This window comes from Prunus mume, linkage group LG8 (genome assembly GCF_029339155.1).
Source record: "Prunus mume cultivar Tortuosa linkage group LG8, ASM2933915v1, whole genome shotgun sequence".
NCBI classification, from domain to species: Eukaryota; Viridiplantae; Streptophyta; class Magnoliopsida; order Rosales; family Rosaceae; genus Prunus; species Prunus mume.
In genome coordinates, this window is record NC_142705.1 from 4,284,902 (window position 1) to 4,336,263 (window position 51,362).

Consider the following 51,362-nt stretch of genomic DNA (forward strand, 5'->3'; position numbering starts at 1 on the left):
TGGGTCGTGGGAATCAGATCAATAAGGGAGAAAGGAGAAACCCATTGGGCAGTCCAGAAGGGAATGGACTTACCATTTCCCACTATCCACCTGATACCCATATTGAGAACATTTCTAGCATCTAAAATTGCTTGCCAAGCATAAGATTGGGACGGCTTCTTTTTCAGAGCTAGAAAACTTTCTTTCTGTAAATATTTTCTTCTAACAATTTGGGCCCACCAATTGGAGTTATTAGACAGACAGATCCATCCCAGTTTGGCTAAAGCAGCTTTTTTTAAATGGGTAACCATACGCAGACCAAGGCCCCCCATTTCTTTGGGGGTACACACCTCCTTCCAAGAAACAGGGGGGATCTTGGTGTGGTTACTCCATAAAAAATTCCTACAAGTAGAATTCATCACTTTGCTGACTTCAGAAGGACATTTAAAACATGATAAAGAATGGTTGGGGATGCCAGAAACACATGCCTTGATCAGGGTGAGTCTACCAGTCCTAGACAGGGTTTGAGCCTTCCACCCTGCAAATTTACCTTTAATTCTTTCCACCATGTTCTTGGCATTGAGAGGATCCTTCCAGAAGACAATGTTGCTTATCCCAAGGTACCTACCAATAGTAGATTTATGTTGAATTTGCATGCTACTGCTGAGACTAGTTCTTGTATTGGCTGCAACATTGTTAGAAAAGTACACAGTGGACTTATTAATTATATCACGAAATATATACACAGGAATTAATTAATACGAAAATTTGTAAGTAATATATATATTTTGTTTAAACCAAAAACAAAAGAACTGCAAAAATAAAATGATTTCGTCCCTAAAGAAACTGGTTTGGAGGATTGAACCAAAAGAACTGCAAAAATAAAATGAAAAGAAATATAGCTCAAAGTGGGAAGGAAAAACCAAAAACAAAACAAAATTCCATCAAATTTACAGACATGCTCCTGCCAACAACCTATCTTTCGACCCACAGCAAAAATGTACCACAAGGCTCCGAATAGCTAAAGGACCAAGAAGCAGATAGTTAATAATAAATACTTCATCGAAAATTCAAAAAGTACCAAAATGACAATAAATATGGGAGATAGGACTGAATCTTACATGAGCAGCAAGGATGAAGGGAAGGAAGTCCAAAACAGCTTTAAGCAATCTTCTGTAGTCTCTATGTTAGAACTCCAATTTTTGGGTTTTTTTTTTTTGGGTTTGTTTATAAAAATTCAATAGTGTGGGGGTTTATTTATAGTTTTAGTGCTAAGAATGAGTATATGACTAAATATCTCATAATAATAATCTCAAGTTTGAAAAAATATTTTTTATACAAAGTAAAAGTAATAATGGAGAAGAGGAATAATTGAACACATTGAGTTAGAAGCCCCTTGTGGTTTTTTTTTTTTTTGTTTTTGTTTGATACGAACCCCTTGTTATTTTGGGTGACAAAATCATTTTAGACAAAGTTTCTTCATCAACCCAAGAATTCCAACCATCACCATATGATCATGTCAATATTAATAAAATAATATAATGATAATTAACAACACTTAAACACCCAATATCAATAATAATCAAATAATATTATCATGCATAATATAGTGCTCACGAAATTTAATTAAATCAATCCCTGTAAAGGTCTCCCAAGAAATCCCTACCTCGATTCCAAAGTATAGCTCCTAAAACACACACAAAGCTCTCTATCTCCTCCAATATCATCTTTCCTTGCATCTCTCTATTACCTTGCATTTGCCGCATACAATCTCTACGTTGTACTGAATTAGTAGTGAAGTAGGCTCCTATTTATAGTACAAATAAGAGTCGACTAAAGATGAGATAGAAAGGGAATGTCAGCATATCAAGTAGGTGGTGTCAATTGGCATGTGCATATGAATGTAATTTTGCCAGCTATAAGAAATTATAGCATGAGGTGTTCAAAGCGAAGCAAATTCAAGATATACAGATGACAACTCACAAGGTGATAGTGCTCCTAGCTTGGCTATAATAAAATGGACATGTCTATTACTAATATGAATCAAAGTTGATCACTACAATCCTTTAAACTTAGCCACCAAGTATTAATAACATGCAGGCGGTGCAAAACGATATAAGATTAATAAAACATATTCGAATATTTATTTAAAGCATATATTTATTAATGATAATATCTATAAAAGTATAAGATGTAACAAGACAATTATATATATAAGTTATAAACTAAATATGTAATAGAATATTTAATTTCCTGAAATATAATATATATATACATATTTAATAATACGGGGTTTCACACTAGGACATAAATTTCCTAATTAAACTAGGATTTCACTAATATATTTTTAATACAAGCAATAGTCTAAATTACATGGGAGGGGGTTTCTCACACATACACACTACTATAGTGCCATGAGAGTTTGAACCCGAGATCATTAGCAAGTTAATGCCCATTTTCACTAAACTGGACCCATCTGCCTTCTCTACATTTTAGATAGTCTTAGGGGTCGTTTGGTATGGCGGACTGTCATAGATTGGACAAAATATTGAGACTGTCTTGGATTGTCTTGACCTGTCATAAGTTGTATAACACTTATACTACATTTGGTGTATGTTTGATTGGACTAGGACTAAAAAAAAATTTTAATTGTTTTTTTTTTTGTGAAAAGTAAGTTTTTAAAATATTTTTGACTTTTCTTCTCCCTCTCTTTCCTCTTCTTCCTCATCTTTCTCTCTGATTCTCTTTCTTCTTCTTCCTCTCTGCATCTCTTTCTTCTTATTCTCTGCATCTATTTCATCTTCTTCTTCTCTATCCTCTCTCCTCTTTTTCTGTCTACTTTCCTCTTTATTTTTTTTCGAAAATTTTCTCTTCTTCCTCTTCTATTATATCTTCCCCTTCTCTTTTTCTCTTCGAAAATTTTCAGACAAAAAACAAGCAAAGAACCCAAGCCAATTCAGCATCATCTCACAACATCCCTTCCCCAAACACCAAAAAACACATGTTTCTTTATTTTCTTAGCCAAAATTGAAACCATTTATGTTCTTTTTTGTTCGGTAATTTTATTTTATTATTATTATTTTTTGGATTTGCAGAGAGGGGTAGAAAAGAGGAGTTAAGGGAGAGGGGAACATCAATGTTGCTGGGGGTTGGGGGAAGATTGGGACGTTGATGCAGTGGGTTTGTGTGGTGTTTTTTTTTCTTTGAATTTTGAACTGGTTATGGCTTGGGACGATGATGCAGTGGCCATGGTGAATCTGTGTTGCGACTGGAGGAGAGAGAAAGCAGTGATGGTGGGTGGGTCTGCTGGCTCTTGGTTGTTGGTTGCAGGCGACGTTGCTTGTTGAGGGAGAGGGGCACTGCGATGCGATGTCGCTAGTGAAGGGCTCGGGACAATTTGTCCGCCCTTTCCACACTGGCTTCCGTAAGAACACCTAAGGGGATGTTTTTGGTGGGCTCAGGATTAGTTAATTCCATTTAAGATTAGAACCATGGTAAACAAACATGGGATTAAAGTTTGGCCAATCCAGTCCAAGCCAATTCCTTGTACCAAACGAGCCCTTAATGTCACAATATTTTACTATTAACATGCAATGCTCTCTCTTCTCACGTGAGACATATACACGAGAAGGTAAACTCCGTTGCACCTAATTAAGTTTTATAGCCCTAGACAGCTTTTGCAAGATGATAACGCCATTTTGCTTGTATGCTAGAAGCTGCCAGATGCTGACACCTCTCCAACTGAGACTGATTCATATGACCGAGCCTGTTGCTAAAATGCCACCAAAATCTGGAGACAACACTGTTCAAGTAATCGGCCTTGATAACAAGTGCTTCAACGTTAGTATGGGCCTTGACAGTTTTGGTTGAGTTGGGAAATGCAGAGAAGGAGGTCAATCTTGATGCCCAATTTAGAAGCTCTTCTCCATAGAAATCACCTTTCACAAGACACTTGATCGCTGAGGTACCACTTGCACTGCTTGTGTAGGACCAAGCGGTGCCTTGCGTGATGAAGAGCATCTTTTCAAGTGGTTCTCCCTCTTGAACAATATAGTTGTCCTCGCTATACTTAATCAATTTAAGATGATCACATATTGCTTCCAACACCCTTTCATCCATATTTGCTAGCATTGACACCTACGAATATTAATATTATTTGAGAAAAACAAAGAGAATAAATTAATCTCTGGCAAGGAACATACATACATATAATTAAATTTATAATTTGATAAACAAATTAAGCCATACTTTCTTCAGTAAAGTCGAGCCGAGAACGCACACGAGATGTCTTTTGTGTATAGTGGGAACAAGAGAGAGAATATTCTCTACATCAACATCTTTATTTTCTTCAAGTTTTTGTTGTAAGTTATTCATGATAACCTTCTTCAAACCCTTATTAAGACCCTTCTTATACAACAATAAATCTATATCTGGATTCATCATTTGCACCTTTTGTCTCAATTTAAGCTGATAATGTGTTTGTCGTAACATCTGCATGCAGTTTATTCCATAATTAGTAGTTTAATGACGAGTTCATTTTAAACTCCTGTATAGGCCTACACTTCTTATGCAGAAAGTATTCTCGGTTCAGATCAGTTTTTTCTTTCTAGTACATAGGGTGATTAGTTAATCATAATCATAGAAACCAGCAATCTTCATGGATATTACGTACTTAATATAATTTAATATATATATGGTATACATAAGTTCTACTATGTAGACATCCGGACGTTATTATCGTGCGAATGCCATGTATTTTGTACTACCCCTCTCTGCTTTCCTGCATATTTACATTTAGCATCTATATAATAATAACGTGCGGACATTCGGATAAGAGAATAACTATATATATTATTATATATTATCTCGAAGGGAAAATTGTTTGGTGCTCTAAGCTTGAGGACAAGATTTATATATAAAGGGTGATTACACCTACCTGTACCCTTGTATTGAGATATACTAAAAACAGCCCCATGCCACTTATAGATACCAAAACCGTAAACATGATTTCCTGCGCAGAAGGACTGGTCTGGAGGTTTGAACCAAAAGAGCTGCAAAATTGAAAGGGACAATATATTAAATACAATTTGTCTAAATCGAAGTTGTAATTAACTTCAACGCATACAACAATCTTTGTGTTTTGTGAGATTTAAACCAAGTTCCTTCTTCAACAAAGAAAGTTCACTAAACCAAATGATCTTGTTTACTTATCTAGTGAAGCCATGACATCTACAATATCATTACAACCACTTATATAAGAGATGTCAAGGGAAGGAGATTCAAACTTAGGATCGTGATCGGGTGTATGGGTGAATGCTTAACCACTTGAATATGGTACAGTTATATATGTATATATGTACTTACCTCAGATTTTGTAAGCCCCAACAAAAACATTGAAGTATCTTTAGTGATAAATCCGTTGAACTCGTCATGTTAAACTGAAGAGCTTCCATATATATACCAAAATCGGAGGTGCGGATTGTATCTGGTGGATTTATAGTGCATGATGCCTTTATATGGGTGATATTGAGATGAGCATTGTAGTAGTCAGTATCGGCACCACAGCTGAATAAATAATTTGTTCCGGAAAGATCACATCCCACCGTTTTATCTTGACAGGCATCCACCCAACATCTTGTCTCTCGTATAACAGAAAGTTCGTACCACAAGGCTCCGTATAGCTGAAGAACCAAGTAAATAATAATCAGATTTTCAAACAAGTTCAATTTGTCTATTATATTTCTGACAATTTTTTTAAATCTATTATATTAATAATTTTCTTTTAATTAAACATTAATAACATGACAATTTATGTCATACTAGCCTCTCCGCATGCACTTTCACGCATGCAAGAGGCTTTTAAAAATAAATTAAATTAAATTTATTTTAGAATTATAAAAGATGATGGGTAAATAGGATCCATTATCCTATTTTTTTATATTATATTTTATTTTAATATGCCATATTATCCTCATTTAATTAATAATTACAATTCTTAATGTTTGCATTAACTAAGGCTATTTTCTACTATTTTGAATGTTGTACCATTCTTTATCTTTTGCTTTATATATATATATATATATATATATATATATATATGACACTCCATCTATTTTATCAATTTAGTATTCCAACTCTCTATAAATAGCCAATTAACAATTATGTTGTTCGAATTCCATCTAATTTTTTTTGTCTAGGTGCACGCATGAGCGACACTTTTAAAATTAAAATTATAAATTAAAACCAACATTAAAAAAAAAAGTGAAAGAAAAAAACCCATACAGCACCAATCATCCCCGACCTTCCTCAATACCTCTCAATCCAGACTTCCCTTCCCCACTTTTTCCCTGACCACCTCGTTCCCCCAACTCTCAGGACCTTTCTAACTGGAACATCAAAAGCGGAAGCTGCTACGTGCTATAATTAATCCCAACTTGCAAAGCGGGTCTAGCCGTTTAAAGGACATTGACTTGTAGATTAGTGGTCTCATGTCTCCATGTTCGAACCCCCATGACACATGTACATTGACACAGTATGTGTGATGTGTGTGTGTCAAAAAACTTCCCTTCAAGGTCCTAACTTTGGCAAAAAATAAATAAATCTAAGTTAATTTTTTATGTCTAAGTAAATCAAACTTTTGTAAGAATGAATATCACATCTTATGCGCGCAATTCTTTCACTCCAACCAAAAAAAAAGTTGCAAATTTTTCACTTCACGAAAGCAAAATTGTTTTGTGTACTTGAATTGTTTTTATATAAAAGCAATAATAGTAGAAGAGAGATTTGAACACATGACCTAAGGTGCAAGGTATACAATGTTAACCAATTGAATGATAAATTCCTTACTGTTTGGGGTGATTTAATGTGTGGTGGTCTTCATGAAGTGACAAAATAATATTTTAGCTGAAGTTTGTTCCAAATGTATTAGACGCAAAAAATTAATTTAGGTCTTAAATTGGGACAAATTATAATTTAGGCACTGAATTTGGACACAATTCAAAGTTCGGATACCCAAATTGGAAAAAAGAAAAGAAAAGGGACTTTTCAATACAAACCCAGTTCTGATGTTGGGTATAACTCACGTATTTGAATTGATGAATCGTGGCCCAATTTGCATTTCCTACCTATTTTTTGTGGCCGTTTGCCTTTGAAGGTAAATAATGGGTAAAAAAAGGTCCTTGATTAAAACAATGTCACTCTTAAATTTTGAATTTGAATTTTAAACATTTATGGCTAAAAAAATCATAACTCATATAGCCAAAATATATAAATAAAAAAATTGGTAACATAAGTATAATTCACATAAAATTGGTACTGCACATAAACCTTTTTAACCTATGTACAAATAGAAAAAAAGAGAAGAAACATAAACTGCTTCTACGTCCAAGGTAAACAAACAAAATGTATTTTATAAATTATAAATAAAAAATTAAAAAATAAAAAGAAGAAGGAGAATCACCATTGTTGAGGTCTTAGTGTTGCAGGAGAAGAATATGTGTGTGTTATAAATGGTTATAATGTCATTCATTTCAAAGCAAATAAAGAAGGTTTTGTTTTAGTAAATAATAAATAAAATGGATATTATTAGGGGTAATATGGCATTGAAAAAAGTCAAACTATGATCATTAATATGATAATTAATAAAAACTTTGATAAAAACCCCAAAAATGGGCCTACATTGATCCTTAAAAAAGCCAAGGGTTTTTCCTTATGAATGCTTGTAGTTTTGGGTTAATATCTAATTTAAATGACGTGTATTTAAGGAAATTTTTGCTGGGATGCTAAAACTAAATTAACATTAGCTGAAAGAGATAATATTGAAACTTACATGAGCAACTAGGATGAAGGGAATAAAATCCAACATGGCTTTAAGCTGTCTTCCAATTTCAGTTCTTGTACCAGGAAACCGCTTGAGAAGTACGTAGATGCGGTAAATGCGTAGGGCATATTGTAAGGGAGTCAACGTCGATAGGAAATAAAATACCCCAGGATTTGAAGAGTTGTCAGTAAGTAATAATACCTGGACACATTATCAGTAATTTGAGCCAACAGTTGAATCAGATTACAGATTAACAAGTACTAAACAATTAAGGGTCTTACCTGTGGAAGGGGAAGAGCAACAAACATACGAGGTAGATAGGGTAGCAGCTTGTGGATTCTTGCCTCAAATGCCTTGGCATTATTATAATTCCGCCGACGCCAGAAGATGGCAATGTCCATTGCATAAAAGAGATCTACGGCTGATCGTAAACCAAAAAATGTCCACACCATCCTGGCCTCCCCATGGAAACACGTCCTGTCCTCAATCACGACAGGAATGTACCGGTATAAAGGATCAAGGAAGACAGCAAACGTACATGACATCGCAAATACTATATCCCACTTTAGAAAGAATATTGCTGGCTGCTTCTGCTCATCATGATGTATACTAAGAATCTCCTCTAATGTTGGCCATGTTGGACTTGCTCTGTGCCCTCCATTTGGTATCCTATTCAAAAAAGTAAACTAAAAAATCATGATTTTTTATTATTTAAAACTTGAATATTCAAATACTAATTTTAAGATTTATATTGGACGTCAAAACTACTTTTAAGATCTAAAAACTTATTCCAATTAATTAAAAAAAAAGAAGAAGCAAAGAGCTCTCTCTCTATCTTTCTGAGGGACGACAGTGTTTTGCGGAGACTAGTTGGTGTGAAACCGATAGGTGCCGACAACGAGATCTGGGAGCATGTCCTTGTTGGGTCAGGCTTCGGAGGGAGAGAGAGAGAGAGAGAGAGAGAGAACTGTAAAACCTTGTTTTGTTTTCAATAATGGGGGTGTTTTTGAGTTTTTTTGGGTTTGGGTTTTTTAAAATGGACCTACCAAACGGGTTTTTGTAGCTTTGGACTTCAAAATCTGTTTTTGAGTTTATAAAATTGAATCAAGTAGGATATACCGAGGGGCCCTAAAAATTTCAATCATGGAAAAAAGAGATTAGCTAACCTTATGGCTGTTGAGTCATTATTGGAGTCCGTCATAATTTAAGCTTATTGATGATACGATATCCTATGAACTACGAGCAGCACCGAGGAGCTTGTAAAAATACAACTACCACAAAATAATATTAACTCCTGCAATAAGTCAAATATATGGAGAGATGAATTCATATATTTTCATATATATATATGTATATGATTATATGCATATACTAGTTAATATGTATATACTGGAAAAAATAATCAATAGAGCATATAAATAAAATGCTTGTTCTTCATTACAAAAAAAAACACCAATAGAAAATATAAGCGATAGTATTGTCTACCTTCTTGTTCTTCCTCTTGCAGTAGATATTCAATAACCTGCTTGTTTTTTTGTTTCTTTTATCGAGCAGAGCAGATTTTCCTATATGATGCAAGGATTTTTTTTTTTTGCTAAGGTATATGCTAGGTTTACGTATTCAAGTAGGTTAACTTATTAAATTGGGTTATCTTTAAAATTAAAAAAAAAAATCATCCTTAATTTTAGAGTAAATAATTGTTTTTTTTTCTTTCTCGGATGGTTATGCAAATTGATTTGTTTTATTGGTTGTTATGCAAATCGCTGTCTTTTACGTTTAAATGTTTGACTTCTATGCGTTATTGAAATCGTATGTTGTCACAGAGGTGGACATCGGAAACTACAAAAATATTTTAAGACATTTTTCAAATTTTTTTGGGGTAATGCTATTTGCGCCTCTTGTTCTATTATCATACTCACTTTCCTAGTTTGTTCTTAGGGTCAGTTTCATCCACATCTCCTCAGGTTTCATGTAGTTGTACTCAGTCTCACACCTAGAAGTTTCGATATTGACCAGGACACCCTTCAATTTTTGGGCTGGGCCCGAAATAATTTTATTCACAACCCATCACCGGGTATATATCAAGCAGTCTTCTGGTTTGCTTAATCGCTTGTCTGAATTCAACTTTGTCATGTTAGACTGAAGAGCGTAGGCCTGGCAAATATACCAAAATCGTAGATGGTTGCATTTGGTGAAGTTATAGGGCTGTAAATATGCGTGACATTGACAAACATATTGCTGTAAATATCTTTTCCTTTATATGAGAAAGGAAACTCTCACACACATTCTCAAGAGTCTCCAGTTTGCCAACTAAACAAACAGCTTTGAGGTCTTCTCCTTTGCCCAAGTCTTGTTTTATCTAATAATAAAGTTTGTCCTCACATCTCCTCGCTAACCATTACAAAAGCAAGTTTGTCCTCACTAACCATTACAAAAGCCATCTCTCAACCCACCAAAATCAAATGCGAAAAGCAATAAACAAATAGCAAGCAACTCAAACTTTGTTTTGGGGTTGCTAATAATTGACTAATAGGCCTTAATAGTATTCAAGTGCGAGTGGGAAATAATAATTAACCTCGTATGTTTGTAGCATGTAAATTGCAATGAGTAGTAACATGATGTTACAGAAATTTCTATGTCCTATCAAAGAAAACCGAACATGCAAATTTCTGTGCGACTAATCTGTATGATGAAATTGAAACTGAAGGATTAATTACATATGATCTGATTAAGTATAATGGAGCTTAGGTCATTCATGAATCATGAGAAAATGGAGCTTTGAGCATCAAGTATGGTCAGTCATTCATGACTCATGAGAGATAAATTAATCAATTGATTACCACATTTACAACTTACGGCTTCACAGAATTACTGAAATTTTGATAACTTTGATGGAGAAAGCTGGGTGGAATTGGATTTGGTTGTTAATTTGGTTCATTCTGATGTTGATTATGTTAAAAAAGCGCATAACCAGTATACTTTATTTTTATTTTTTTTGGGACTTAACTGATGAAATTGATGGATTCGACTTGATTTGTTAGCGACTGCAAGTATAGTGACGAAAATGGAAAAATTAAAATTTCGGTGATCAAATTTAAATTTGAACCTAACCCCAGTGACCAAAATTGTAATTACCCTTTTACAAAAAAAGAAAAAGAAAAAGAAATCAGTTGGGGTAGCTAGCTGGGAGGAAGTTGAGAGGAGAAGTGGTAAATTTGAGGTTTTTTCTTAAAGTTCTTAAAAGTCATTTTATAAAGGAGTAAATTTGTCTTTAAAATTTTGAAGATAAGATGAGTGGGGAAATAAGACAGAGGTGAAAATTACTCTATCTTTGTTATTATTATTATTATTTATTATTATTATTATTATTATTATTATTAAATGCAAAAACAGTGTTTGCGTAAATTAGCCAAATGAACATTCTTACAACAACTATTGCCTAGAGGTCAAAAGACAATATTTTTAACAAGCAAATTTGTCATTATTCAAAGGTGTTATTGAAAGAAAAAAAGTTGCCTTTTTTTTTTTTACAAATTTATAAATAAACCCAATCCTAGACATGTATTTATAAAAAAACCCAAATACTATTTAAACATAGAAACACACCCAAAATCAATCCAAAAGTCAACTTTTTGGGTGTGTTTATAAATGGGTTTTGAGTGTGTGTAATGATGGGTTTTGGGTGTGTTTATATGTTTAAATAGTGCTTGGGTTTTTTTATAATTTCAACCCTCATTTTGGGTGTTTTAGTAAAACTCCTTTTTTTTCCAGTCACAAGATCATTACTTAACAAGAAACCCAGTGGATTGTACAAAGCCAAAACAAGTACATATACAAAAAGGGCCAAGGCCGAAGAAAAGCAGTTTAAAAAAACTCAAACCAAAGCACAACTCCTAAACGACAATAAATTATTGAGTGTTACAAGGTCCAAAACAAATTCAAAGCAGTCCACACCTCGAATATGAAGGGAACGAACCAAGGACGACACATAGTAAACAATCGAAAACAACAAAGCAACATAAACACAAAAATACCCACACAAGATAAGAAAATAAGAAAAGTAGTTGGTTTATGTGCTTATTACACTTTTTTTTTTGGATGTCGTAGTTTTGGCTAATTTAATGTAAGTATGTCCCATCCAGTTAGGCCTTAGCCTTTGCACGACGGGGCGCCAAAATGCCTGTATGGAAGAAGCTGCAAAACGCTCCAATTGAGAATGAGGAAGCTTCCTCGGAAAATGCTCCCTTAGCCTTTGCACGGCACACGGCGCTAGAATCTGTATGGAAGAAGCTGCAAAATGCTCCAACTGAGAACGAGGAAGCTCTCTCTGAAAATGCCACCAAAATTGAGCGACAATTGACTTCAAGTGGTGGGCCTTAATTGAAAATGCTTCAACCTTTGTTTGGGACAAAAGAGTTGTAGTGGAGAAAGGTAACTCAGAAAATGAGCAAAATTTGAATGCCCAATTTAGAAGTTCTTCTCCATAAAAATCACTTTTCTCAAGGCACTTGCACACATTTGTTCCACCCTTAATAGTGTAGGTCAATGCAGTGCCTTTTGTGATGAAAAGCATCTTTCGAAGTGGTTCTCCCTCTCGAATGATATAAACATCCTTGCTATACGTCACCGGCTTAAGATACTGGCATATTGCATTTAACACTTTCTCATCTGTATGTTCAAGCAACGGCACCTACCAATCTCATATAATTTATTAGTGTTGAACAAAATTTAATAGAAAGAATCAGAGCAAATTAACCCAACTACTTACTTTCTTTAGTGAAGCCAAGTGACACATATTACGCATTTGCTCTATGGTGTTTGAATATATCGTTTCAATCTTTTGTTGCAATTTAAGGTGATCTGACACTTTTTTCGACCCCTGCATATAATTATTAATTTTATAGATACACAAGAATTAATACGGAAATTTATATGGAGGAGCTTCAAATTTAAAGACATAAATTTAGTTTAGAATATAGCTTTGTCAAAAAGAAAAAAACATCAATTTTGTTTAAAAACCAACCTGCACCCTTGAATTTAGATATACTAAAAATAGTGCCAAGCCACTTATAGAGATCACAATCGAAAAGATGATTTCGTCCTCAAAGAGACTGGTTTGGAGGTTTGAACCAAAAGAACTGCAAAAAGAAAATGAAGAAGCAACATATTTGATAAGTGTATATCGCAGGTTATAATGAAAATTCCAGCAAATTCCAGCTGCTACCTAGCTCATGCTTGGCTCCTTTACCTTTATTGGAGATGCAATTTGACATAAGCTAATGAAATTTTCAGAGTCAAAACATGATTTATTTATTTTTGGGGGATCATCATGAAATGTTAAAAAGCCTTATAAATATACAAACCTCAAATTTCGCAGGCCCCACCAAATACACTGCAACATCTTCACTGGAAGATCTCTTGAGCTCGTCATATTAGATTGGAAAGCGTATAGATATATACCAAAATCGAAAGGTGAACTTGTTACATTTTCTGAAGGTTGTACAGCGCACGACTCCCGTAAACTCGACATATTCTGAAATAGAAGACCTCTTGGTTTTGAAAAACTGCCGCAATAGAATAAAGGATCAAGCTTTTCACGACCACACGATTTACAATAATGCTCCTCCCAACAAACTATCTTTCGGTCCACAGCAAAATAGTACCACAAGGCTCCGAAGATCTGAAAAGGAGCGACAATCACATAGTTAATAATCAATATAATATTATGATTCTCAAGGTTTCAGCAAGTAACTAAACATAATTAACGCAAACTTCGTGGAGGTTAAAAGCAAATTCAGAACAAGTTGATTATTTTTTTTCTTTAAATGTGGAAGATAAGATTGAAACTTACATGAGAAGCAAGGATGAATGGAAGGAAGTCCAGAGCAGATTTAAGAAATCTTTTTACTGCTGTCTCTATTTTAGCATGCCGATCTAGCCATTGGTAGAGATTATAAGCCCGTAAAGTATATTGAATTGGAATTAGATAAAAAAGATTACTGTATATTTTTCCAAAGTATGTATGTTGTCCGGTGAGTATGATTGCCTGGACACATTTAAAGCCAACAGTTAAAATTTGATTACTGTGTAACCAATATTAAATCATTTTTAACGTATAAAGATAAATGTTTATGTATGTTGCCAAGTCTAGACTAATAGTTTTTTGTAATTATATTATTTTCGGGATAAGATATTTAATTACGTGGAAGAAGTACGATCTTATATACCTGTAGAATGGGCAGAGCAGCACAAATGCGAGGTACAATGCCTAAGAACCTAAGCGATTTCTGGCCATTCAACACCTTCCAAATTGTGGAATCAGGACCGCCAAAATACCTTGTCCAGGAGGCCCCAAATGGCTTGGCGCATTAACATTGCCGCGACGCTTTATGAAAACAAAAATGTCCATTCCATAAAATAGATCGCCGGCTGATCGTAAGGCGAAAAATATCCACATCAAGGTGTAGTCCCAATAGTAGCACGTGCTATCGTCGATGATTACGGGAACGTAGCAGCTCAAAGGATCAACGAACACAGCAAATGCAGATGCTACAGTAAATATGTTTTCCCACTTTGGAAGGAATTTTTTTGGCTGATCATGAATCTGATATTCGTTAATAACAACCTTCCCCAGTTTTGATCCTTTTGCTGTAGCACTGCTTGTACTTGTGTGTCCTCCATCTTCTTTGAGCTTGGAAGATTCCCCTCCTCATCTAGATTACTGAACAAGACACAACAAATTAACAAATATATATAAATAAAATCACGTCCAAGAGAAAGAAAGATTATATATATATATATACATGTATATTAATTATGTGCATTATGTGAAAAAATAAAGCGCTTTTAATTGTATAAAAAAAATGAAGTGCTTTTAATAATTTGTTTCTATTATTTACCTTGAATGGAAAAATAGTTATAAAAACTAAGTAATAAATGAAAATTGGGTTTTTATTCAATAACTATAATAGGATGGTTTCTCTTAACATTTTGGTCATTGACTGGGTCCATATTGAAAGGCCCTATAATTAATCAAGCAATAAAATAGATTTTTCCTAACAACCATATATATATATATATATATATTCCCCGTCTATCCTTGTAAAAAATCATGCAAATTGAAAATCATTAAGGAATCTAATTAAGACCAACAAAATCAATGAACACCGTGTTTTAATAAAGTACTTGAATTTCAATAATTTACTTAAGTGGTCAAATGATATTTGATTTAAGTGATTTTTTATATATAAAAATGATCTTTGAATAAATATCTACAAGTGTACTAAAAAGTCTTTACGCAAATATATATGCATAGTGTAGTGGTATTGTGTAGTAGAAAAGTTGTTTAATTGGTCATGGTGGATTGGATTAAAGCCAACTAATAAAACATGTTTAAGCCACTACAAATGCGAGATCCTACTGTTTCATAAAACATCTACTTAATGAAAAAGAAAAATCTTCTCAAAAAAAGGAAAGAAAAAGATCTTAGAGTACATAAAGAAATTAACCTCAACTCAATTGATACTTCATCAACCGGATTGATCATGTCTCAAGCTTATTTATGACGCAAGATCCTCTCTGAAGTGTACGAATTATTCACAAAACCCAAGTAGCTCGCTCTCGTTAAACCACAACTCCAAATAATACTGAGTACGTACTCCTGCGAATAATAGCCAAATATGGAGAAGAGTGAAGTTAGAGAATTATCAAATTAATATCAATCTTGTCTATGTGTGAATAGACTAAAGTCGTGGTAATATATATATATCTCACACATCCGGATGTCCGTAGTTACTGTGCAGATCGTAAACACAAAAGAAAGCATAGAGGGGTAGCATAAAATATATTTGCATTTACCCCTCGTCACCTAAGTACCAATTTCATATTTGCATTGCTGATTCCCCAAGTCCATCTTAGTTGTGGTGTTTATGTTTACGTGGATTTTAGTTTTAAGGGTATTTAAGTATTTTTAGATGTGTTTTGGGTAATTTTTTTTAAAGTTTTTATAAAAACTGACATTTATGAAAGTATAAGATAAATTTTTGCTACTTTTGATAAAAATACAATTTTGTTTTTCTTATATTTATATAGTGAGTTAGAAGATAAAGTCAATAAAAAAATAAAACACGGGTGAAAATAACAGCACATAAAAATTATTGTTTTTAGCAAAAAGATGAAATAATTTTGCTTCCACTATATATGCTTTATGCTTGATTAATTAGTCAGTCTTCGCGTTGGGGCATAGTTGAGACCTGACTTATGGATTATACTTTTTATGATTGCCCGGTCTGAACTTTGAACCATGATTGATGTCTCCCATTGTTTTCTGGCATCTTAAAAGCTAATTAGAGTTAAATATGTTTGTGGGAAAACTAACATTTGGATATAATTCTCCAAAATTGACCCCGCTCTCTCCCTCAAGTGTGTTTCCAGTGTGTCTCTCTTTCCAAAAAATTAAAATAAGTCTTTTTTTGTTCTTCTCTGTTTTGCCCCTCTAACAACCATCAAATTTTAGTGAGAATCCTTACTAACCTGAGAATGAAGAGACACGGGTAGAGGGAGAATTTGGACAGAACGAAATGGAGTTTTTCAAGCGTGACAATAGACAAGTCTAAAAAACTAAAAGAAAGTATTTCATATTCTATGTTTCATCTTCAACAATATAGCAGGGATGAGAACATGGCGAAGCGAATCGGAGCTTGGTAATTCATTCATATCCCTATTTATGCCTTTGAAACCAGAAAAAAAAAAAAAAAAAAAAAACAATTGAATGAAATATGCAGAATTTAAAATTTAATAATATTCATGTTACACAACTAGAACACACTTAGCAATATATACATACGTGAAATATAAATAATATACATATTACTTTATATACAAATTTATAAATAAACCCAATCCTAGACATGTATTTATAAAAAAACCCAAGCACTATTTAAACATAGAAACACACCCAAAGTCAACTTTTTGGGTGTGTTTATAAATGGGTTTTGAGTGTGTGTAATGATGGGTTTTGGGTGTGTTTATATGTTTAAATAGTGCTTGGGTTTTTTTATAATTTCAACCCCCAATTTTGGGTGTTTTAGTGAAACTCCCTACTTTATATCATCATTTCCCCGAACCAGCCCCAACCCCATACCCAAAAACTTTCCCCAGTGCTATCCCCAAACATAATTTTATTCTTCACACGACCCATTAGCATCAGAAAATTACCATCCCTATACAATAAACCTCATCGATCACATTACTATGAACAAATATAAAATAAGGAAGACCAAATCCAAAATACCAAATTTAGAAAGCAATGAAAGCTGCAAGAACCGAAAGCAAAACAGAGAACAAAACCACGTTTCCTCCACTCCCAATCCTCAAAGCCCCTCCTGCACCACCACCATCACGATCAAGGCTACCACCACCAAGGCTGCCACCACCACCAGGGCCACTAGCTGGACTGCAGTGTGTCATGTTAGTCGTCCCAAGGGGAGTGCGAGTGCCCATATTGGGAGCAGGAGCAGCAATGCAATGGACAGCTCTAGGGCGATCAATGCTAGTGCCCGTAGTGGTCTTAGCTGCCAAGGACAAGGTCTGAAAGGACTCCAGGTTGGGGCCGACGATGTCATGTTTGTCGGGGAAACCAGAGGTTTGGTTGACCTGGGGCCCACCTGCCAGACTTGGTTCACAGACTTCTCGTTTTTGGGAACCTTAACGGCGGCGAAGATCTTGAACGTTCCGTCGGAGAACTCGGAGCTGATGTCCCAGATATCAAACGAGTTTTCCCGGTATCACGGAGGTGTATGAGCTGATGTTGAAGGTTTTGACGGTTGGGATCCCACTATCTGTGTTGTAGGCCAAGAGTATCTGTGCCCCAGCCATCTTGGTGGAGGTGGGGTTGATGCCCCACGCTACCCAGCCGTCAGATTGGGGGGGTATAGAGACGAAGGCGATGGACAGAGAGGAGTTGGAGGTATCGTAGGTCCAGTGGAGGTAGGAGCTGAGGACGGGGAGGTCGGTGCAGTTGGAGTAGAGCTTGTTGTTATTGAATGCCTGTGAGGTGCAGGTGGCTGCTTGTGCGGGTGAGACTAGCAGAGCCAGGAAGGAAGAGAACCATGAAACTGACACAAGAAGAAGAAGAGAGGAAGCCATTGGAGAGAGAGAGTTTGGACTTGGACAAACCGAAGAAAAGATAACTGTCTTTAGCAAAAGCTGAAGAGATGATAAATGTCTGAAATTAATTATGGCCCAATGAAGTTGGAGTGTAGCCAAAAGAGTTACAGAGCTTGTTGTGTATAAATATCAAACTTTAATCTAGCTAGTCCTAGTGAGAAGCCCTCTGCTAACCTGGGCCTCAAGAGATGATTCATATAAGAAGAGAGAGAGAGAGAGAGAGCCCTCTGTTAAAAAAAAAATGTACATTCCAAATTACCAGTACTTACACCTAATCAAATTTCTATGGTTCGTTTAAATTGGGAAGTAGCTTAATTTATACATAGAGAGAGAGCGCGTGTGTGTATGTGTGTTTTTTTTGGCAAAAAATCAAAAGGGAAGATAAGTCGTTTAGTAACGTTTCGGAGTATTTTCTGAGAATATTTTTAGAGAATGAAAACAAGAAAACAAATTTGCATTTTCAGGAAATGAAAATGCGTCTGGTAGATTAATTAGAAAACATCTTTAGAAAACAAAAACAATGGCGTGTCTGGTAGTACAATTATTTTTCAAGTGCATTTTTGCTAATTTATGTTCTAAAAAATATTTTTTTTAATGTATAATTTGACAAATAAAAAATTATATTGTTTTTTTTAAGTTAAACTTTTTTTTATCTTTTTTTCTTCCTCCTTTCTTCTTTTTTCCTTTTCTTTCTTCCTCTTCTCTCCTTTCTCTTTTCTTCTCCCTTCCCAGGCCGTCTCCTTTTCTCTTTCTTCTTTTCCTTTTTCTCTCTCTCTCTCTCTCTCTCTCTCTCTCTCTTAATTGGGTGGTGATGGCGATGGTGATGCTTTGATTGGGTATGGGTGGTGGAGGTGCCGATTGCTTTTTTACTAGGTGGCGAGATGTGTATTGGGTTCGATTGGGTGTTTGGTTTTGATTCCATTGGCATGGTGGTGGTGTTGGTGTTGGTGTCGGTTGGGTTTGATAGGTGGTGGTGATGTGGTGGGGCCGGTCATGAGTTTGTGTAGCGAGCGAGAATCGGTGGCGGTTGTGATGATGATGGTCTGACAGTCGTGGCCGTGGTAAGTTTGATTTTCGTTTCGTTTCTGTTTTGCTGGGTAGAGCGATGGGGTTGTGCATTTCGGTTTATGTTTTAGGCGTTTGTTTTCTGTGAGAATGAAAACACATTTTTTCTGTTTTTCCGAAGTACACGTGATGTTGTTTTCATTTTATGAAAACATTCTCAGTGTTTTCTGTTTTAGTCCACCTCAACGAATTCTTGGTTTGTTTTTGTTTTTGAAAATGAAAACGGGCGCTGAAAACTTAAACGAACGGGCCCTAAATGTCTGAATTCTTATTTCAAGTATGGCCCAATAAAGTTGGAGGGTTGTCAAAAGAAATATTGTTAATAAAAAGATGAAATAATTGTGGCCCAATAATGCGGGCACTATGCTTTCTGTTTTATTAAATCAGTCTTCGTGCACAGTTGAGTCTTGTTGCACAGTTATGGCCAAAAAGATGAAATAATTTATACAGAGAGACACAGAGAGAGTGTGTGCGCGCGTCTTTTGGAAAAAAACAAATGTGTGAATTTATATTTCAAGTATGGCCCAATAAGTTGGAGTATTGTCAAAATAATTATTGTTAATAAAAAGATGAAATAATTTTGCTTCCATTGTGCCTTCGGCTTTATTAAGTCGGTCTTGGTGCACAGTTGAGGCTTAATGATAAAGCGTAAATTAATAATATCATCTAACAATGTAATAATCTTATTAAAAAATTTATGCTTATGCGCAAAGTAAAATTACAAAGTAAAAAATTTATGCTAGCACCATTATCCTAATCTAGATCCATTGAGCTTTTAAATTACAAAGTAAAATTACAAGAGTGTCAAATATGATTAATCATAACCTAAAAGGATGGTTGTTTTGTATCTTTGTTTTGCAAAGTTCCTTTAGTTTTTATTTCATCAGCGCATGTCTTATTATTTGCTTCTGAATGTATGGATTTGAGCAACCCCTTGAATCAACTTAGTTGTTGCTAGCAATACAAATTTCTAGCTGACGGATCCTTCTTAGTGCCTAAGATGTCACTTTGAATGCATATGCCATGGTGATTCTACTGCTTACTCCGTTGGCTATTTGATATGAGGGTGACATTTTAGTTAGATATATTTCTTTTCTTTCAAAAATGTGTCATTGGCATATAAATAAGAACACATCGATCCCACTAAATAAAAGGATTTAACTTAACAAACTCTATTAAACAAGTAACTAATAGAGTAGAGTGAAAGTTGGAGTGGTGGTGTTGTCCTTGGCCGAAAAGATGAAATAGTTCTGCTTTATTCAAGGTAGCAAATCTCTCCTAAAAGCAGATAGGACGTCGCTCTTGTCTTTTCCAAGCTCATTTGCATTCATCCTTTCCTGTTGTTAAGAAAGGTAACAATAAGCGGAATATTATTTTTGAGTGTAATTGACACATGTCGAATGTAGGTTTCAATATACTTTATAATACGTATGCATGCACATATGATATATCAATATCTTATTCATCTATATATTAATTATAAAACTTAAATTAATAATATAATCTAACAAATGCAACGATGTCTCTTAAAAATGTATGCTTATACGCAAGTAAATATGGTAGTTTTGAACAAGAAAAAAAATAATCAGGTAGTTTTGACTAATTTATTGTAAATCTGTTCCATCTCCAATACAAGAAGACATCTTTGACGGTTGACATTGTGCGCTGAGCTTTTTCAGATCAGCTTTAAGGCCCCAGATCTTGTCAGAAGCAACGGACCCGTGCTTTTAGATGAGTTTGGTTGCCAATGGTTTAGTTGAGAGGGAGAATACAATACAAGGGAACTGGGCTCTATTGGCTCTTAATAAGATTATGATGAAGATGATTGCATAACAGGTCGAATCGAGTAAGCCATTCATATTTCTTTCCTGCCTCAACACCCATAATATTGAAACCAGAGATTTCCCCTTCTCGCATTCATTGGAGAAGGGATTCCTGACCTTACAATAATACTCATAAAAACAATAATTTTTGAATGAGCAAAAAAAATATAAAATAGAAATGATTGGATTAGAACAGCAAACAAAAAAGAAAGCTTTATTTTCATGAATTAATTATTTGATTCAAGATACAATATAATTCCCAACATCATATCCATAAATCTCTCCAAACGAGTCTCCATATCTAATTTTATCCTTCATATACGACCTAGAACATACTCTTATAACAACTATTGCCTAGAGGTCAAAAGACACTTTAAATATTTTTAGTAAGCAAATAAGGCTTTTTTGGTATTGTCATTATTCAAAGGTGCTGCAAAAAAAAATTAGCCTTTGCTTTTTGGGTGTTACACGTTACACTTTAAAAATCTCAAAACAAGTTATAACTACTCCAAAATGACAATAAATTATTGCGTGTTACAAGGTCCAAAACAAATATAGGAATGGTATTACTTATCACACAATAAGAAATAACACACTTAGGGCGCTTTAGGAATAATCTTTTAACAACAGAACTGACTCATCTAGAGAATCTCCAAGGATATGTCATTTTTGACATATCTCTTTTCAGTCTTCAAATTCATGTAAGATTTAATTATTCAGTTAGAGCAACTTTAACCTTCAATTTTTGCCATTTCAAATCCATGTGGCAATTTGACATATCAGTTGGAAATGCTCTAAAATGAAGAAATTTCATGACACAAGGAAGAAATGATGGGTTTAAAACTTTGCATGAAATTCTATATATATATATATATAATTAATTGGTAGTGTTAGAACATAAGAACGTTTTTATAAATAAAAAAAAATCAGAAATATATGCGTGACATTAGACTATTGTTTCATAAAACATCTACTTAATGAAAAATAAAAATCTTCTCAAAAAAAGAAAAGAAAAAGGTCTTAGAGTACATAAAGAAATTAACCTCAACTCAATTGATACTTCATCCACCGGATTGATCATGTCTCAAGCTTATTTATGACGCAAGATCCTCTATAAAGTGTACGAATTATTCACAAAACCCAAGTAGCTCGCTCTCGTTAAACCACAGCTCCAAATAATATTGAGTACGTACTCCCGCGAATAGTAGCCAAATATGGAGAAGAGTGGAAGTTAGAGAATTAACAAATTAATATGAATCTTGTCTATGTGTGAAGAGATTAAAGTCGTGGTAATATATATATATATATATTTATCTCACACATCCGGATGTCCGCAGTTACCGTGCAAATCGTAAACACAAAAGAAAGCATAGAGGGGTAGCATAAAATATATGACATCCGTACGATAATAATGTTTGGATATCCACATGGCGTCCACGTTATTCCCTCAAAGATCACACATGCAAAAATTTGACTACTCAATATCTTTGTAAGTTTGTTTTCTTGAACTATTGGGGTTATTAATTTTATTGTTCACGACTAGATGTCTTAATGGTTTCCTTTGTCCACTATATATTATATGTAGAGAAGTTTTCCTAAAGAGAAAAGAAAAAGAAGTTCTGAGAGTTAGAGAAAGAAACTAACCTTTCAATCAGGAATTAAAGGGCGAAAAAAAGCTAACCTTATGGCTGTTGAGTCCGGATTGGAGTCCTCCATAACTCAAGCTTATTGATGATATATATGAGCAGCAGCTAGGAGCTTGTTCAAAGTCAATTATGTGTGCGTGGAAAACTAAAAGTTGGATGTCATTATCAAAGTTGGAAAACTAAATATAATTTGACCCCACTCTCTCCCTCAAATGTCATGGTATTTACTAAAAAAAAATTAAAATAAGTTTTTCATTTCTCTGTTTTGCCCCTCTAACAACCATCAAATTTTGATTCTCTTACCAAATATTAATCCGGTCCTAGTGAGAATACTTACAAATCTGAGACTGAACTTATAAAGACCAAAAAAACCTGAGACTGAAGAGATGCTGACAGAGGGAGAATTTGGAGAGAACGAAATGAATTAAACAAAGTATTATCATATTCTATTATTGCACAATGAAGTTAAGTGTTATTGTCTTTGGCAAAAAAGATGAAATAATTGTGTCTTAAAAGCAGATAGGACGTCGATCTTGTTTGCATTCATCTCTTCTGATTTTTTCGAAAAGTAGCAATAAGCAGATAAGAGGCGACCTCTAAGTCTTCGTGCACTCTTTGTGCACAGTTGAGTCTTCGTGATGCGACCTCTAAGTCTTCGTGCACAGTTGAGTCTTGGTGCTAAAGGCTTAATGGTTTCAGCATTGATTAATGTCTCCAGTTGTTTTCTGGCATGTCTATTGAAACTAAAAGTAGTTAGATATATAATTCCGCAAAAACTGACCAAACTCTCTCTTCCAAATGTTTCCACGTGTATCTCTCTTTCCAAAGAATTAAAATAATTTTTTTTCTCTGTTTTGCCCCTCTAACAACCATCAAATTTTCATCTTGTCCTACTGAGAATCCTTTACTAACCTGAGATTGAAGAGATACTGACAGAGGGAGAATTTGGACAGAACGAAATGGAGTTTTTTAAAGCAGAAACTTAAAGAAAGTATTTCATATTCTTGTCTTTGGCAAAAAAGAAGAAATAATTCTGGTTTATAAAGTTGAGCAACTCTCTCTTAAAATTATAAGAGGATAGGAGGCGACGTCTTATAATAAGTCTCCCTTTGCGACACGTGGAATGTAGATTGGTTTCAATCTATTTTATAATACCTATGCATGCACATATGAATATGTCATTCATCTACATTAATTATAAAACGTAAATTAATAATATCATCTGAGAATGTAACGATGTCTCTAAAAAATTTATGCTAGCACCATTATCCTAATCTCGATCCATTGAGCTTTTAAATTACAAAGTAAAATTACAAGAGTGTCAAGAAAAGCTAAAAACCAATATGGTTAATCATAACCTAACATAATGGTTGTTCTGTATCTTTGTTTTGCAAAGTTCCTTTAGTTTATTTGATCAGCACATGTCTTATTATTTGTTTCTGAATGTATGGATTTGAACACATACTTGAATCACCTTAGTTGTTGTTAGCACTGCGAAGTCCTAGCTTGATGTATTCTTTTGAGTGTCTAGAATGTCACTTTAAATGCCTGCCATGTGTCTAGCGGTTCAGATAACTTTGGATGGTTGAGATTGATTCTCATATAATGTTCTCATTTAACCGTTCTCGCCTTATCTGAGCACAAGGAAGGAGCGGCCTCATGCATCCATGGGCCTGTGATAAAACTCTACTTATGGGTCCAAGCCGACGACAGCAAGGAAGTTCGTTTGTTTGTTTTTTTCATATTTTTTTTCTTAATATCTTCAGTTAAACTTGAACTGTTTGAAACTCAACAAGAAGATTGGCACACACACACACACAAAGGCCATAAATTAAACACGAGAGCGAATCCACAAATTAAAAATTCATAGTAGGTTTTGAGTAACCAAAACAAGAAAAAGAAATAGCATGAGATAATTTGTGTTTTTGACGCTGATGAAACATAAGATACTTTTTAAAGGCTTTTATTTTATCTAGTTTTCATTATTCAAAGGCTTCTCTCTAGTTTTCTCTATAGACTAGTATAAATCCCAAAACAATATGGTATACGTCACAAACCAAGTAGCCCTATATGTCTGTACGCATTCTCTATAGATTTTACTAAAAAAGCAAAGATCATTGATGAACAACACACCTAGCGGCGGTCAGCAGAAACCCAAAACAAGACAAAACAATAAATATATAGGAAAAGGGTGAAGGCCAACGAAACAAGGCCTAACTCCAATATGGCAAGAATTGTTATGTGTTACAAGATCCAAAGCAAACTCAGAGAATTATTAGTAGGTTCATTCATGTACTTATTACTCTCTCTTTTCTTTAGATCCTGTATTTTGATGACGCCAGTATTTCTGCAAGCAAGAAGCTGAGAAATGCTCCAACTGAGAACGCGGAAGTTCCTTTTGAAAACGCCACAAAATTGAGCGACAACAGACTTCAAGTGGTTGGCCCTAATAGAAAACGCTTCAACTTTTGTTTGGGATACAACAGTCGTAGGGGAGATAGGTAACTCAGAAAATGAGCCGAATTTGAACGCCCAATTTACAAGTTCTTCTCCATAAAAGTCACTTTTCTCAAGGCACTTGCAAACATTTGTTCCACCCTTAATGGTTGTGTAGGTCAATGCAGTGCCTTGCGTGATGAAAAGCATCTTTCGAAGTGGTTCCCCCTCTCGAATGATATAAATATCCTCCCCATAAGTTACCAGCTTAAGATGCTGCAGATTGCTTGTAACATTTTCTCATCTATACTTTTAAGCATCGGCACCTACCATACCAATGTGTATATTTAATTAGGTAAAATTAATTAATTTGAACACAAATTAACAGAAGGAATCAGAAAAAATTAACCCAACTACTTACTTCCTTTAGTGAATCCAAGCGGAGACGGCACATAATACGCATTTGATTTATTATCTGTGGATATATCCTTTGCATCTTCTCTCTTAAGTTGAGCTGATCTAATATTTTTTGCGACCCCTACCCATATTTGTTTAATTATTAATTTTAAAAACAATTTCATGATGAGTTGGTTAATTAATTATATCACGAAATATATACACACAGGAATTAATTAATACGAAAATTTGTAAGTAATATATATATTTTGTTTAAGCATTCACCAACCTGCACCCTTGCATTGAGATATACTAAAAACAGTGCCAAGCCACTGATAGATATCAGAATTGAAAAGATGATTTCGTCCATAAAGAAACTGGTCTGGAGGTTTGAACCAAACGAACTGCAAAAATAAAATGAAAAGTTTGATAAATATATATCGGAAGTTAGAATTAAAAGTCCTACCTAACCTAGCTCAAAATGGGAAGGAAAAACAAAAGACAAAACAAAATTCCAATGAACAAACCTCAGATTTCGCAGGCCCCACCAAAGACATTGCAACATCTTCACTGGAAGACCTCTTGACCTTGTCATGTCAGATTGGAGAGCGTATAGATATATACCAAAATCGAAAGGTAAAGTTGATACATTTTCTGAAAGTTGTACAGCGCATGACTTTTGTAAAAGGGAGCTATTGAACTTCATATTGTTTGCTGGAGTGGAACTACTGCAATAGAAGAAACAATCAAGTGTTTCTCGACGACATATACCATCAAATTTACAGACATGCTCCTGCCAACAACCTATCTTTCGACCCACAGCAAAAATGTACCACAAGGCTCCGAATAGCTAAAGGACCAACAAGCAGATAGTTAATAATCAATAGTTCATCGAAAATTCAAAAAGTACCAAAATGACAATAAATAAGACTGAATCTTACATGAGCAGCAAGGATGAAGGGAAGGAAGTCCAAAACAGCTTTAAGCAATCTTCTTACTGTAGTCTCTATGTTAGAACTCCGATTGAGCCGTCGGTAGAGCCTAATAGCTCGTAGGGTATATTGGATTGGAATTAGATAAAAAAACTCATTGTTATCAACGGATGTATATTTTCCACTGAGTATTATTACCTGCACACATTTAAACCAACAGTTCAGATTTGACCGTTGTGTAACAAACATATATAATTACGTTCCAAAGGAGCTAGCTAGCTTAGCTTCTCTTAGTCGTCTTAATTAGGTACGAAATTGCTTACCTGTAGAATGGGAAGAGCAGCACAAATGCGAGGCAGAATGCGTAAAAACCTAAGTGTTTTCTTGCCATTCAACATTTTACAAATTTTTGTATGAGGACCGCCAATAATTCTTGTCCAGGAGATCCCAAATGGCTCAGCGCGACTTCGACTTAGGAAAACAAAAATGTCCGTTGCATAAAATAGATCTGCGGCTGATCGTAAGGCGAAAAATGTCCACATCAACCTTTGGTCCCAATAGTAGCACGTGCTATCATCGATGAGGACGGGAGCATAACAGATCAAGGGATCAATGAACACAGCAAATGCAGACGATATTGCGAAGGTCATATCCCATTTTGAACGGTGATGACGTCCGCGTACAACAACAGCTTCCTTCAATTCTATCCATTTCTTAGTAACACTTATACTGCGATCTACTTCTGGTTCTGTCGATTTTGCACAAGTACTTGCACTCTGTTCTAATTCTAGTTCTGGCCATTTTGCAATCTGTTCTAGTTCACTGAAGAAGACACAACAAATTAACAAATGTATATAATCGCGTCGATCAGAAATAAATGAAGTATGCACCTAAAATAGTCCTCGTACCATCGAAGTTTCCTAAAAAAAACATTAAAAGAAAAAGAAAAAGGTGTGAAGTAAAGAACTTAACCTCAACTCAATTGATACATCTTTAACCGGTTTGCTCATATCTCAAGCTTATTTGTATCCTCTCTCAAGTCTACGGGTTATTCAAAAACCCAGGTAGCTAGCTCTTGTACATACTTCTGCAAATATTAGCCAAATATGAAGTGAAAGAGAATTTTCCTGTCCAAGTGTGAAGAGACTGAGGCCCCTTCTAACTTGATAATATATATGCGTGTGAGAGAGAATTTATTCTATGGCTCAATAAAGTTGGAGTGTTCTTCAGTTAATGCATATATTATTGTCTTCAGCACTACGTTTTGTGCTTTATTAAAAGTTAAGCAGTATTGGCTAGATAGAAGAGGGGCCTCCATGGCTTCTCCCTTAATATGTTGCCCTTTGATCCTTTTGATTTGAGAGAGATACTTGAGTGACACAGTCTTAGAGCATCTACAATCATATTCCCTATTTTTTGGTTAAAATTTAACTAAAAACATTATACATGTATTTTAAGAGCTTCTTAAAAAATTCCACTTCAACCATACTCATTAGTTTAGGGAATCATAAATGCTTTAATCCTTCTTAAATTCAGTTTTAGAATAAAGTGAAGAAAAACAATAATAACATAAAATCCTTAAATAAATGTTTAAAACCCTACTAAAATAAAGGGCAATGATTTCCCCACTCCTATTTTATCCACTTACACTCCTTTTTTAGTTATAAAAAAGGAGTGTAAGTGGATAAAATATGAGAAAAAAGAGTGGGGAAATCACCACTCAAAATAAATAGTATTAGCAGCCACTAGGAGTTTTTTCTCTATCTTCAGATTTAGGAGTTTCAAGTCTCCCTATTTTAAGAGGTGGATAGGGAGCATGGTTGGAGTTGTGTTATTCAATTCCTCCATAAAAGTTGTCTAAGAAATTAATTTAGGGAGCCCATTGTAATCTTATATCATGTTAGAGCATCTACAATCATGCTCCCTGTTTTTTAGTTAAAATTTTGCTAAAAACTCACAAAATTTAGCTAGTTTAGGGAGTCATAAATACTATAATGATTATTTAATTCAATATAAATGGTCCATCTCTATAATAATAAAAAATAGCATTAATTAAAAAGTTAAAATATTCATAAAACAAAGCATCATTAAATTATAGAGAGCCACTAATCCTTCCTCTCTTCTCAGATTTAAGAGCTCCTATAAAAGTGATTATAAAATAATACGGTAGTATGACCATATGGTACATCTTGTACATATATTACAATATAAGTGAATATTTATTGATACTATGTCTCCCTATTTTAGGAGGTGGATAGGGAACATAGTTTGCAGTTGTAGTTTTCCAATTCCTCTCTAAAATATGTCTAAGAATATTTTTTAGAGAGCCCATTGCATATGCTCTTACTAATCTACTTTATAAATTATAGACGGAATTTATTCATTAATATTATATCCTAGGTTTCATATATATAAACTACGTTTCTCATTTATATAATAATAGATTAATCAGTAACACTACGTGATAGTGTAATATTAACTCTTGAAAATTTCTCTTTGTGTGCAAGTCAACACCAACATACTTTACTTGAACCAAATCATTTCCAAAAAATTTAAACAAAATCACATGACAAGAGCAAAAAATAAAAAGATAGAATATATGTACTTCACACTATTAAACATACCTATGATCTGATTGTGTAATGGAGCTTTAAGCATCAAGTATATCAATCAATAACATTATGTGATAGTGTAATATTAAAACTCCTGAAAATTTCTCTTGGTGCGCAAGCCAACACCAACATGCTTTACTTGAACCAAATCATTTCCAAGGAATATAAACAAAATCACATGCAAGAGCCAAAAAAAATAAAATGATAGAATATCTGTACTTCACACTCTTACACGTCCCTATGATCTGATTGCGTAAAATAGTGCTTTGATCATCAAGAAAGTCATTCATGAGAGATCAATTAATCAATTGATTACCACATTTAGAACTTACGGCTTGAATTGTCTCTTTATTGTTCCTCCATATTTCTGCCTCAAATTTCTACATTTTGTTAATGTATGGTTTTTGTTACTTTCTTTTGGCTTCCCTTGACAATTTTGTAATAGGATGTGTATTGTTATTTATCAAGCTCAAGTTTAGATTAAGGAAAACCTTTCTTGGTGTTCTTCTCTAACTTCTGCTCTATGGAGGATGAAGCAAGTTGACAAAGATATTGTGCATTGCATATCATGACATTAAACAGTCTTCATAAAATGATGACTAGTCATCCGTTTCTCAGATGACTAGTCATCCTTGCTCTATAGGATTTCCAGCTGGATAACAAACTGTTTTGTCCTATTCTTCTTTCTCTCTCTCTGCTGCCATGTGGGTTTCTGACCTAAGGAATTTTTTGGTCTGTAAAGGCTACGATTTTGCTCATTTGGCTGCTGTCTCTTTTATGTGGAAGTTTTGGAAAGATTGGCTTGCTATCTTTCTCTTCTTCTTCCTCAAAAGAGAACCAAACATTTCATTTATGAGTTTTTCCAATTGATTTCTTTTTGAAAAACTGCTTTCTAGCATGGAAATCTGGAAGGCAAGGACTTAGATAGCATGTTTGGCTTTATTGAGGCATATGTGGTATGTCCGAAGACTATCAAGAAGCCCTTTCTACCCTATCGAGACAACAAAAAGAACACTCTCATCTTTGAAACGAATCTGTATCTAGCTTCGTAAATCATTCCCTCATTTATATTTAGGTCAGATTCAAGACTGATTTCTTCAAGAACATGGTTTCTTGAAGAAATTTGTCATTCTCCTTTGAATCCAAATATTGGTTTCGGTTTGTGTTGGAGCTTGCAAGCTAGTGTCATGGGATGAACGAGCTGGAGAAGGAGCTGCCATTGCCATGAAGAACTGAGCTTCAAGTTTTGCTAAGTTGGAGAAGAAGATTGCACAAATGAGGTATTGCTCATATTCCTAAATAGACCTAGGTGATTCTTGAGCTTGATTGTGTTTTCTTTGTAAGAATCTTTTTCTACTTAGTGGAGTGCTGATCAGTTGATGACTCCTAGTTTTTCCTAATGGTGGGTTTTGGGTGAACAAAATCTGTTTTGCATATCTGTACTTTTTATGGGTTTGTGTTCTTGGTGGTTGACTAGTCATCTTCATCTGCTGTTTGATGTTTACATGATAATGATGATTTCACACACTTTCACCATAGTTGTTGCTAGTACAGGGGATGCCTAGATTAACGGGTCCTTCAGAGTGCCTATGTTGTCACTAGTAATCTTCTAGGGTTGCAGGTACATTGTGGCATGCTCTATGTATTCTCTTGGTTGTGATTATTCATGACTAGCAGTTGACTAGTCATATGTGTATTTGGTCAAGGTTTAAAGTGTGTGAAGATTGTTGTGTTGTTGTGTCTTGTTTGTGTGATTAAATTTACCCCTCGTCACCCAAGTATCATTTTCACATTTTCTCGTTAGGTGTTCAAGATCAAACTCGACCATATATCATTGGGGAGGCAAAAATAAATTAAAGATGTATGAAAGAAAAGAATGTAGCATTATTGCTGGCTAATTTTCACAGGAGAGTGTGAAATTGGTATTTAGGAGAAGGGGGTAAATTAAAATTCCAGTGGATAGGTCTATAACAACAATGCATAATTGTTCATAGTAACAAATGACTAGTCAATTACTAGTCATAGACCTATGAACAAACAAGCACATGACAGACTCGCCACAAATCAAATATTAGAACCTGCAAGCCTAAAAGAGAACTATATTTGACAACCTAGATACTCATAAGAACCCGTCAATCTAGACATTCCCTATGTTAGTAACAAAGGTTTAGGGTTTAGGTATGTGGACATTCATCATAGCATAACAAAGATGTCACATCTCGGAATTGGCTTCACCGTAGCACGATATTGTCTGCTTTGGGCCCCCTCTCTACCCTTACAGTTTTGTTTCTGGGAACTCACGAGCAACTTTTCAATGAGTCACCCATTCTAGAATTGCTCTAACCCCAACTCACTTAACTTCGGAGTTCTCATGACTCTAAAGCCAATAAGCTCCCAAAAGGTATCGTGTTAGATAGAGCAGGCATGTACATATAAGGCACATCACCCCCTCTTCATTAGTCGATGTGGGATGTTACAATCCACCCATCTTAGGGGCCCGACGTCTTTGTCGGCACACTTTCACCGCACGGCAAAATGGCTTTGATATCAAATTGTCACATTCCGGGATCGGCTTTATCGTAGCATAATATTGTCCGCTTTGGGCCCTCCTCTGCCTTCATGGTTTTGTTTCTGGGAATTCACAAGCAACTTTCCAGTGGGTCACCCATCATGGGATTGCTCTAGCCCCTAACTTGCTTAACTTGAGTTTTTGTGACTCCGAAGCCAGATGAGCTCCCAAAAAGCCTCGTACAAGATGGAGACGGGCATGTACATATAAGGCACATCACCCCCTCTCCGTTGGTCAATGTGGGATGTTACAAAAGATAATAAATACAGTGTGGCTAGTCATAAAATCAATAACAATACACTAGAAATGTTCACCCATAAACCCACCACTGAAAAAAAACTGGGGATCCTCACTTTGACCAGGCAATCCATGTAAGTGTATGCATTTTTGAATTTTCTTTTTGCTTCCCTTGACAATTTTGTAATAGAACAATCATTATAATTTCCCAAACTCTAAGTTTAGGTTAAGAATTACTCCTCTAGGTGTTCTTATCTGGCTACATTCTGATGAACAACAATGTGTTTGACAAAGGTAAATTTTGCATAGCACTGCATTGCATTCACTAAATTTCTGAAGATTATGACTAGTCATTCTTCTTTCGTATAACTAGTCGTCCTTCCTTCGTATGACTAGTCGGCCTTTCTTCGTATGACTAGTCGTCCTTTCCTCGTACTAGTCGTCTTTCCTTCGTATGACTAGTCGTCTTTCCTTTGTATGACTAGTCGTTCTTCCTTTGTATGACTAGTCGTCCTTCCTTCGTATGACTAGTCGTCCTTCCTTCGTATGACTAGTCAACTTTTGCATCAGTAGGATTTCCAACTGGATCCTATCCATCTTTTTTGTCCTATACTATGAATTTCTCAGTTGCCATTGTCTATTTTGACCTAGGAATTTTTGGGTAAAAGCCAAAGAATTCCTCATTTGGCAGTCATCACGTTTGAGGGGAAGTTTTGAAAAGGTTTCTTCCATCCTTTTGCTTTTTCTTCCTCAAGAGAAAACCACCATTTCATCTATAAGTTTTCTAAATTGATTTTCGAAAACTGCTTTTGAAATATGAAATCTGCATCTAGCTAGAACAAACACATTCTCATAGATATATCTAGGTCAGATTCAAGATTGGTTTCTTCAAGAGTATGGTTTCTTGAAGAAACTGGTCATCACTCCTTGAATCCAAATTTTGGTTTCTATTCAAGTTAGAGCTAGCTAGCTAGTGTCGTGGGATGAAAGAGCTTAAGAAATAGCTGTCATTGCCATGAAAGGCTAAGCTGTTGGTTTTGCTAAGTTTGAGAAGAAGATTGCACAAGGGAGGTATAACTTATCTTCCTAAATAGATCTGGGATTTCTTGAGCTTGCTTGTGTTCCTTTGTAAGAATCTTCTTTGCTTAGTGGATTGCCTGGTCAGTTGATAACCCCCAGTTTTTCCCAGAGGTGGGTTTCTAGGTGAACAATGTCTGGTTTGTAGCTTTATTATTTTCTGGGTTTGTGTTCATGATAGTTGACTAGCCATCGCATAATGTTCATACATTTCTGGGTTTGTGTTCTTGCGGTTGACTAGTCATCACTATTTGTCGTGTGCTGTTTATTTGATTATGATGTGTTCTTGATAGTTGACTAGTCATCGCATGATATTCATGCATTTCTGGGTTTGTGTTCTTGCGGTTGACTAGTCATCATTATCTACTGTGTGCTATTTATTTGATTATGATATTTTCACACACTTTCACCATAGTTGTTGCTAGTATAATGGATGTCGGATTGATGAGTCCTTCTGAGTGCCTATAGTTTGTTACTAGTAATCTTCTAGACTTGCAGGTACAGATTGTTATGCCCTGTGTGTGTGTTCTTCGTTATGGTTTCTCATGACTAGCAGTTGATTATTCATAAGAGTATTTTGTCAAGGTCTAAAGTGTGTGACGTTTATTATGTCTTGTTTGAATATAATTTAAATTTACTCCTCGCCACCTAAGTACCAATTTCAATCCACATCAACATCTTTGTTTTCTTCAAGTCTTTGTCCTACGCTTTCCATCACCACTAATTTCATATCCTTGGGGAGTGAGTTTTTGGATAACCACAAATCTATCTCCGGATTTATCATTTGCATCTTGCTTTTGAATTGAAGCTTCTTCGATATTCTTTTTGCCAGCTGCATATATGTCTGTTCCATAACCATAACGAGTAGGTTTGCAGGTTCATGTTGTCCATGAGTATTGAGGTTGATCTTACTTTTGAAGAATGTAGACATTTAGTCCCAATGAGCTTGTTAAAATACCAGCACCACAAAATAATATTGACTCCTGCAAATAGTAAAATATATATTTGTGTGTTTAAGATGGAGAGAATTAAATAGAGATAATTTAAACGGGCATTGAAACTTACACCTGTACTGGCAATATAGTGATATACCTGATCAATGTTCACAAGTATAGCTTAATTTATACAGATACATGGTGGGGAGAGAGAGAGAGAGAGGAATAATTAGCACATAAGGATGAGAACAGAAATGGAATCCGAATCTAAATCTATGCATGTGATAATTGACAAGGGTCTGATTGGTGGTCAAAAAAAGTAGAAAATTAAAGAGAGTATTTAGTGATATGTTCTATATCGTTTGAGTGTTCCCCAAGCTAAGAATATATACTCTTTAGCAAAAACATGAAGTTATAAGAGGATCTCCAAGAGTAGTAGTAAATTAAACTCTTCAAATTAAAGTTTGTTGACCTGTGTTGCAATTTGAAAATGTTTATTTGCTACTTGAATAATATTTGCTCCAACAGACTCTTCAATTCAATTAATGCAATATCATGAAAAATAATGAAAACATGTGAAAAATGTCTATATATTTATTATCTGAAAAGCAAAAATGCATGTTTTAAACATTTTCAAGGTAGATTTTATTTTTTCACAGTAAAATTAAATGATTTGAAGAGCCAAAGTCAACGTACCAATCTTGAAGAGAAAGAAAAATGTTGCAGCTTTGATGACTAAGTTTTACAAGGTTGTTGAAGAGATTTTTTTTTATGATTTGGCTCACCTATTTGAGCATCCCAAAGTAATTGAAGAGACAATTGGAGATGCTCTAATGTTTTTTATTACTATGTTTTCCGCTTTATTAAAGTTGCGCAACTTTTTCTGCTTTAGAGTATCTCTAACAGCCTTTTCAACATCTTTGAATTCTAAAATAGGTGAGCCACATAAAAAAAGACTCTCTCCAACAACCTCTTCAACCTTAGTCATCAAAGCCTCAACCTTTTTCTCTATCTTCAAAACTTGTAAAGTTGACTTTGGCTCTTCAAATATTTAATTTTACTTCAAAAAAACAAAACCTACCTTGAAAATGTTAAAAATATGCATTTTTTTTCTTTTCATATAATAAATACATAAATATTTTTCACATGTTTTCATATTTTTCATTCCTTTTCATGATATTGCATTATTGAATAGAAGAGTCTATTGGAGCAAAAATTATTCAAGTAGCAAATAAGTCTTTTCAAATTGCCACATATGTCAACAAACTTCAATATAAGGAATTTAATTTGCTACTAATCTTGGAGATGCTCGGATAGGATGTTGCTCTTTGTACGGACGATGTAGTACGGGTAGTGTACTGGTTACAAGAGAGGCCTCCATGGCTTTTCCCATTAATTTGTTGCATTCATCTGTACACCACCCTTTTCTGAGTTGGAGCCCATGTGCTCTTAGCTCATCCCATTCATTTCAAGGAAAGAAATTGCACCGACATTATATTCCGAACTTGGCCATAAAAAATTTATCCACGCTCACAAGCCCACACAACATATTTAACTTTTTGAAGCAAATGATTTCCGAAGAAATGCAAGTAAAATCACATACCAAAAGCAAAATTAAAAGTAGAATATATGTTCTTATATCGATCATCCATGAACTTACTTTCTGTGACTGGTCATAATGAAATTCATGGCATGAGATCATTTGTGTTTTTGACGTTGATACAACATAAGATACTTTTTAGGCTAATATTTTTTTCCAGGTACGCCCATAGCTCGGCCTTGCATGCGGCGGCGCCAATTTGCTTGTATGGAAGAAGCTGCCAAACTTTGCCACCTCTCCAACTGAGAGTCCTCTATGTGATCAAGCCTCTTGCTAAAATGCCACCAAAATTTGGAGACAACAATGTTCAAGCTGTTGGCTTTGATGGCAAATGCTTCAACTTTCGTATGAGCCTTGACATTTCTGGTTGAGGTGGGAAATTCAGAAAAAGAGTTCAATTTTGATGCCCAATTTAGAAGCTCTTCTCCATAGAAATCACCTTTCACAAGACACTTTATTGCTGAGGAACCAGTTGCACTGGTTGGGTATGACCATGCGGTGCCTTGGGTGATGAAGAGCATCTTATCAAGTGGTTCTCCCTCTCGAACAATATAGTTGTCTTCACTATACTTCACTAACTTAAGATGCTCACATATTTCTTTCAACACATGTATATTCATATTTTCCAGCATTGGCACCTACGAAGATTAATATTATTAAAGAAAAACAAAGAGAATAAATTAATCTAGCAAGGAAAAACATATATAAATTTATAGCTAGCTACGAATACGGATTTACGTGATGAAAAATCCCATAAACATGTACATACTTTTTCTTGACTTAAAATCCTTGTAATATATATCCATAATTTATAATTAAGTACTTACTCTTTTAAGTAAATTCCAGCTTAGAAGGCACATGATAAATCTTTGGTGTATAATGGGAAGAACAGAGAGAATATTCTCCATATCAACTTCTTTGTTTTCTTCAAGTTTTTGGTGTACGTTTTTCATGATGACCATCCTCAAATTCGAATTAGAAAGGTCATTTCTAGACAACCATAAGTCTATATCTGGATCCATCATCTGCTTCTTTCGAATCAATTTAAGCTGACCTGATCTTTGTTGTGACATCTGCATGCAGTTATTTCCATAGAAACATTACAAAAAGACAAAACCACACACACACATATGTATTTTTAAACATATGATTACGAACGAACCTGTACCCTCGTATTGAGATATATTAAGAATAGGACTATGCCACTTATAGATACCAAAACCGTAAAACAGATTTCCACCATATAGATACTGGTCGGGAGGTTTGAACCAATAGAACTGCAAAAATGAAAGCGTTACTTAAATCCCCATCGATTCTTACATAGATGAATACCACCAAACTAAACACCAAGCAGTTTCATGATATCTAGGTTTATACCAACCTCAGATTTCGTAACCCCCACCAAAAACATTGAAACAACTTTGGTGGAAGATCCGTTGACCTTGTCATGTTCGACTGAATACCGTAGAGAAATATACCAAAATCGAAGATGGTTGGATCTGGTGGATTTAAAGGGCATGATGCGATTATATGCGTGGTATTGAGATTCGTGGCGATGTCAACGGCGGTACCACAGTAGAAATAATAACCTGTTTCAGAAATATCACATCTCACCCTTTTATCTCGGCAGGCAAGCGTCCAACAATCCAGCTCTCGTTGAAGAGAAAGATTGTACCACAAGGCTCCGAATAGCTGAAGGAAGGAGAATTAACGACCAACAATTTAAAGTAGAGTACTCAATTCGGACACATTTGCAAACTTCATATACCAACGCTGATACTTTAAACGGAAACTACTATAATTCATCCCAATTATAAGTACCTAAATTTATATCTAATAAAATCGGGCCCAACCCAAACTGTGGAACCTGAAAATCAAACCGGTCTTAGACAGGTCTGGTTTGGAACGTTCCATATTTTGCAGTTTTTACTAAGAACCGTATTGAACAGCGTTGGATGAATAGTTCAGTTTCGATTCTAGGTGAAAATGGGACCAAATTGGACCGCATGCACCCTTAAATTTTGGTAATAAATTTATAGACTAGCCAAAAAGGGGTACTAACTGGGAAAAAAAAACATGAAAAAATTAAAAGTTATATATCCATCAAAACATTGATAATGGACGTGGACGTGTACTTAACAAAATATTTGTGAAGGACATTTTTTTTTGTCTTATATATATGTGAGAGATAAGATTGGCACTCACATGAGCAGCGAGCACGAAGGGAAGAAAATCCAATATTGCTTTAAGCCATCTTCCTATTCCAGTTTCCATGTCAGGACACCGCTTGAGAAGTCCGTACGTGCGATAAACCCGTAGTATATATTGGGCCGGAATGAAGAACATTAGAAGAAAAAAACTATTAAAGCTTGAATATCGTCCAGCAATAATTATTACCTGCACACATTAATTATACAATGATTTATATATGTGTATATACACACACACACACATGAAAAGCATCTTCTCTTACCTGCGGAAAGGGAAGAGCAACATACGCACGAGGTAGAAAGGGTAACAGCTTAAGGATGGTTCCCTTAACTGTTGTTTCCCTTTTTTCTGAGGAGGCCCCAAATGCCTTAGCATTATTACCATTCCGCTGACACCAGAAGATGACAATGTCCATTGCATAAAAGAGATCTAGGGCTGATCGTAAAACAAAAAATTCCCACATCAAGCTTTCGTCCCAATAGTAGCACATGTCATCCCCCTCCTTCATGACAGGAATGTAAGGGTACACAGGATCAAGGAAGACAGCAAGTGCACATGATACCGCAAATACTGTCTCCCACTTTGGAAGGAATAATATTGCTGGCCATTTTGATCTTCCCTTTTTGGCTGCTCCACCTTCATTACCAGATTCCCCCTCTACATTCCGATCTTCAATACTAAACAAGACACGCAAATAAGCATATATTCAAGTCCTATTGTTTGATACAACAATAACATTTTGTTTGAAAGGTAAGAAACGAGACACAAATTAGCAACTTTTCCTTCTTATATTTCCTTGCTGTTGCTTGCTTGTGCTCTAAATATCTTAAATTATATTTTTACCACATTTTAAACACTAATATATGGGAGCATTTTTACTTACCACTTGAACTTAATGCATAACATCACCACCAGTCTCAAAACCTTCGATAGGCAGGGACACATAGCCACTAAGGGAGCAAATTATTTGAGGGATCTCAATGGAAGGGGATTGCATATGTATATTAATAAATTTTTATGATACTTTTAATATATTTCAAGAATCTCATTTTCACACCTACATTTTGAAGGAAGTTGATGTTTCACCCAAAAACCAATTGGCAATGGGGGAATAACGAACTCTTTATAAGCCCTTACTAGGTTTCTCAACTTTTCAATATGGGACATTTTCACCTTCGCATTCTCACATATTTTCCTACATAATAATAATATTATTATTATATATATTTTTTAAACACAAATCCTTAAAATGTAAGTCTTTTTCACCTATTTCTCTCTTTCTTTTTTTTCATGGACACAACATACTTTCCTCCTTGCCTTTACAATCATGTTTATGACTTTTGTTAATTCTCCATATAATATAATATCAAGTTTCTATTATGTACTCACTTAATTAAGGTTTGTTAAATTTTCTATTATTTTTTAATTTTTTTCTCTCCACCTATGGCTTGTTTGGTTTTGTGACATTTTGATTTATTCTCACAAAAAATATTTACAACTTTTTCCTTTTGTAATCTACACAAATTGACAGGCGACATTATATCTTCGATCGTGCTCAAAATATATATTCTAAGGATATCATTATTATATTTATGATGTCTTGGTCCTCGTGGTTACTTTGGCATGTATTGTGAGCAATTTTTTTGTGGGAGACCCCCTCATACATAAAATCCTTTGATTCCACCACTGTCAATATGTATAACCATATATGTAATTCTCTCTTTTTTAAAAACTAAAAAATAAATGATAGATGAAAAGAAAACCATCTCAAACTCCGGGCACTCCTTTGCCAGCCCCCGATCTTCAAATCCCTGCCAAACACCCTCTATTCCGCTCCTTGCCCATCGATTCCCTCTTTCTTCGAACTACCCCAAGCCACAGCCATCCAAACAAGATCCCCTGTTAGTGGCTGGGAATTTGAGACCCTTTTTTTATTGAATTATTTACACTAACACCCTCATGAGGTTTTCGGTGTTCTCACAAAATCCCTTGAGGTTTCAAAAACGACATGAACACCAACTGAGGTTTCAAATTGTTTTTATAAAATCCCCTTTTCTTGATTATTCATCCAAAAACTAATGATTTCATTTAAAAACAATTATGCAAATCAACCGCAATTTTGTGCAATATGACTGCAAAGGCCAACTTTATCCTTTGGAGAAATTTTTTTACAAATTTATAAATAAACTCAATCCTAGACATGTATTCATAAAAAACCCCAAACACTATTTAAAAATAGAAACACACCCAAAATCAACCCCAAAATCAACAATTGTATATTTTTTGGGTGTGTTTATAAATGGGTTTCGAGTGTATGTAATGATGGGTTTTGGGTGTGTTTATAAAGTGTTTTGGGTGTTGGGTTTTTCTATAATTTCAGCCCCCATTGTGGGTGTTTTAGTGAAACTCCCAAATTTTTTTTTATATAAAATCTTCAATTTTGGACAAATAATCAAAGGAAACGGGTTGTGTGAAAACAATTTAAAATTTTAGGGGATGTTCGTGTAATTTCTGAAATCTCATGGGGTTTTGTGAAAAACCCCAAAAGGATTGTTAGTCTATTTTCTTTGTCTAAGTTTTTTTCACTCTCTATAATTTAATTATTTAATTTTAAAAAAAATAAAAGAGTTATAAATATAAAAATGTTTCAAGTTTTGAGAATGAAGATGAGAGTAGATATCAGGTTAAAGTGGTGATTACTAATACATGCAACAACATCTTTTTGTCTACTATATATTTCCCTAAAAAGAAAAAACGGAAAAAGTGTTCTGAGAGTTAGAGAAAGAAACTCTGACCTTTCAATCAGGAATCAAAGGGGAGAAAAAATGGCTAACCTTATGGCTGTTGAGTTACGATGATTGGAGTTCGCCATAACTCAAGCTTATTAATTGATTGGATGTCCTATGAACAATGAGCAGCAGCAAGAAGCATGTTAGAAGCCAGTACCCCAAAAGTTGTATATAATTATCAAATTTTAGTCTAGCTAGTCCTAGCGGGAAGCCCCCTTCTAACCTGAGACTCAAGAGATGATTCATATAAGATGGAGAGAGTGTTTAAAAAAAGTACATTCCAGATTACCACTACTTACACCTGATCAAATTTATACTGGCAAAGAGAGAGAGAGAGAGAGAGAGAGAGAGAGAGAGAGTGCGTCTTTTGGAAAAACAAAAAAAAACAAAAAACAAAAAACAAAAGGGAAGATAAATCCTGAATTATTGTTGTATGGCCCAATAAGGTAGGAGTGTTGTCAAAAGAATTATTGTTACTAAAAAGATGAAATAATTTTGTTTCCACTATGCTTTCTGCTTTATTAAGTCTGTCTTCGTTCGTGCACAGTTGAGCCTTCGTGATAGAGGCTTCATCATTGTCCTGGTTTGAACATTGATTAATGTCTCCAAAAACTGACCTCTTTCCCGCAAATGTTTCCACGTGTATCTCTCTTTCCAAATAATTAAAATAAGTTTTTTCTTCTCTGTTTTGCCCCTCTAACAACCATCACATGATCACATTATAGTGAGAATCCTTACTAACCTGAGACTGAAGAGATGCTGATAGAGGGAGAATTTGGACAGAAGGAAATGAAGTTTTTCAAGCGTGACAATAGACAAGTCTAGAAACTTAAAAGAAAGTATTTCATGTTCTTGTCTTTGGCAAAAAAGATGAAATAATTCTGCTTTATAAAGTTGAGCAGATCTCTCTTACCAAAAAAAAAAGTTGAGCAACTCTATCTTAAAATTATAAGCGTATAGGAAGCGACGTCTTATAATATGTTTTCATGTAGGGTGGTTTCAATCTACTACTTATAATATGTATGCATGCACATATCAATATGTCATTCATCTATATTAATTATAAAGCGTAAATTAATAATATCATCTAACAATGTAACAATCTTTTTCAAAAAAACTTATGCTTATGCACAAAGTATACAAAGTAAAAAATTTATGCTAGCACCATTATCCTAATCTAGATCCATTGAGCTTTTAAATTACAAAGTAAAATTACGAGAGTGTCAAATATGATTAATCATAACCTAACAGAATGGTTGTTCTGTATCTTTGTTTTGCAAAGTTCCTTTAGTTTATTTCATCAGCATGTCTTATTATTTGCTTCTGAACGTATGGATTTGAGCAAGCAATGCAGAGTCCTAGCTTGACGGATCCTTCTGAGTGCTTAGGATGTCACCTTGAATGCATATATCATGTGTTTGATAATTTGATTGAATGAGTTTTCAGTTTTTGAATTGATTTAGGATGTTTGAGTCTCGTCTGCAAAAAGTAGTATTGGATGACTAGTTCTGGATATTATTCATCTACACTAAGTTTAGTCAAGGTCAGGTATGTGTGCAGTTTGTTTGGCTGATTGTTATTGAGTAATCCTTTGGTACAGTCTATGTATCATAGGCCATCTGATTTCTTGAGCCAAGTCATCTTTAGTTAGATTTCTTCTTCTTCTTTTTTTCCAAAAATGTGCCATCGGCATATAAAAATAAGAACACATCCAAGCGAATCGGAGCTTGGTAACAAACTCTATTTATGCCTTTGATACCAGAGAAAAAAAAAATAGAAACTATTGAATGAAATATGCAGAATTTAAAATTTAATAATATTCATGTTACACAACTAGAACACACATAGCAATATATACATACATGAAATATAAATAATATACATATTACTTTATATCATAATTTCCCCGAACCAGCCCCAACCTCATATCCAAAAAAATTCCCCAAAGCTATCCCCAAACATAATTTTATTCTTCGCACGACCCATTAGCATCAGAAAATTACCATCCCTATACAATAAACCTCATCCATCACATTACTATGAAGAAAAATAAAATAAGGAAGACCAAATCCAAAATACCAAATTTAGAAAGCAATGAAAGCTGCAAGAACCGAAAGCAAAACAGAGAACAAAACCACGTTTCCTGCACTCCCAATCCTCAAAGCCCCTCCTGCACTACTACCACCACCACTACCACCACCACCACCACTACCAACACCACCACCACTACCACCACCACCACCACTACTACCACCACCACTACCACCACCAAAGCCACCACCACCCATGCCACTAGCGCACGGAAATTTGTTAGTCGTCTTAAAGGGAGGAGCGCCCTTATTGGGAGCGCCCTTATTACTGCACTGGCGATTAACGGGATTATTAGAGCTAATGCTAGGTTTATTGCGATTAATGCTAGTGCCCGTAGTAGTGGACCTAGCTACCAAGGACAAGGTCTGAAAGGACTCCAGGTTGGGGCCGACGATGTCATGTTTGTCGGGGAAACCAGAGTTTTGGTTGACCGCGGGACCCACCTGCCAGACTTGGTTCACGGACTTCTCGTCTTTGGGAACCTTAACGGCGGCGAAGATCTTGAACGTTCCGTTGGAGAACTCGGAGCTGATGTCCCAGATATCAAACGAGAGTTTTCCCGGTACCAAGGAGGTGTATGAGCTGATGTTGAAGGTTTTGACGGTTGGGATCCCACTATCTGTGTTGTAGGCCAAGAGTATCTGTGCCCCAGCCATCTTGGTGGAGGTGGGGTTGATGCCCCACGCTACCCAGCCGTCAGATTGGGGGGGTGTAGAGACGAAGGCGATGGACAGAGAGGAGTTGGAGGTATCGTAGGTCCAGTGGAGGTAGGAGCTGAGGACGGGGAGGTCGATGCAGCTGGAGTAGAGATTGCTGTTATTGAATACCTGGGAGGTGCAGGTGTCTGCTTGTGCTGGTGAGACTAGCAGAGCCAGGAAGGAAGAGAACCATGAAACTGACACAAGAAGAAGAAGAGAGGAAGCCATTGGGGAGAGAGAGAGAGAGAGAGAATTTGGACAGACCGAAGAAAGGATAAATGTCTTTAGCAAAAGCTAAAGAGAAGATAAATGTCTGAATTCAATTATGGCCCATAGAAGTTGGAGTGTTGCCAAAAGAATTAGAGTGCTGTTTATTATTTCCATTCTTTTAATTTCTTGCCCATTTAACTTGCATTCATGTTATTATAGTCTTGATTGGTTCTTAGTTTAAATTGAATCAATGGTATTTTAGGAATAATGATGTATGAAAAGATAAGATTATTATAAATTTTTTAAGTTACATGATAGATTAGAAGTAGAAAAATAAAATTCGAGAGAAGGATTATTGTCTTTCTGCTTGATTAATTATATATGCTTTCTGCTTGATTAATTAGTCACTCTTTGCGTTTTTGCATAGTTCAGACCTGACTCATGGATTGTACTTTTTATGATTGCCCTGGTCTGAACTTTGAACAATGATTGATGTCCCCAATTGTTTTATGGCATGTTAAAAGCTAATTAGAGTTAAATATGTTTGTGGGAAAACTAACATTTAGATATAATTCTCCCTCAAGTGTTTCCACGTGTATCTCGCTTTCCAAAGAATTAAAATAAGTTTTTTTCTTCTTCTCTGTTTTGCCCCTCTAACAACCATCAAATTTTAGTGAGAATCCTTACTAACCTGAGACTGAAGAGATACTGATAGAGGGAGAATTTGGAGAGAACGAAATGGAGTTTTTCAAGCGTGACAATAGACAAGTCTAAAAAACTAAAAGAAAGTATTTCATATTCTATGGCTCAATGAAAGTTGGAGTGGTGGTGTTGTCTTTGGCCGAAAAGATTAAATAATTCTGCTTTATCCTAAAAACAGAATGTGGGGCGGTTTCAAGCTCATTTGCATTCATCCTTTCCTGTTGTCGAATGTGGGGCGGTTTCAATCTACTTTTTATAACAAGAATGCATGCACATACGATATATCAATATAATTCCCAACATAATATCCATAAATCTCCCTAAACGCATACCTGTATTTAATTTTATCCTTCATATCCGACCTAGAACATACTCGTATAACAACTATTGCCTAAAGGTCAAAAGACACTTTTTAAATGTTTTTAGTAAGCAAATAAGGCTTTTTTGGTATTGTCATTATTCAAAGGTGTTACTGCAAAAAAATTAGCCTTTGTTTTTTGGGTCACAATATCATTACATAAGAAGAAACCTAGTGGCTTGTACAAAGCCAAAACAAGGAAAACATATAGAAATGGGCCGAGGCCAAAGAAAAACACTTTAAAAAACTCAAAACAAGTTACAACTACTCCAAAATGACAATAAATTATTGCGTGTTACAAGGTCCAAAACAAATATAGGTATGGTATTACTTATCACACAATAAGAAATAACACACTTAGGGTGCTTTAGGAATAATCTTTTAACAGAAATGACTCATCTAGAGAATCTCCAAGGATATGTCATTTTTGACATATCTCTTCCAATCTTCAAATTCATGTAAGATTTAATTATTCAGTTAGAGCAACTTTAACCTTCAATTTTTGCCATTTCAAGTCCATGTGGCAATTTGACATATCAGTTGGAAATGCTCTAAGATAAAAAAATTTCATGACACAAGGAAGAAATGATGGGTTTAAAACTTTGCATGAAATTCTATATATATAAAATTAATTGGTAGTGTTAGAACATAAGAACGTTTTTATAAATAAAAAAAATCAGAAATATATGCGTGACATTAAACTATTGTTTCATAAAACATCTACTTAATGAAAAATAAAAATCTTCTCAAAAAAAGAAAAGAAAAAGGTCTTAGAGTACATAAAGAAATTAACCTCAACTCAATTGATACTTCATCCACCGGATTGACCATGTCTCAAGCTTATTTATGACGCAAGATCCTCTCTGAAGTGTACGAATTATTCACAAAACCCAAGTAGCTCGCTCTCGTTAAACCACAGCTCCAAATAATATTGAGTACGTACTCCCGCAAATAGTAGCCAAATATGAAGAAGAGTGGAAGTTAGAGAATTATCAAATTAATATCAATCTTGTCTATGTGTGAAGAGATTAAAGTCGTGGTAATATATATATATATATATATCTCACACATCCGGATGTCCGCAGTTACTGTGCAGATCGTAAACACAAAAGAAAGCATAGAGGGGTAGCATAAAATATATGGCGTCCGTACGATAATAATGTTTGGATATCCACATGGCATCCACGCGTTATTCCCTCAAAGATCACACATGCAAAAATTTGACTACTCAATATCGTTGTAAGTTTGTTTTCTTGAACCATTGGGGTTATTAATTTTATTGTTCACGATTAGATGTCTTAATGGTTTCCTTTGTCTACTATATATTAATAGAGAAGTTTTCCTAAAGAGAAAAGAAAAAAAGTTCTGAGAGTTAGAGAAAGAAACTAACCTTTCAATCAGGAATTAAAGGGAGAAAAAAAGCTAACCTTATGGCTGTTGAGTCCGGATTGGAGTCCTCCATAACTCAAGCTTATTGACGATATATACGAGCAGCAGCTAGGAGCTTGTTCAAAGTCAATTATGTGTGCGTGGAAAACTAAAAGTTGGATGTCATTATCAAAGTTGGAAAACTAAATATAATTTGACCCCACTCTCTCCCTCGAATGTCATGGTATTTACTAAAAAAAAATTAAAATAAGTTTTTCATTTCTCTGTTTTGCCCCTCTAACAACCATCAAATTTTGATTCTCTTACCAAATATTAATCCGGTCCTAGTGAGAATACTTACAAATCTGAGACTGAACTTATAAAGACCAAAAAAACCTGAGACTGAAGAGATACTGACAGAGGGAGAATTTGGAGAGAACGAAATGAATTAAACAAAGTATTATCATATTCTATTATTGCACAATGAAGTTGTGCGGCAATTTGACATATCAGTTGGAAATGCTCTAAGATAAAGAAATTTCATGACACAAGGAAGAAATGATGGGTTTAAAACTTTGCATGAAATTCTATATATATAAAATTAATTGGTAGTGTTAGAATATAAGAACGTTTTTATAAATAAAAAAAATCAGAAATATATGCTAGCACCATTATCCTAATCTAGATCCATTGATCTTTTAAATTACAAAGTAAAATTATAAGAGTGTCAAATATGATTAATCATAACCAAACAGAATGGTTGTTCTGTATCTTTGTTTTGCGAAGTTCCTTTAGTTTATTTCATCAGCATATCTTATTATTTGCTTCTGAATGTATGGATTTGAGCACACACTTGAATCACCTTAGTTGTAGCTAGCAATACGGAGTCCTAGCTTGACGGATCCTTCTTAGTGCCTAGGATGTCACTTGGAATGCATATGCCATGTGTTTGATAATTTGATTGAATGAGTTTTCAGTTTCTGAATTGATTTAGGATGTTTGTGTCTCATCTGCAAAAAGTAGTATTGGATGACTAGTTCTGAATGCAAAAGGTTTAGTTAAAGTCAGGTATATATGTATCGTAGGCCATCTGATTTCTTGAGCCAAGTCATCTATCATCTGTTACGTTTTAACTCAGACTCCTTGTTCTCATTGATTCATTGTCATTGGTGATTCTGCTGCTTACTCCCACTAAATAAAAGGATTTAACTTAACAAACTCTATTAAACAAGTAACCAAAATCAAAAAAGATTTTGTACTTGCTAATTGTTTCATCTTCAATAATATAATAGGGATGAGAAGATGACCAAGCGAATCGGAGCTTGGTAACAAACTCTATTTATGCCTTTGATACCAGAGAAAAAAAAAAGAAGAAACTATTGAATGAAATATGCAGAATTTAAAATTTAATAATATTCATGTTACACAACTAGAACACACATAGCAATATATACATACATGAAATATAAATAATATACATATTACTTTATATCATAATTTCCCCGAACCAGCCCCAACCTCATATCCAAAAAATTTCCCCAAAGCTATCCCCAAACATAATTTTATTCTTCGCACGACCCCTTAGCATCAGAAAATTACCATCCCTATACAATAAACCTCATCGATCACATTACTATGAAGAAATATAAAATAAGGAAGACCAAATCCAAAATACCAAATTTAGAAAGCAATGAAAGCTGCAAGAACCGAAAGCAAAACAGAGAACAAAACCACGTTTCCTCCACTCCCAATCCTCAAAGCCCCTCCTGCACTACTACCACCACCACTACCACCACTACCACCACTACCACCACCACCACCACTACCACCACCACCACCATGGTAAAAGCCACCACCACCACGGCCACTAGCGGGAGTGCACGTCTTCCCATTGGAAGGAGTGCCCTTATTTGGACTACCGCAGTTGCCAGGATTATAGGGATTATTAATGCTAGAGCCAGGTTTATAGGGATTAATGCTAGTGCCCGTAGTGGTCTCAGCTACCAAGGCCAAGGTCTGAAAGGACTCCAGGTTGGGGCCGACGATGTCATGTTTGTCGGGGAAACCAGAGGTTTGGTTGACCCTGGGGCCCACCTGCCAGACTTGGTTCACAGACTTCTCGTTTTTGGGAACCTTAACGGCGGCGAAGATCTTGAACGTTCCGTCGGAGAACTCGGAGCTGATGTCCCAGATATCAAACGAGAGTTTTCCCGGTACCACGGAGGTGTATGAGCTGATGTTGAAGGTTTTGACGGTTGGGATCCCACTATCTGTGTTGTAGGCCAAGAGTATCTGTGCCCCAGCCATCTTGGTGGAGGTGGGGTTGATTCCCCACGCTACCCAGCCGTCAGATTGGGGGGGTATAGAGACGAAGGCGATGGACAGAGAGGAGTTGGAGGTATCGTAGGTCCAGTGGAGGTAGGAGCTGAGGACGGGGAGGTCGGTGCAGTTGGAGTAGAGCTTGTTGTTATTGAATGCCTGTGAGGTGCAGGTGGCTGCTTGTGCGGGTGAGACTAGCAGAGCCAGGAAGGAAGAGAACCATGAAACTGACACAAGAAGAAGAAGAGAGGAAGCCATCGGAGAGAGAGATAGAGTTTGGACTTGGACAAACCGAAGAAAAGATAACTGTCTTTAGCAAAAGCTGAAGAGAAGATAAATGTCTGAAATCAATTATGGCCCAGTGGAGTGTAGCCAAAAGAGTTAGAGAGCTTGTTGTATATAAATATCAAATTTTAATCTAGCTAGTCCTAGTGAGAAGCCCTCTGCTAACCTGAGCCTCAAGAGATGATTCATATAGAGAGAGAGAGAGAGAGAGAGAGAGAGAGAGAGAGAGGCCCTCTGTTAAAAAAAAATGTACATTCCAAATTACCAGTACTTACACCTGATCAAATTTCTATGGTTCGTTTAAATTGGGAAGTAGCTTAATTTATACATAGAGAGAGAGCGTGTGTGTGTTGGCAAAAAATCAAAAGGGAAGATAAATGTCTGAATTTATATTTCAAGTATGGCCCAATAAAGTTGGAGTGTTGTCAAAAGAAATATTTTTAATAAAAAGATGAAATAAAGCGGGCACTATGCTTTCTGTTTTATTAAATCAGTCTTCGTGCACAGTTGTGGCCAAAAAGATGAAATCATTTATACAGGGAGACACAGAGAGAGTGTGTGCGCGCGTCTTTTGGAAAAAAAACAAATGTGTGAATTTATATTTCAAGTATGGCCCAATATGTTGGAGTATTGTCAAAATAATTCTTGTTAATAAAAAGATGAAATAATTTTGCTTCCATTGTGCCTTCTGCTTTGTTAAGTCGGTCTTGGTGCACAGTTGAGGCTTAATGATAAAGCGTAAATTAATAATATCATCTAACAATGTAACAATCTTATTAAAAAATTTATGCTTATGCGCAAAGTAAAATTACAAAGTAAAAAATTTATGCTAGCACCATTATCCTAATCTAGATCCATTGAGCTTTTAAATTACAAAGTAAAATTACAAGAGTGTCAAATATGATTAATCATAATCTAACAGAATGGTTGTTCTGTATCTTTGTTTTGCAAAGTTCCTTTAGTCTTTATTTCATCAGCGCAAGTCTTATTATTTGCTTTTGAATGTATGGATTTGAGCACACCCTTGAATCACCTTAGTTGTTGCTAGCAATACGGAGTCTTAGCGTGAGGGATCCTTCTTAGTGCCTCAGATGTCACTTTGAATGCATATGCCATGGTGATTCTATTGCTTACTCCGTTGGCTATTTGATAGGGTGACATTTTAGTTAGATACATTTCTTTTCTTTCAAAAATGTGCATTGGCATATAAATAAGAACACATCGATCCCACTAAAAAAAAGGATTTAACTTAACAAACTCTATTAAACAAGTAACTAAAATCAAAAAAGATTTTGGACAGACCGAAGAAAGGATAAATGTCTTTAGCAAAAGCTGAAGAGAAGATAAATGTCTGCATTCAATTATGGCCCATAGAAGTTGCCAAAAGAATTAGAGTGCTGTTTATTATTTTCATTCTTTTAATTTCTTGCCCATTTAACTTGCATTCATGTTATTATAGTCTTGATTGGTTCTTAGTTTGAATTGAATCGAGGGTATTTTAGGAATAATGATGTACGAAAAGATAAGATTATTATTATTTTTTAATTTACAGGATAGATTAGAAGATAAAATGAATAGAAAAATAAAAAACGAGTGAAAACAACTGAAGGATTATTGTCTTTAGCAAAAAGATGAAATAATTTTGCTTCCACTATGCTTTCCGCTTGATTAATTAGTCAGTCTTAGCGTTCGTGCATAGTTGAGACCTGACTCATGGATTGTACTTTTTATGATTGCCCTGGTCTGAACTTTGAACAATGATTGATGTCTCCAATTGTTTTCTGGCATGTTAAAAGCTAATTAGAGTTAAATATGTTTGTGGGAATACTAACATTTAGGTATAATTCTCCCTCAAGTGTTTCCACGTGTATCTCTCTTTCCAAAGAATTAAAAAAAGTTTTTTTTTCTTCTTCTCTGTTTTGCCCCTCTATCAACCATCAAATTTTACTGAGAATCCTTACTAACCTGAGACTGAAGAGATACTGATAGAGGGAGAATTTGGACAGAACGAAACGGAGTTTTTCAAGCGTGACACACTAAAAAACTAAAAGAAAGTATTTCATATTCTATGGCTGAATGAAAGTTTGGGTGGTGGTGTTGTCTTTGGCCAAAAAGATGAAATAATTCTGCTTTATTCGAGGTAGCAAATCTCTCCTAAAAGCAGATAGGACGTTGCTCTTGTCTTTTCCAAACTCATTTGCATTCATCCTTTCCTGTTGTTAAGAAAGGTAACAATAAGCGGAATATTATTTTTGAGTCAAAGGTGGTTTCAATCTACTTGATAATACGTATGCATGCATATATGATATATCAATATCTTATTCATCTATATATTAATTATAAAACTCAAATTAATAATGTCATCTCACAAATGTAGTGATGTCTTTTAAAAATTTGTGCTTATAGGCAATTGAATATGGTAGTTTTGAACAAGAAAAAAAAATAATCAGGTAGTTTTGACTAATTTACTGTAAATCTGTTCCATCTCCAATACAAGAAGACATCTTTGACGGTTGAAATTGTGCGCTGAGCATTTTCAGATCAGCTTTAAAACCCCATGCCAAGCAGATCTTGTCAGAAGCAATGGACCCAAGCTTTTCAATGAGTTTGGTTGCCAATGGAAGGTAAGATCCGCCATGGTTTTGTTGAGAGGATGAATACAATGCAAGGGAACTGGGCTATATTGGCTCTTAATAAGATTATGATGAAGATGATTGGCTCTTCACATTTCATTCCTGCCCATAATATTGAAACCAGAGATTTCCCCTTCTCGCATTCATTGGAGAAGGGATTCCTGACCTTAAAATTATACTCGTAAAAATAATAATTTTTGAATGAGCAAAAAAATATATAATAGAAATGATTGGATTAGAACAGCAATCAAAACGAAAGTTTTATTTTTTATGAATTGATTATTTAATTCAAGATACAATATAATTCCCAACACCACATCCATAAATCTCCCCAAACGCGTCTCCATACCTAATTTTATCCTTCATATCCGACCTAAAACATACTCTTACAACAACTATTGCCTA

The 51,362-nt window shown here is 35.1% G+C and overlaps 4 protein-coding genes, 1 long non-coding RNA gene and 3 pseudogenes across 5 annotated transcripts; all 8 read right to left on the reverse strand.

Moving 5' to 3' along the window:
- Positions 1-2,714: 2,714 nt before the first annotated feature.
- Positions 2,715-5,536, reverse strand: LOC148914542 (cyclic nucleotide-gated ion channel 1-like). The gene is made up of 4 exons (XM_089042433.1): positions 5,344-5,536; positions 4,916-5,030; positions 4,228-4,470; positions 2,715-4,116 (listed from the first exon to the last, which is right to left on the reverse strand). The coding sequence occupies exons 1-4, from the start codon at positions 5,430-5,432 to the stop codon at positions 3,646-3,648; spliced, it is 918 nt and encodes a 305-aa protein (XP_088898559.1). The 5' UTR covers positions 5,433-5,536; the 3' UTR covers positions 2,715-3,645.
- Positions 5,537-7,777: 2,241 nt separating this feature from the next.
- Positions 7,778-8,999, reverse strand: LOC148914543 (cyclic nucleotide-gated ion channel 1-like). Its single transcript, XM_089042675.1, has 3 exons — positions 8,965-8,999; positions 8,080-8,467; positions 7,778-7,999 (listed from the first exon to the last, which is right to left on the reverse strand). The coding sequence occupies exons 1-3, from the start codon at positions 8,997-8,999 to the stop codon at positions 7,778-7,780; spliced, it is 645 nt and encodes a 214-aa protein (XP_088898801.1).
- A 2,585-nt stretch (positions 9,000-11,584) lies between these two features.
- On the reverse strand, positions 11,585-27,385 carry LOC103340736 (cyclic nucleotide-gated ion channel 1-like). The gene is made up of 7 exons (XM_089042419.1): positions 27,236-27,385; positions 26,587-27,085; positions 13,650-13,844; positions 13,162-13,478; positions 12,822-12,936; positions 12,567-12,677; positions 11,585-12,488 (listed from the first exon to the last, which is right to left on the reverse strand). Exons 1-7 carry the CDS (start codon positions 27,271-27,273, stop codon positions 11,868-11,870), a joined length of 1,896 nt encoding a protein of 631 aa, XP_088898545.1. The 5' UTR covers positions 27,274-27,385; the 3' UTR covers positions 11,585-11,867.
- LOC103340721 (auxin-induced in root cultures protein 12 pseudogene) lies at positions 16,704-18,157 on the reverse strand (annotated as a pseudogene).
- LOC148914544 (uncharacterized) lies at positions 20,167-22,752 on the reverse strand. Its single transcript, XR_016122569.1, has 2 exons — positions 21,897-22,752; positions 20,167-20,367 (listed from the first exon to the last, which is right to left on the reverse strand). It is a non-coding gene; the product is annotated as an uncharacterized LOC148914544 (long non-coding RNA).
- A 7,908-nt stretch (positions 27,386-35,293) lies between the features above and the next one.
- On the reverse strand, positions 35,294-40,607 carry LOC103340676 (cyclic nucleotide-gated ion channel 1-like). The gene is made up of 8 exons (XM_016796425.2): positions 40,517-40,607; positions 40,339-40,405; positions 37,767-38,181; positions 37,499-37,690; positions 36,675-36,985; positions 36,456-36,570; positions 36,121-36,366; positions 35,294-35,931 (listed from the first exon to the last, which is right to left on the reverse strand). Exons 2-8 carry the CDS (start codon positions 40,374-40,376, stop codon positions 35,437-35,439), a joined length of 1,812 nt encoding a protein of 603 aa, XP_016651911.2. The 5' UTR covers positions 40,377-40,405; positions 40,517-40,607; the 3' UTR covers positions 35,294-35,436.
- Positions 40,608-42,076: 1,469 nt separating this feature from the next.
- LOC103340718 (auxin-induced in root cultures protein 12 pseudogene) lies at positions 42,077-43,412 on the reverse strand (annotated as a pseudogene).
- Positions 43,413-47,099: 3,687 nt separating this feature from the next.
- LOC148914545 (auxin-induced in root cultures protein 12 pseudogene) lies at positions 47,100-48,534 on the reverse strand (annotated as a pseudogene).
- Between the last annotated feature and the right edge of the window lie 2,828 nt (positions 48,535-51,362).

Excerpts from the sequence above, each read along its gene's own strand:
- LOC103340676 (XM_016796425.2), bottom strand. The coding sequence starts at position 40,376 with ATGGCGAACTCCAATCATCGTAACTCAACAGCCATAAG. Across the intron at positions 36,986-37,498 it reads CCTTCGTGCTCGCTGCTCAT|CTATTCGGAGCCTTGTGGTA; the intron begins GTGAGTGCCAAT and ends TCCTTCCTTCAG. Across the intron at positions 36,367-36,455 it reads ATCTCAATACGAGGGTACAG|ATGTCACAACAAAGATCAGG; the intron begins GTTCGTTCGTAA and ends AACTGCATGCAG.
- LOC148914543 (XM_089042675.1), bottom strand. The coding sequence starts at position 8,999 with ATGACGGACTCCAATAATGACTCAACAGCCATAAG. Across the intron at positions 8,468-8,964 it reads AATGACTCAACAGCCATAAG|GATACCAAATGGAGGGCACA; the intron begins GTTAGCTAATCT and ends TTTTTTGAATAG. Across the intron at positions 8,000-8,079 it reads TTGCTCTTCCCCTTCCACAG|GTATTATTACTTACTGACAA; the intron begins GTAAGACCCTTA and ends TAATGTGTCCAG.
- LOC103340736 (XM_089042419.1), bottom strand. The coding sequence starts at position 27,273 with ATGAGCAAACCGGTTAAAGATGTATCAATTGAGTTGAG. Across the intron at positions 27,086-27,235 it reads GATGTATCAATTGAGTTGAG|TGAACTAGAACAGATTGCAA; the intron begins GTTAAGTTCTTT and ends TGTCTTCTTCAG. Across the intron at positions 12,678-12,821 it reads ATCTAAATTCAAGGGTGCAG|GGGTCGAAAAAAGTGTCAGA; the intron begins GTTGGTTTTTAA and ends AATTATATGCAG.
- LOC148914542 (XM_089042433.1), bottom strand. The coding sequence starts at position 5,432 with ATGGAAGCTCTTCAGTTTAACATGACGAGTTCAACGGATTTATCACTA. Across the intron at positions 5,031-5,343 it reads TGGGGCTTACAAAATCTGAG|CTCTTTTGGTTCAAACCTCC; the intron begins GTAAGTACATAT and ends TCAATTTTGCAG. Across the intron at positions 4,117-4,227 it reads GCTCGACTTTACTGAAGAAA|GTGTCAATGCTAGCAAATAT; the intron begins GTATGGCTTAAT and ends TAATATTCGTAG.